Genomic DNA, 63685 nt, shown 5'->3' with positions numbered 1-63685 from the left:
TCCTCCCTTCATGTGCCCCCAAGAGCCTTGCCTGTAGCGGGGGCTGCAAAATCTAGTTGGCAACTTCGTCTTGCGAGGTGATATCTCCACAACACTTTGGGAAGGGCCCCCAGATTCCAGGTATTTCACTGAGCCCAAACTAACCAAACACTGAAGAATGGAACTTTTAAGACAGGGGGAAAAATTAATAAATGAATGAAAAATCTGCCCTCTAAAACCTTTTGCTTTCCATTGACCAGATGTTTGCTTAGAAAATCCAGATGTACGTTTTCTCAGTACCTTTTGTGCAAAGATGTATGGTTTTGCTCAACAAAGCTCGAGAGGGAGTAGGAGCAAATATTTTACATAGTCTGGAGAGGTGGGGTGAAGGACAATTTTGGATATCTACATATATGATTTTTTTTTTTTTTTAAGTAAGCTCTAGGCCCAACATGGGGCTTGAACTCACGACCCTGAGATCAAGAGTCGTATACTCTACTGGCTGAGCCAGCCAGGCAGCCCAGGGGGACACTTTTGAATATTAGATTTCAGCCACTCCGGAATCTTACTTTAGTGCATTTTAAAGAGTGGAATACCTAGGGGTGCCTGGGTGGCACAGTCAAGCTTCCCATTCTTGATCTCTGCTCAGGTCATGATCTTGCAGTTCATGAGTTCGAGCCCTATACTGGGCTGTGTGCTGATGATGCAGGGCCTGCTTGCAACTCTCTCTCCTCCCCTGCTTGTTTTCGCTCGCTCGCTTTCCAAGTAAGTAAATGCACTTAAAAAAATTAGGAGTGGAATACCTGAATAAAATTTTTATTAAAGGCTATCTTCCTCCTTTATATTGCCTTTACGGTATACAAATTTTGTCTGACAATATAGACGACTCCTTATCATCCGGGATGAAGAGGGAGTGAGACGCTCTGGATAAATAAAGTTCATAATTTATTCTTGCTCTAATAAAGTTAATCCTAAAAAGATTTAGGAGAGCACCTTTTTTTTTTTTTTTTTTTTTTTTCTTAAGCATCTTCTATTTTCAAATGCAACTTTTGAATATGGTGGGTCATCTATGTTTTAAAGAAGATTTTTGGAAAGAACTAGCTAAACTTGGTATCTTAAGACTATGACCCGGATTCTATTCGTTCTGTTCTATTTTTCAGTTAGTAATTAAAAAAGAATCCACACCACCCTCTACCCCCGGCCCCGTGTTTATCTGGTCGGCTGTTATAGACCATTTGCTATCAACTCCAAGTTCTCCATTAGCTCCAGTGTTCTTATAATTACTGGATGTGTTTTCAAACAACTCCCAGCTAATAACCATTGGGGTGAAGAGTCATTTTCTACTATAGATTTCACACTCATGCTCGCTGCGATGTTTCGACAATGATTCATTAACCAATAATAGGGCCCCAACTGGAACCATTAAGCATTGGTGCCTTTGCTAGACTTACCTTTTATTTTGTTCCTCAGTATTGTCTTTTCTGGGGCTGATTTCTGGGTAACCCCTAAGAGACTCCTTAATATACAAAACAGTATCATGAAGACAGCTGTTACTGAATTCACCTACTTGGAGCAAAGCTTCCTCTTAACAGGATGTTCTCGTTGGAAATTGAAGATGGAAAAGTGCCATAAAAAAGGAGTCTATAATGCGAGAATGCATGATTTAAAGGTCCTTTATATCAGTTCATGGAGATTAGGCAGACTAGGCACTGTGTCTTTTCAGGGGCACATCTAACATCCGGGTAAATATAAGCCCTCCATCATTCTATCACTCAAATTTAAAGTTCCTTGCTTCCTAATGGGCAGAGTGTTTTTATTTCTTAAATATCTGAAGCAGAAATGCTGTAAAAATTGATCACTGATCCACTTGGGTCTACGAAGACCAGTGTTGTTGCCATTAGCCTTTATTTTCAAGGCGGGGCAAAGAAGTATTTGTCATTCACTATTTCTGAGAATCGTTACCCTCAGTATCATGGTAGCTAGATCTTACGAGGTGGGTGCCAAAGGCCTCTTATTAGCAACATCGGGGTTGCTTTATATGTAGCTTTCAACTTTAACAGTGAAATCATGAAGTTGCCAGATGATACGCATTACGATGTGATCAAGTAAGTAGTCCTTCCCGTTTCTAAAAATGGGACTTAACGATGGAAGTTCACGTCCAAAACTGAGGTTCATAACACTGACCTCCTCCTTTCCCACACAGTAAACAAAACTACCACTCGCTACAAACAAATAATCAACCAGTGCTGTCCTTGGTGTTGAAAGGTTGAAGTTTCGACCTGGAGGCTTCCTCTCCCGTTACTATCAGTAGGACTGACAGATGTCAGTCATTTATCCTGCCTTGATCTCCATGTCCTTCTCTGAAAAATTGGTAGGTGAACAAAATACACCAATCCCAAGCTCTACATTCTTTTAAGGTACTCTAATAGAAATGGAATATTATTTTAAAAGTTAACCCTGTCCCTTTAAATTTAGAAACGTTGCTCTATGCGTTGCTTAAACTTCCAGACTAAGCTTAAATTTAAGGCCATTTGGGAAAAAAATTCGATTCTTAAGCTTCCAGAAAAGTCTTCATCATGTACCATGAAGGGTCTTCTTTTACAAATACATTTTAGGATCACTTTGGGCTATCAATTTCCCCGAACTAATGCTTCACATAGATTATTTTTAAAATCCCACTGAAACACGATTCATCAGTTTACTTTTTATCCTTAGATATGCATGATCATTCAAGACTTTCAATTCTAACTGCTTCCAGTTTTAAGAGAAAGTTATGTACAAGTAGCTTTTATGCCACATCATGGTACCTGTGAAATGTTTATAACAAAGGAATAAATCTCCAAAGCTAGTTCTTAGGCCACCTGTATAGATCAACAGATTTCCCCCTAAGTCATTGGTAAAACTGCCCGTTTCTGGATATGTCCATCTAAGAATGCAATGCCCACCTAACACAAGAAAAAATTAAATTCTTCGGTGATTATTTTATTTTAAGACCTGGTAATTTTACAATGTTTATTCAGTCTCCTCAGATAAAAAGTAAAAAATATTTATTAATATTGACACTCAGTAGTAAAGTATGGGATGCTTTTTCCTCTTACCTAGTATTTTGTATAGGAGCACAGATGTGGTACTATGTCAAGATGTTTGTGAGGGCAAGACGCCTGGCATATTTACATACATGAGTATGTAGCTTTGAGAGAAAACCGTATTTCTCAGATTTGCCTGAATGGGTGTCTCTGGACTTGGATTTTTTTTTTTTTTTAATGTTTGTATTTATTTTTGAGATAGAGACAGAGCATGAGCAGGGGAGGGGCAGAGAGAGAGGGAGACACAGAATCTGAAGCAGACTCCGTCCAGGCTCCCAGCTGTTGGCACAGAGCCCGACGCAGGGCTTGAGCCCATGAACCGCGAGAGCTGAACTGAGCCGAAGTTGGACGTTTAACCCACTGAGCCACCCAGGCGCCCCGGAAAGACTTCTGATGTACTGGCAGTTAGTCCAGTTTAAGTTCATTTTAGTCGAAACTGAAGCATTCATACCTTCTTCTTTCCTTATCTGGAGGGTAAGAGAGCAGCATAGTAGATACATTTATTACTGGGTAACTTCAAGGTTTTCATTTATGCAAGGATGGGTAGAGATCGTTTAAGAAAGCAAAAAATCCAATCTGCAACTAAAAGCCTTTATTCCCTAGTTCTTATTCAAATGCAATGAGTTCAGAATTCTAACTGATTTGAAAATAAATAATGAAGAAAACCTTCTTTGTAGAACCTAAAATGTGGCCCCGTGATGTAGTACGGCTCCATATTTTAAATTCTGCACAAAGCAAACCTGGACCGCAGCTGGAGGACATTGGGTCCTCCCTCCCCATGCAGGGAGGTGGGTTGGCCCTCTTCCTCCGTGTCCAGTCCCCGGGCATTTTTGGTCTCTGATACATGTGTTGTCTACACAATGTGAAGGGCTTTGAAAGCGGCCACAGCCTGTTTTTCCCTTTCGTGTCTGCTCTGCAGTATTTCCAGCAGGGAGATTTCAGGCAGAGCGTCTTCCTTTCGAGCATAGGTTGGATTTTTCTTCTCCTTCGATGCTTGATCAGTCAGATTGGAAGGTTTGGGTTTGGGGATGGTCTTAGCATATTCCAAAGCCTAAAAGCATAAAGATAAAATGTTATTTGAGATGGGAAGTGAGCCCCGGGTTCCTTTAATGATGTGGAGTCTTAGGAAATGCTTATTAGCCATATGAATGGAGCCTCCGGCCACAATAACCTCCTGAGATGTGGGTGGGAATGGAGAGAGAATGGGGTATGCAAATCATGTGAAACAACAGACAGTGTCCACCAAATAAATTAGCCGCGTAACCGTGTGCTGTGAAAAAGAGCCGAGAGATGACACACAGATTTGTGCCTGTGGGTGTTTTCGTTGTAAAACGGAGTTTTATTCGAGTGTTTGAAAGTAGATTTCTCACATGTGGGCTCTACTTAGCTTCTGGCCGTCTTCTTAAAACCAAACTTGTATTGAGGAGAGACGGACCTTACCGTTCAAAGTGGACTTGTTACAGCTTGAGACCAAAGATCTCACTGTTGTCGATGAGCCTCCATTATGACATCCAACTCTTCCTTATTCCTAGGCTCTTTGAACTCTAGCAACTATTTATCAGAGGTTGGGAATTATTCTGTTCTTTAGCATATTATCTATAGAAACCCGGAGACTGGAAAAAGCAGACTTTTTTTTTTTTTTTTTCCTTCAGTGACGTCCGTTCCGAAAGGCACTACAATAAAAATGAGATCACGAAATAGATTTCTAAACCTGCCTTTATATCAATTTTATATTTTAATGAGCGTTTCTTGATAGCTGAAATGGGAATAGTATATTTAGGTCGTGGTGGGGGGGCGGGGAACCTCCAGACTCCTCCGTGTATGTAGGTGATTTCTGTAGGAATTTCTAATTACAGACTTGTTGCCTTGGCTCTCTTCATGAAAAAATAATGGATTGGAGAGAAAAGAAAAAATGGCACCATGGAAACTCAGTCGAGTGGGCTGAGGTCTTCAAGGTCCGAGGAAGAAAGGCAATAAAGAGAAAATATGATGGTCTGTGAGAGAGAACATGAAGTACAAATTCCTAAAAGCACCAAAGGGTCACTTGTCCCTCATGCAAAGGGTCCCATGTTCTTACTGGGACGGAGACAGAGACTTTGCACTGCAAGGCTCGGTGTTTCCCCGAATGTACTTCATTCACATCCTGACTTCTAGCTGGATGACCTCTGAGACGGAGAACATTCTGTATTTTATGAAATATTTTTTTTGTGGCTAGAGAAACCTATATATTACGGTCCCTTGGGAACAATGTAGGGGAATGAAATTGAAAGAAACCGTGAAGGCCTTTTCTTTGACATACGTACTCCTAAATGACACGATGACTCTAATTTCTTAAAATTTAATGCTAGCGAAGGAAATTGATAGGATTCTATCAGGATTGCTGGTTTCTCCTAAGAAATCACCCTACTATTCAGTGAAAACGGTTTTAAAGTTTTGAGGCGAGTTGACAGAATGTTGCATTCGTTTCTGGCGTGCCGCATAGTGATTTGACGAATCCGTAGGTTAGGCTGTGCTCCCCACAAGTGTAGTTACCATCTGTCACCACGCAGGCCGTGACAGTCTCGTTGACTATAATCCCAGGGCCGTGCCTTTCGTCTCCATGATTTCCTTCCATAACCGGAGGCTTGTACCTGCCATTCCCCTTCACCCATTTTGCCCCTCGCCCTCGCCACCTCCCTTCTGGCGACCATCAATTTGTTCTCTGTATGTATGGGCTGGATTCTGCTTGTTGCTTGTTCATTTGGTTTTTAGGTTCCACATAGGAGTGAAATTGTGTTTCTTTCTCAGTCTGACTTATCTCACTTAGCAGAATACCCTCTAGGCCTATCCACATTGGCATAAGTGGCCCCATTTTATCCTTCTGTAATACGCCCCATCTTCTTTCTCCATTCTTCTATGGAGGGACACTGGGGTTGCTCCCGTATCTCGGCTACGGCAAATATTGCGATAAACATACGTGTGCATGTATCTTTTTGAATCGGTGCTTTTGTTTTCTTTGGGTCAATAACGAGTAGTGGACTATTGGATCATATGGTGTTTCTGTTTCTAGCTTTCTGAGGGGCCTCCATCCTGGTTTCCACAGTGACCGTATGACCTGACATTCCCACCAGCAGTGCATGAGGGTTCCTTTTTCTGCAAAGGCTCACCAACGCTTGTTATTTCTTGTCTGTTTGATTCTAACCATTCTGACAGGTGTAAGGTGATCTCATCGGGGTTTTGATTTGCATTTCCGTGATGAGGAGTGATGTCGAGTATCTCTTCATGTCTGCCGGCCTTCCTATTCAGTTTGTGGGTGGGTGACAAATTTGAAATACTGTACTTGGAAGAAACCATGGAGGGCTAAAGACCATGACGAACTTCAGGCTAATCTTACAGCATCATGTGTGTACGTGTTATTTGTATCCCTGTCTGTATCAATCAATATCAGTATCTGTGAAGGAGGGACAGCTGCAGGGACAGCAGTAGCTAAGACATCCCCTGTGTTCCAAAAAAACCCCCCCAAAAGGTGGGGGAATTTAAGAGGTAACAAAGGTCTCCTTTTCATTCTAATTGCAAAGCTCACGGCCTTGCTGAGAATTTCTTACCTTCTGCCGAGGGATGGCCGATTTACTTTTGGTTTTTGCTGTTTGTGGTTTCGGCAGGAGGGATAGCGTCTTTGCGTTATACTCCTGAACTTGCCTGGCGTATTCCTTTTTTTGGATTAATTTCTGCATCTGTTCGGAGAAACAAAGTTACGACCGTGCACAGGCCCTGCTAGATCTCCCTGTTCTCTCCTTTTAAAAGCAGCACTCGTTTCAGCCGGCTGGGTGTATGGTAGTGTCTCGGAGGCACCGGGGAAACGGGGTTACCATGTGTAAGGCAACGGCGGTGAGATGGTTAAGTTAATGTTTCTCCTAGAAATAGTCTCTCTCGGAGGGTTGGGGGGGGGGACATCACCGCAGTAGTACACCCAGTGTTCCCTTAACAGGGGCTAAATCACATTCAGCTCCTTCTTTGTTGCATTTACCCAATTTATTTTCATTTTGGCTTCCAACTTTGAACTATACTCTCTTTTCATGCCCTGAGTGCAACCGCAGTTAAAACACATTAAATGAAGATCTCCTTTCACTAGAGGAAAGGAACTAAAGTGGATGCACTTTTCATGGGTTGGGGATCTCTTATCCTAAGCGTCTTCTCTGTAGCCACTCTTTGAAATTACCAAGATCACTCCATTGGGAAAGACCAACGACCGTCTAACACACACATCTCTTTTCGTGTGCACGTGGCCCTCTTCTGTGCGGGGCCCTCAAAACTAAAGGGTGGATACATAAGACAGCATTGGCCGGGTAATTTTATTTTATGGTAAAAGGCGTATCTGGGTCTCTATTACCAATGCTATTTCAGAAGAGTCTACTCAGAGGGAGACCTTTGGATGAGGACTTGGTTCCGGGGCACGGGTCTGTGCGGTTCTGCTAAAAGGCAGGTAGGCAAACCCAAGCCTACAGAATGCTGTACGACGTCACACTCACTTTGTCTCTGATGGACTCAAGGTCAGGTCCAAGGCCTCCAAGCTTCACGTCTCTTTTCTGATAACCTTTCAGCTTGGCACTCTACAGATACAAAGAGACAGTTTCTATTAAGGAACTGTGTGTTCCCCCCCCACCCTCGCCCAGCTGTCCTAGCCACACAGGAGAGGGAAGAAGGCCAGTGTGGACAGCTGGGAGAGTGTGGCCGCAGTTCCTGATAGTTCTTCCACGTTAAGGGTAGCTCTTGATACTTTGTAGCTTCTTGGGTGATTTGTAGCTGGTTGGCTCACGGGCTTCTCCGACTTCTGCAACAACAACAAAGCTGGAATTCTGAGAATTACAAATAAACATTTTCGAGTGAACAAACTGGTGTTTTGTTATTAACCTTTTGAACAACATCTGCTATTACTGTTATGTCTGGTCTCCTACAATGACCAAACCAAATGATTTCCTGGGAAGAGGCCATCTAAATCAGGTAAGCATTGCTTCAAAAAGAGGAGTGCCCTGATGATGTCATAACATTCAAAAGACAGTACATTTTTTATCTTTTAATGTTTATTTATATTTGAGCGAGCGAGACAGAGAAAATGAACCAGTGGGGGAGGGGCAGAGAGAGATGGAGACGGAATCTGAAGCAGGCTCCCGCTGGCAGCACGGAATCCAATGCGGGGCTCGAACTCACAAGCCGGGAGATCATGACGTGAGCTGAAGTCGGATGCTTAACCAACTGAGCCATCCAGACGTCCCAAGATAGTAAATTTCTAAGGGTTAGAGTCTAGGCAAGATCTACTGAGAAACTCCTTTCATTCAGTGTGATTTTTGGATATTTTGAAGGGTGTAATTTTATTTTATTTTTATTATTATTTTTTAATGTTTTATTTTTTTTTTTAATTTTTTTTAAATTTATTTTTGGGACAGAGAGAGACAGAGCATGAACGGGGGAGGGGCAGAGAGAGAGGGAGACACAGAATCAGAAACAGGCTCCAGGCTCCGAGCTGTCAGCACAGAGCCCGACGCGGGGCTCGAACTCACAGACCGCGAGATCGTGACCTGGCTGAAGTCGGCCGCTTAACCGACTGCGCCACCCAGGCGCCCCAATGTTTTATTTATCTTTGACCAAGAGAGAGAGAGAGACAGACAGACAGACAGACAGCATGAGCAGGGGAGGGTCAGAGAGAGAGGGAGACACAGAATCCAAAGCAGGCTCCAGGCTCTGAGCCATCAGCACAGAGCCCGATGCGGAGCTTGAACTCACAGACCGCGAGATCATGACCTGAGCCGAAGTCAGACATTCAACCGACTAAGCCACCAGGTGCCCCTGAAGGGTGTAATTTTATATGACCTTCATAGTGGTATTGCATATTTAAAGGGACAGTAACATGATGTGGCGATTTAATTTTAAATTATGACATTTGAGCAAAATAACAGGGCGGAAAAACACTAATGCTCTCCAGACTGTAGACTAGATGATGATATTCCCCTGACTGCTGCTTTCAGTGTTAAAACTGACTTGCTGCTTGGGGCAGATGCCCTTGTGGAGATACCAAGTCCTCCCCCGCCCCCCCGCCCCCGCTGCACCCCTCCCTCTTTTTTTTTTTTTTTTTTTTTGAGTTTGTGAGTTCATTTGGTTTCCTTCCTTGAGCAGGGTAGGAAAGGACCATCCCAAAGAGCTAGTTTGGACGACAGTAGTTCCGTTCAGACAGATCTACGTCAACGCTTCAGCTGGAGAAAGAATAGCCATCCTCAAGAGGCAACAGCACTGCCCTGTTTCACCTGCACGTGGGACAAAGCTCCGTGTTTCTCTAAATCTCGAAAGCTCTCGTAAATTACGATAAGGCCTAAGATAAGCAGTACATCTAGTAAGTTCTTCAGACAGAATTTGGCAGAGAGCGTCCAGAGACTTAAAAAAAAAAAAAAAAAATTACGTTGGATAGTTACTGCGTATCATTCCTTGATGGGAACTTCGGTATCCTTTGTATCAACTGTTACAAGAATGTGTTCTCCTCCCACTGGGCTAGTGCCCGACTACCCACAGCTGGCCCCAGTTAGTTTCTCCATTGACTTTCCCCACTATAGAATCTTCAAGCTAGGTACTCTGTTCTGCAGATCCGAAGCACTGAGCTCTGGCCCGCGCGGTATAAATGAAAGTTGGCTGGGGGAAAGCTTGTATCTTAGAAAGCTTTTATCCGGGCTGGCTTGGCCCCTCTCTTTTTCTGTTTTCCCGCCTTGAATGCGGATATGGTTCTTGGATCTGGAACAGCAATCTTGGGAAGGGAACAAGAGAACCATACAAATAACTGGTTCTGGTGTTGTGAGCTGTGTGGCTCTCTACCTGTGGGTTAATCGTACGTGAGAAGGAGCCCATCTTTTTGAAGGTACGGTAAATCGTAATTCTGTGACTTGGAGGTGAAAGCAGTATTTCTAACGTCTTGGTGCTTCAGAGAGCCAGAATCTTGTGACTCGTAGGCAGCGTTTCTACACTTCAAGGATCGAGTTCTGCAAACTGAATTTCCCTGATTAGAATGTTCAAAACTTACAGTCGAAACTCTTTGGGCATATCTAACTCTAAAAGGAGAGAGAAGGTTCCTTTTTTCGGAAGAAGTTGTTGGGCTAAAAATCGTTTAAAAATATTAAAGTATCGGGGCGCCTGGGTGGCGCAGTCGGTTAAGCGTCTGACTTCAGCCGGGTCACGATCTCGCGGTCCGTGAGTTCGAGCCCCGCGTCAGGCTCTGGGCTGATGGCTCGGAGCCTGGAGCCTGTTTCCGATTCTGTGTCTCCCTCTCTCTCTGCCCCTCCCCCGTTCATGCTCTGTCTCTCTCTGTCCCAAAAATAAATAAAAAATGTTAAAAAAAAAAAATTTAAAAAAATATTAAAGTATGGAGAGAAAATGGTGTTAAAGGCTCGTCAAAATCCGAAATCCCCTTTAAGAAAAACGATCACCTGGCAAAACCATTCTAGTTGCTTCTTGCCCTTGGTATTTATCTGTTCATGCTTGCATAAAATTGTCAAGTGCTACAAATTAGATATTTTCACTAAGCATTTTTTTTTTTTTTTTTTTTTTTTTTTTTGAGAGTGAAAGAGAGAGCACACACATGCGTGAGTTGGAGAGAGGGGCAGAGGGAGAGCGCAAGAATCCTAAGCCGGCTCCTCGATCAGCACAGAGCCCCAAGTGGGGCTCAAACTCAAAACCACGAGATCATGACCTGAGCGGAAATCAAGAGCTGGATGCTTAACTGACTGAGCCACCCAGGGGCCCCTTCACTAAGCGTTGTAGCATTATACTGTGTTTCCCCGTCATTGGTTTTCAAAAATGACTTCCATACAGAACATTCTGTCTTCTGGTTATAGTTGCATTATTTAGCTATTCCTCTAAATGTCAAACATTTAAGATGTCCTGGCAGTGAACGTTGTTTGTGGGCTACTGTGAGAATTGCTTTGAGATCAGTTAACAGAAGTGGAATTATTGAGGCAAAATCATGAACACCTTTAAGGTCCTTCATGAACCCTTCCATTAGCAATGTGTAAGAATGGCCTTTTTGTGCAAGCCTTGATTGCACTGTGTGTGATCACATTTAAAAATCTCTGCTAATTACTAGGTGAATGAACCCTCATATCTTCTACGTGGCAATCGCAAACTTGTTCTTTATCATCTGACCTGTTTTGCAATCGCTGAAATTACTATTTGCTAGAGTAAACCAGAAATGAAAACGGAGAGAACCTCGCTCATATCCAAGTCCTAGATCCAATTTGTCCAAAACGGATGAGAAATGATCAGTGTGTCCAGAAATCACAATGTGAAGCAGCTTAACTGTAATCATTGCACGGACTCCCTAAAAGATACATTGTGAAGCGTGAATAATAGCTCCCTGCTCCCGGGTTCCCCCAGTTTTTACTATCCCGTCGAATAACCAGAATCTACATTTTGGCTGTCCTTGAAAAACAGAACACGGAGGGGACTAGCATTACCTATTTACAGAGTAAAGAGTGTGGCCCGGAGGGGAGGGGGAATCCAAATGCTCCAAACTCCTTTTCCGGGATCCGGCTGCTTCTAGCCAGAGACCCTTCTCAAGGGAGAGGGAGCATGCTTCATAAAGAAGTTTGCTCTGGGTGACTGGCGATGAAAAATCCTAGATTTGCTTAAGTTTGCCTCAAGTAATCTTGATTGCCGCTCAGTGCTGTAATTCCATTTGATCTCTTTCCATCAGAAATCTTCCTAACAGCTTTACTGAAATTGACTTTGCATACCACAGAACTTCCCCATTTGAAGTTGTACCCATTAGCAGCCGCTCCTCCCCCGCCCCCCACCCCGGCCCCCCACCTCCAGCACTAGGCAACGACTAATCTGCTTTCTGTCTCTTCAAAAGGCTTTTATAGTAAAATAATCCTCAGAATTTACTTTGATTTAGTTCTCCTTGGCTGTCACAAGACTAAAAGGTCACAATAGCATCCCCCCCCCCCCCGACACACCCTGAAAATTAAATCAACAATGATAGCCCTGTTAGGTCTCCAAACACGGGGTGGGGTGGGGGGGAATACAGTCCTGTTCTCAATACGCCCCTGATGGGGTTCGCTGCTAGTCTTTGCCTAAGATGTGCCCAAGCTGACCTCAGCCATCCCTGGCCCCGCCTGATGATGGCAAAGACCAGACCCGGCCATCTGAACTGTTCACTGTTGATGGCCCCTTTAGCAGAAGATGGCACAGGACTGTCCTGATGGCATATTTCTGCCGGTAATTAATCACCCTTCACAAGCTAGAAGAGTGATGTTTTCTTGTAAACTTGGGGCGAAGTGTGCGTGAGTTGAAAATGACCTTGACTGTCTGGCGAGGACCTGTTTCAACTCTGAAACGCTGTACCCTGCTGTGGGGGACACGGCAGGGCTTTTCTCCAGAACATTCCTCAGACGTATAAGCAGGGGAAGGCTACTCAAAAGCGGGACAATGGAAAACAATGCCTCAGATACTGGAGAGAACAGCAAGCGAAGGGAATTTGCTCTGTGGTTGCGAAATTTAATCCAAATAAACCTCTCCTTAGAAGCAGTCAAGCAGCAATACCCAGATTGTGACAACAAACACACGAGTTAATTACTGCAGCTCGGCTGTGGGAGAACCCTGTAAGCAGTGATTTTTGTGGCGGGTCGCGATAGATACTTTTATGCTGTTTGTCGTCCCGGGCGCTGCGTCAGTCTCTTGCTGCCTGACGTCTGGCTTTAACAGCACGGACGATGCTTCGTGTTCATCAGTCAGTCCCCTCAGAACTGCCAGGGGAAGGGGAACGGTGCGTGGGCCCGTTGGCTTTACAAATCCTCACATTTTTAATGTGCTTCGAGTCGATTCCCTTGGAAACCACAAGATTTGCTGTGACTAGCAAATGGGCATGACCCGGATAATGATTTCCCCCGTCTGGTGCCCCGGCTACCTGCTGTCCTATACAAATAGCTCTGTTCAAAATCATTTGAGCTTCTGGAGTAGCTTAAAGGACAAAGGGCGCTTCTGTGCATTTGTCAGATGTAGGTTGAAGGTGTTGGAGCGAGAAAATGGATACGGGTGGATGGTAACATTCCTGAAAGAAAGCAGGAAGGGAAGGGCTTCTCTGACTTGGAAAGAGGGTTTGGGCGGCAGTAACTGAAAGTTCTTTTTCCTTCCTCTTCCCTACCCTCCCATACTCTCAGACTTCTGGGGACACACACTGTCACAGAGGTACTCTCCTCCCCCTCTCCTCTGTAAGACCTGAATTTAGGTTACTGAGGGAAGGAAGAAGGAAAAGGCAACTAATTGATTTGATGGTCTACTCCTCACTAGGGACGGAGATAAGGTGGGTTTTTTTTTTTTTTCCAGATTTTAAAGTTTATTTTTGAGAGAGCATGCGTGAACAGGGGAGGGGCAGGGAGAGAATCCCAAGCAGGCTTCTGTCTGTCGGTGCAGAGCCTGATGCGGGGCTTGAACTCACAAATCGTGAGATCATGACCTGGGCCAAAACCGAGAGTCTGACACTCAACCGACTGAGCCACCTGGATGCCCCTAAGCTAAGGTTTAATACATCATTTCATGTAATTATCACACCAAATCTGCAAAAAGAAGGAATGATTTCTGATTGTGCATGTGAGGAAACGGGCTCAGGTGAGTTACTGACTTGCCCAAGGGACACCAGTATTAAGAGAGCTGAGAAATTGGGAATGGCTGAGTCTGACTTCCACTTAACCCTGCTCACTAAGAACGGAGTCCAGGGGCGCCTGGGTGGCTCAGTCAGTTGAGCATCTGAATCTTGATTTCAGCTCAGGTCAGGGTTCCAGGATCATGGGATTGAGCCCTGCATTGGGCTCTGTGGAGCGTGTAGACCCTGGTTGAAAATCTCTCTTTCTCCCTCCTCCTCGGCCCCCTCCCTCCTCCTCGGCCCCCTCCCTCCTCCTCGGCCCCCTCCCTCCTCCTCGGCCCCCTCCCTCCTCCTCGGCCCCCTCCCTCCTCCTCCGCCCCCTCCCTCCTCCTCCGCCCCCTCCCTCCTCCTCCGCCCCCTCCCTCCTCCTCCGCCCCCTCCCCCCACCTCCGCCCCCTCCCCCCCACCTCCGCCCCCTCCCCACCTCATGCTCTTTCTCTCTCTAAATAATAAGAAGAACTGTGTTTAAAGCTTGCATTTAAAAACAAATTATTTTGAGAGTGCATGCATGCAAATGGGAGAGGGGCAGAGAGAGAGAGAGAGAGAGAGAGAGAGAGTCTCAAGCAGGGTCCACACACACCACAGAGCCCAACATGGCACTTGAACCCAGGAACTGTGAGCTTGACCTGAGCTGAAACCAAGAGCCAGATGCTTAACCAACAGAGCCACGCGGGTGTCCCTAAAACCTTCCATTTTTAACAACAACCCCTAGTTGGCAAGAAACCTAACGCAGAAGATCCTGTTCTGAGGAGTGTGTTGGAGCTATGGCTTAGGCCGTTGGTAACCTGTCAACCCTCGAGTCAACAGGCCCTCCTCACTCTGAGAATGTGCTGGTTCCAAAGCTCTGAATGGATTTCTGTTTAGACATAATAGCCTGCGTGGTGTCTGCCTTCCTAGTCTAGCCTGCAAGACCCCTTCTATTTATGAAGGACTTGAGAACAGCGCTAATCCTACCGCAGAACCTAACTACCACGTAATGATGTTTCTGTAGAAAAAGAAGGAACTTGGGATCCCAGAAACACGCTGCTCCTTAATTTACAGGGGGACTGGGGCTTTTCCCAGCTCCAAGCCACTGATTGTGGTTCCCATGGCCTGGGCAGGGATTAGGGACCCCCTGCAGAACGGAGGCTAAGAGGGAGTAGGGTCAGAACAAGGAGTCCAAGGAGCCGCGGGGTGGGGGTGCATGAGGGAGCTGAGGCAGGGACGCCAGGGTTATGAGGGGGGGCTAGAGTCCTGAGGTAGACAGGCCTCCAAGGTGGCAGCTGTAAGGAGCTGGCTGGGCTGTTTCCTACCCGTCAACCGCTGACGTCTTTGCCCCAAGCAGATCTTTCTTTTCTTCTCTTAAATGTGCATAAAGTCCTTCTCCATATGATAAGCAGGCTCCTGTGAGACCTGGCCCCTACCCACTGCTCCACCTGCATCCGTCCACACCCCATGCTCCCTGTTTCAGGGACGTCAACACTGACGTGCTGGCAGTTCCCAGCATGCATCGCGGTGTCTCCAGCTTCATAACAGCTGCTCAGGCCGGTCTCTTTGCCTGAAATGCTCTCTGTCTTTTCTTGTTCACTGTTGATCATCTAAAACTCGGCTCAGGGGGGCGCTTGGGTGGCACTTAACCAGTCGGTGAAGCATCCAACTCTTGGTTTCGGCTCAGGGTTACGATCTCCCCGTTTGTGAGTTCGAGCCTCAAGTCGGGCTCTGTGCTTGCAGTGTGGAACCTGCTTGGGATTCTCTCTCCCTCTGCCCCTCTCTCCCTCTCAAAATAAATGAACTTGAAAAGGAAATAAAACTTGGCTCAGAATTATCCTCTGAAGCTCTGCTTAACCCCGCCACCCTCCCCCCAAACTCCTTAGTGCTCCTCAGTGCAGCCCACACATACCTCTTTTTTCTTTTCTTTTCTTTCTTTTTTTTGTGCAACATTATACTGAAGCCATTTTCATGTGTGTCTACACAAGGAGGGGCCGTGGCTCATTTTCTTTACACCCTGGCACCTACCACTGTTCCTAATAGGAATTCGACACCTATGTGGAACTGAGCTAAGATTTGATGCCCTAAACTGCCTTCTAGGGAGGGTCCCTCTAGACCGAGGCACTCATTCCCCAACTTGCTGGGAGTGCTGTCTCCTGTGGCTCACAGTTGGGTCCCTCCCTAAAAACCGCCCTCAGCCAGATGGCACTGTGGTACCCAAAGTTACAGCCCTTCCCCAGGGACAGTCAGTAGCCAATGGCTGGTCCATGTGGGTCCTGTACCTTTAAAGGGCCATCCCAACTTCAGAGTCCCTGTGGGCCTCTCAGAGGCTTCTTGCTGCCCCTGTATCACGGGCACACACTCTCCCTCAGCCAGCCCTGCCCCCCTCCCCCCTTATGGGGGTGGTTCTAGAAGCACTTGTCGGTAAACCTCTTGCAAGGAATCTCCACTCCAGAGTCTATTCCTGGGGAACCCAGTCACCACATTCCCATATTGCTTCCCACTGGGTCTTGCCCTGTTGCCCCGTAAACCGGAATGCACTTTCCAGTTGTTTCCTGACCACTTGACATTCGAAGCCAGTGACTTTCCTGAGGGGTTTTTATTACTTGCAACAGTGGAGAAATGCACAGGACATAAAAAGACTCCTTCAACGTTCCTTCAGGTCCTCCTGGGAAGACTCCACTCGGAATCCCCCTCTGCCCCTTTTCCGCTTATTTATCTCTACAGACTGGATGCGAAAGATTTAAATGGAGCAAAGGTGCTCATAATGGTGACTCTTACAAAGAACTCAGAAGAGATGAGCCAGTGTTTCTGAGGGAAGCCCAGTCACTGGTTGTTCCTGGGTCTTGGGGTGCAGGAGATGGGGGGGTGGATTAGGACAAGAATTGTTCCCCGAGGTGGGGGGACAGCGGGATGGAGGGGGTAGAATGCAGTGACAGACTCCCTTAGCCCTACTTTGTCTCTTCAAATACGAGCATGTGCGGAGAGACTCAGCCTAGGCTAGGGGTTGAAATGGGGTGTGTGGAACCCAAGCGTGTGACATCTAACCTGGGGCTAGAAGGAGGACTCTCGCTTGTCCGCGAAGGTGCACCCTTCCCAGAGATGAAGCACAAAGTAGGGACATCTGAGGCGGCAGCCAGGGACAGATGAGATCAGGAAGCGCCTCAGGACTTGGGCCCACCCGGAAGGACCTGTTTCAGGGCTGGGAGTAAGGGAATGGCCATGCCCGTCTGCATTACCAGAATTGAAAGGTTATTTGGTAAAAATGCTGTTATTACCTTGGTGCTGCTGCTTTTCCTATGCTTTTTTCCTTTTTCCAGCTGAAACAGATGGCCTTCGGAATTGCTCTGGCTCACTTTCATTTGGTTTCTGTGGCTTGTCTCCGCGCTGAGTTGGGATTCGCTTTCTACCCTGGACAATATAGGTGGAAATGTGACGCTGGGCGAGGCCCCTTCGTTAGGCTGCACCTCCGTCAGCTGCTTTAAGGCCTGCTGATGTTGCTCCATGATCTGAGCGAGCTGTGAGTCCGGAGAAGTTCTCACAGGCTGGCTGTCAGAGGGAGAATGGAATTTCCTGAATGGGGGGGGGGGGGGAAACCACACCACAACCCACAAATCTGTTAATAACACCTGGGTATATAGGACGTTTAGCAGAAAAGTCTTTTTGAACTTGAGGTATTCATCGCTCTCCAAATCAAACTCATGACCTTCAGCTGAATCTTTGCATAAATACACTAACCTCTTAAAATCCTCCTAGTTTTTCTTTAGGGTAGTTTAGCTCTTGTTTGAGGACTTCCATTTAGTGCATTCGAAATCGAAAAACAAAAACAACAAACGCCCCTTGGAAACGTCAAAGACCTTCCCACTGTAAAATGCCTGGAAATGTTGGGTTAAATTGGAACAAATATCTTTTTAGTAAAGACATAGTTGAATTTCTAAGAGAGACAGGGAAACTTCAAGACCACACACAAAAAAGGAACTAAAAGTAAAGCAGATTTCCGATAAGCTAAAGCTATGGCTTTCTTGGTGGGAGTTTTGCACCTATGGGCTTGAGTTTTGTTTTTTTGTTTTTTTGTTTTAATATTTGAGAGAGACAGAGACAGAATGAGAGTGGGTTGGGGCAGAGAGAGGGAGGCACAAAATCGGAAGCAGGCTCCAGGCTCCGAGCTGTCAGCACAGAGCCTGACGCGGGGCTCCAAGTCACGAGCTGTGAGATCATGACCTGAGCGGAAGTTGGACGCTCAACCGACTGAGCCACCCAGGCGCCCCTGGGCTTGAGTTTTAACACTTAACGCTGGTGTAGGATATGTGAAATCTTGGCCCTGTGTGGCATGGGGAATCCAGGGAGAGGCCTGCATACAGGCCTTGGAGAGCTACGTCTTCAAGAAACAGTTGGGTTAGTGAAAGTCACCAGCCTTGAGAATCTGCAAAGCAAGGCTGTTTGTCTTCGTCTAGGCTCTCAAGTGGAGAAAAAATTCCTTGTGAATTTCCACGGGACGGCGTTTGGGGTTCAAATTTACCTTCTCCAAACAAACGTGGATTCCAGCACCAAAAAAATTAACATAAAAATGATCCTAGAAGAGGGCTCTCCCTGTTGTATCTGGCAGAACCAAATATAAAAGTTCTCTGGGGCGCCTGGGTGGCTCAGTTGGTGAGTGTCCGACTTCACCTCCGGTTATGATCTCACGGATCATGAGTTCGAGCCCCACGTCGGGCTCTGTGCTGGCAGCTCGGAGCCTGGAGCCTGCTTCGGATTCTGTGTCTCCCTCTCTTTTGCTTTGTCCCTTCCCCACTCTTATTCTCTCTCTCTCAAAAATAAACATTTGAAAAAAAATTCTCTGGAGGGATAACCTCCTTCTCTAGCCTGCCTACATGTCTTTAGACAAGATAGCCAAGCATACATTCACAATCCCAAATCCTAGAATATATGAGGAAATAATCCACTAAGTAGAAGAGTCCACAGGCGCACACGCACAAGAAACAGTGATGGATTTCTATGAACTTCTGATAATAGAATTTTAACATTTAAAAAAAATTTTATTATGTTTTAGAGAATGTGAGCTGGGAAGGGGGCAGAGGGGGAGAGAATCTTTTTTTTAAATTTAATTTCTTAATTATCTTTTTAAATATTGTCAAATTGGTTTCTGTACAACACCCAGTGCTGATCCCAACAGAGAATCTTTTTTTAAATATTAATCTTTATCTCTGAAAGAAAGAACATGTATGAGTGGGGGAGAGACAGAGAGGGGGACATAGGATCCAAAGCAGGCTCTGTGCACTGACAGCAGAGAGCCCGAAGTGGGGCTCAAACTCACAAAAGGTGAGATCATGACCTGAACCCTGAACTCCTCTCACCCTGGAGAGAGAGAATCTTAAGCAGGCTTCATGAGCCTGACACAGGGCTGGATCCCATGACCCCAGGATCTTTATTCTCAACTCACTGAGCCACCCAGGAGCCCCTAGGTAGCATTCTGAAGCATGTTCAAAGATTTTATTTAAAAAAGAATTTTTTTTAACGTTTATTTATTTTTTGAGACCGAGAGAGACAGAGCATGAATGGGGGAGGGTCAGAGAGAGAGGGAGACACAGAATCCGAAACAGGCCCCAGGCTCTGAGCTGTCAGCACAGAGCCCGACGCGGGGCTCAAACTCACGGAGACCGTGAGATCATGACCTGAGCCAAGGTCGGACGCTTAACCGACCAAGCAACCCAGGCGCCCCAAGATTTTAAAGACCTGAGAGAAGAAATCAAAACCCTGAGAAACCAATTTTGGGGAAAAAAAAAAAAAAGGTTTTAATCAGAACCGAATAAACATTCTAGACATGAAACATATACCACTATTGAAATTTACTAAATTTTGATTAAAGTGCATACTAGACTCAGCTGAAGAAAGTTAGTGCATTTGGAAACTGGTGGGAGGAAATTTCTCAAGCACAGATAGATAAAAGATGAAATAAGAAACCGTTAAAGAGACCCAGAGTCTGGAATAACAGAATCTGGTATGCATGTATTTGGTGTTCCCGGAGGGAAAACAGTAACTATTTCCTGAGACAGGAAATATCCATAGGAAATAGTACGTAATAATCAAAGGGAAAATGGATGGTAGTTTTTATGGAATTTATGAAAGCGATGAATCCTCAGCTTTAGGAATCACAAGCAGGATTAAAAACTTCATATCGAGACCTAACACAGGGAAACCTCAGAATACCAAAAACAAAGAGGGAAGCCTTAAAAGAGAAAAACAAAAGGAATGATAATTATATTGACAAAAACTTTTCAAAGAAACAGAAGCCAGGAGATAGGAAAATGTTTTCTAACTCTTTACCAGGTTAAACTCTAATTCAAGATAGAGAGTAAAGGTCCTTCAGGTAGATTTAGCAGTGACCTACCCTTGCTGAAAACCTTTCCAAAAGATCTACTTCAGGAAGAAAGAGTCAAATGGAAGAAAAATGGTGAGGCAGAGACATTAATAAACAGTTAAATTTAAAACACTCTCTATAAGAAGCCTTAACTTTTGGAGACATAGGAACTACAAAAGATGCTGGAGGAAAAATGCGTGACTCAAAGGGCGATTGGATTAAAACAATCCAGCGATTCTGAATATGCTCTGGAAGAGAACAGAAATATTTTGCCTGGCTAAGTAAGTTTTTCAAAAACCTTGGGTTTTCAAAAACCTTGAGAAGTTGGGTGAATCTAGAGGGTATTATGCTCAGTGAATGAAGTCTGAGTCAAATACCATAGGATTCCACTCATAAACGAAATCTATAAACTATAAAAAGAATCAGTCCTGTAAATACGGAGAACAAACTGACAGTTGCCGGAGGGGAGGAGGTAAGGCGTTGGGCAAAGTGGGTGATGGAGAGAGGGAGATACAAGGCTTCCAGTTATGGAATGCATAAGTCACGGGAATAAAAGTCATTGCATAAGGAATACAGTCAATGATACTGTAATAGCAATGTGACGGGACAGAGGGTAGTTACACTTGTGAACGTAGCATAATGTATAAACTTGTCAGATCACTAGTTGTGCAGCCGAAACTGACATTGTGCGTCAACTATACTCAAAATAGAGAAAGCGTATTTCCAAATCGGGAAAAAGTAACAAAATTCTATTCAATAAAAGACACACACACACACACACACACACACACACACACACACACAAAGGATAGCGACAGGGTGATGGAAAGGACAAATTACGAAGGTAGAAATAAATCCAAATATTATTACAGTAAACATAAGTAGATTAAAGCTGAAAATCTGCCCGCAAACAAAAAAAGCCAAACAAAAAATACATGTGATCTAAATGGTTTTATAGGAAAACTCTATGAAACTTCAAGTAATAGATAATTCCAATTGTATATCAAGTGTCCTAGAGGATGGAGAAAGAGGGAATACTCTGCAATTCGTTTTATAAGGTTGGTATAGTCTTGATAATCCATTCAGATAAGGCTAGTGGCAGATAGGAAAATTTTAAGCCAACCTCACTTCACGCATGTGAATGTTAAATCCTAAATAGTGTTAAAAAAATCAAATTAAGCAACATATTAAAAATACAATGTGACAAGTTAGGTTAATCCTAGGAATAAAAGGATGATGTCACATTGGGAAATCTATTAATAGGGGCATCTTCGGTGGCTCAGTCAGTTGAGCGACCGACTCCTGATTTTGGCTCAGGTCATGATCTTGTGGTTTTGTGGGTTCAAGCCCCATGCTGACCATACACAGAGTCTCTCTTTGTCTCTGCCCCTCCCCTGCTCATGCTCTCTTGGTCTCTCTCCAATAAAAATAAAAACTTAAAGGAAATCTGTTAATATATTTAACTACCTTAAAGGGTTTATTTTATTTATTTATTTTTTCAACGTTTTTAATTTATTTTTGGGACAGAGAGAGACAGAGCATGAACGGGGGAGGGGCAGAGACAGAGGGAGACACAGAAGCGGAAACAGGCTCCAGGCTCCGAGCCGTCAGCCCAGAGCCTGACGCGGGGCTCGAACTCACGGACTGCGAGATCGTGACCTGGCTGAAGTCGGACGCTTAACCGACTGCGCCACCCAGGCGCCCCTACCTTAAAGGATTTAAAGAGAAAATTTTTCAATTGATGCAGGACAAGTCTTTGATAAAATTAAGTATCCATTTGTGATAAAAGCTCTCGGCAACAGGAATAGGAGACATTTCCTGTCTCCCCTCCCTACCTAGCAAAAGTTAAGTATTTTTAATGGTGTGAATGTTAGAAGCGCTCCCTCTAAAGTCAGGAAACAAGACAGGGATGCCTGCTATCTATCACGATCTCTTCTAGGAAGCCAGTTCTGAATTCTATTGACTGTTCCATACTTCCAGGTGAAGCACTGAGATGTGTTCTTCTCACTTCAGACATGCAAAATTGTCTACCTACCTTGAAAGTAAGCTCCTTGAAGGCACCCGGGCATCACATTACTTTTGTACCTTCTATACAGCATTTTAGCACTGGATTTAGTGCATATCTGGTGTGTAATATACACATTTGATTGAATGACATCGGGACACGTCCCCTGATGTGAGTTTAAAAATAACTTTTTTTTTTTTTTTTTTTTTGGTCTGATGATGGAAGCAATACATCTACACTGCAGGGAACTTGAACAATTCAGATTCAGAAAGTATGCAGAGGGCATTAAAAATAAGTCCAATTTCTCTTGCCAGAAATAACTGCTATGGACATTTTGATGCATTTTTCCTCGTTTGTGCCTATTTCTGCATAGTAGAGCTCCTACTCCTTAGGTGTAAATTTGCACCTTACTGTTTGCTTTTTTATAGAAGTATTTCTTTAAAATAGTTTTTTTTCATGTTTATTTTTGAGAAAGAGCACGAGCGGGGGGAGGGGCAGACAGGGAGACACAGAATCCGAAGCAGGCTCCAGGCTTTGACCTGTCAGCACAGAGCCCGAGGTGGGGCTCGAACCCATAAATTGCAAGATCATGACCTGAGCCAAAGTTGGACCCTTAACCTTCTGAGCCACCCAGGCGCCCCTATAGAAGTGTTTCTTTATAACCAAAGCTTTTTAATGGTTGCGTGACATTAAATACCATCATTTACCTTAACGTTTCCTTATTGTTGGATTATTGTTGTCATTTTGGTAAATGATGGTATTTGGGGGCATACCTATATTCCCTTAGGATAACCACGTTGGAGACCGTTTCCTCCAAACATTACTTGTAACCCTCAAAATATACTGATTTTTTTTTTTTTTTTTTTTTTTTTTTTAAATTGGGTCCTTCTCTCTCCTCCCATCCCTCCAACCTCTGGCTTAACTACAGTGGGAAAAGTAGAGGAGTCTGGGAGGAAGAAAAGAAATACCTCGCAAGTGGGCTATGTGAGGCAGAAATCAGAGCCAAGGACATTGCTAGGCGATGTTTTCCTCTCCCTTGACCGTCCCCATGACCCACGCCTTCTCCTGTCTCCAGTGGTCTCTCATAGCTCCTCTAGGAAAAAGTTGGGAAAAGGGAATTCTTACCATAATATTTCTAAGTTCTTATATTTCGTCTCTGTGTAAATCTGCTTGGGTTGCTTCCTATTTGTGGTTGATCCATTAACATTTACTGTAGGAACAGACTGTGAGCCTTTCTGGCTCAGGGGCACTTGTCTCTTACTAAGCTCGTTTAGGTGGTTCAAGCCCACATTGGAAAGAGTGTGGATGTGTGGCTGCTGATGTGACGGTCTTTTCTCTTCTTGGCCTTCGTGTCCTCTTTGTTTGTGAACATCCGTCACTGACTGATATCCAGTAGAGTTGTTATACGATGCCTTATCAGAAGCCTGCTGTGCTGGGCCAAGTTTGTTGGAGGTTACTTTGGGATCCCGGCTCCTAAGTGCACTTAAGTCTTGTAAATCATCATTCGGGGCATTCATAATTACAATTGTTTCGTGCTTTATTGAAGGATCAGTGGGCTTATTCTGGTTCGGTTGCTGTCTGGGAGTGCTATTCTGGTTTCCCTGACAGTCAGCCAGCTCGTCAGTCACCAAAGACTTCAGGCCACGCTGGCGTCGGTGCTGTTTCCGGATCTTGTGCTTGGCTGGTTTTCTGGAAGGCTGCTGACCGTTGGTGGTTTCAGAAGATTGACGTCTCAGTAGGTTGTTTGATTTTGCACTTTCACAGTGAGACCAGTGTTCTTGGTGATTCTAAAAAGAGACCTTTGGTTAACGTAAAGCTAAATGATCAGCATGCTTCACAATTTATATTAGTATTTTCCAAATTGCCAGTTAAAACTTCTGGGAAGTGACCACAGAATCGAAAGGAGATTATGAATGGGGGGAGAGGGGGGACCTTTCCTAATTTCAGGATATGAGAGTGATTGAGTAATTCCTCTTGGCAGTTTCAGATTATGAATTTTCTAGAAAGAAGAAGAGAGCTTAGAATGGGCTTTATATTCAGGACTAGTCTTTGACTTCAAATGTAAAATGATGTATCACCACAGGGTGGGGAGGGGAAGGGGCTTTACCTCTACAGGGCTGCATTACAAAGAAGGTGCAAATCTATACCAAAATATGCAAGTTTATTCTAAGACGAATATTTTTAAACATCCTAACCAGAAGGGACATCAGTGATCTGCTTACCAACCGGGTACAAATCTAATAGGAGATACAATTTAGATGATCAGATCTTCTTACTCATATGGGTCAGAAGCTAGAAATGACCTCTTCACCAGATGAAACAAATTAGATTTTATTCAGAGGATTATAAAGGAGGCCGCACTGTGATAGGACATCTGTGAAACCACAAGGGTTGTTTTGCTTCAGTTCCTTAATATAGCCTGTACTTAGGCAATCAAACATCTGGGGGAAATATTTCAATTTCAGAAAGGTCTTTATGCTTTTCAAAGTCTTGTAACAACAAAATGTACTCCTGGTATAATAGATACGCTATGTAACTATATTGTGCTAAGCCATTTAGAAATATTTTCCAAGGAATAAAGCACTCATTACTTTGTGAAAAACTAGCAGAGTTAAGAGGCCTTTGGAAAAGAATGATTAAATGCTTAGTAAAAATAGTGAAGACCATATGCATCAGTGTGGAATATACCTGTGCCATATTTTTTCCTTTCTGAACACCTACTAAAAAATCTCTATGGCCTGTATCTATGCAATGTTAATTGAAAAATCCAAGTTACCTGGATCACTCGGGGGGGAAACACCCTTTTTTTTTTTTTTTTGCTCAAATTGTTTAAGCTTGCTATGAACAATGATCAAATTATTGCAGTGAATTCAACTTTTTTTTCACTTTTCTGATAGAATTACTAGGACATCCTGTTCTCTGTAATAATAAATGGCATTCTATTTCTAATGAAGTCTCCTTATAATGATTAGGTCGAGACTGTTAAATTTAACACAGTAATATACAATATTACTTTGCATGTCAGATTTTTAAGTCAGAATGGCTTATCTGAAATTTAGACTATGTTCTCCTCAGAATTTGAGCTTTCTGGAGGATTGGCCAGGCTCTGATTAGCTCGTCTAAACTTTACATTTTTACCTTTGGTACTCGAAAAAAGAAAAACTTCCTTTTTTTGTATTTCAGTTAAGAAAGGGGCACCTGGGTGGCTCAGTTGGTTAAGCATCTGACTTCGGCTCAGGTTATGATCTCGTGGTTCATGAGTTTGAGCCCTGCATCGGGCTCGGTGCTGACCGCTCAGAGCCTGGAGCCTGCTTTGGATTCTGTGTCCACCCCCCCACCCCCACCCCCGCCCCGCCTATCCCCTCTCAAAAATAAACATTAAAGAAAAACCGTTTTCCTTCCATGTGGTATATGGAGCTGCACGGGAGAAATGTGGGCACAGAGGCTCTGCAAATAGATAATCCAAGAGCATCGTTCCTTAAAGTGGACCCAGAAGAAAACGGCTATTTTACAGTCGTGTCAGTGTGTTAATGAAACACGGTGGCTCTTTTCATGGCTGTCATCCCTGTTTATGAAGGCAAAAAAGAAAAGTCACCTTTGCTATGATCTCTAAATATTTATTGATGCTGATGGTGTCACATAGAAGAGTATCTGTTCTGGGCGCCTGGGTGGCTCGGTCGGTTAAGCGTCTGACTCTCGATTTCCGGTTAAGCGTCTGACTCTTGATTTCAGCTCAGGTCATGATCTCCCAGTCGCGAGTGAGATCGAGCCCTGCGTTGGGCTCTGTGCTGACAGTGAGGAGCCTGCTTGGGATCATCCCTCTCTCTCTGCCCCTCCCTGGCTCACACTCTATCTCCGGCTCTCTTCTTCTCTCATAATAAACAAACAATTACAAAGACACTTGTCCAGCCTTTTCATTGCTAGAAAAATAAGCGAACAGGAATTCTTTCTGCTGCCATCCTAGTCCTCCCTCCTCATTCCCACCGACAAAGAGGGGGAAAAAAAAAAGCTACCAAGAATTCTTTCTCTGGGGTCCCAGACCCCAAATCTTGGGTTACCACTTGGTTTTAATCATGTCCCACCTTTGCTGCTGACGATTCAGATTACAGTAGTACTCTTCATAGGGGGCTTTGTCAACAAGGCGGAGGACTCCTCATTTGAGGAAACTTCAATTGTCTCGAGTGTTAAATCCGCTATTATTCATGTGAGCGTAAGTGCCCAGAGATGGCATTTCAGTCCCCAGAAGGGAAGACATTTACGGGCTTGCTGTGATTTCTCTCACCTTGTGAGCAGGCTACTTGAGCTGTGTGGTTTCCTGAAGATTTATTTCCCTACAATTGAGGTGCCAGGTGTCACTTTTTAGGTCACAAGACCTGAGTTCCCTCAAGGTAATATACAAAGCCATTCTCAGGCTATTTAATCTCCATCAGCGCTGAAATCCTCTATTTTATCCTGCTCTCAACGGCGTTCTTTTGTTATCAACACTCACAACCGGTCTATGCCACATGCACTCAGAATAACGGCTTAATGGCACTGGGGTTCCCTGGCCCACACACACCCACGTCCATTGGAACAGCGTTTGCGTCCGGGAATCCTGGTGCCTCACGCTGGGAGGATGATTTCTTAGTAAGATCCGCACTTCATTATTAACGTTTGTTCATACCATGCCATCCAAGGGTAGTTTGTCCCCAACCCCGCAAAAGGCAGCGTCTGGCTGTTTCTCTTTGGCGGCTTTCCTGTTGCTATGCCATGAGCAGAGAGGAGGATGCATGGTCGTCTTAACCAAAGGTTCATCTGCTTTAAAACAAAAGCTGTTCTTGTCCTTAGTGACCCCGATCGACCCTGGCGTCCTGAGGGTTGTGCCTGGGCTCCAGGGTCAGCTCTGACGTTGAGAAGTGTCTGTTGTGTTTATTAACAATGAAACGCAAATACTTTGAACTTGGGTTAGAAATTCCATCGGATAATAGTAAGAAAACTTAGAGCACACGTATTAACTGGCTCTAATTTATAGCATCAGGAAGGGAGGGTTCTGTGTTCAGATGAACAAAAGACGTCAAGAAGTCTTGACAGTATTGGAGCCAAAAGCAAAATAATAGGTCTTTGGGAAGGTGGGAAGTTACTTAGGATGTGATTACAAGGAACTTGACATTAACTAGTCAAAGATCCTACATACCCTGTCCTTCCTTTGCCTAGAAAGTCAACAGTTATTTCATTATTTTTTAAATGTTTATTTTTGAGAGAGAGCTCTCCTGAACCATGAGATCATGAGCCAAAATCAAGAGCTAGATGCTTAACCAACTGAGCCACCCAGGCGTCCCAGTAGTTATTTTTTTTTAAGTTTGTTTTTTATTTTTTATTGTTTTCAACGTTTTTTATTTATTTTTGGGACAGAGAGAGACAGAGCATGAACGGGGGAGGGGCAGAGAGAGAGGGAGACACAGAATCGGAAACAGGCTCCAGGCTCCGAGCCATCAGCCCAGAGCCTGACGCGGGGCTCGAACTCACGGACCGCGAGATCGTGACCTGGCTGAAGTCGGACGCTTAACCGACTGCGCCACCCAGGCGCCCCTTAAGTTTGTTTATTTTTGAGAGGGTGAGAGCTCTCATGCACATGAGTGGGGTAGGGGTGGGGGACAGAGAGAGAATCCCAAGCAGTCTGAATGGACGTCTTGTCGGTTACACTGATGGAGTAGGAGATCTAAGAGGGTAAAACAGAGAGAGCATGTTAACAAGTTTCTTCTTAGTCTTAGAGCCACGAGGCCCATCTGTGTAACCTAGAAAGAGACCCTGAAGGGCTGTGTTTTCTTTTCGGTTCAAGGATCTATCTCAGTCTTCAGGGACCTGGATTGTTCCTAAGGAAAATGGGAATAAATAACGTTTCCTCCTGTAGGCACGATGTGAGAATTGGTGCTTTGAGGTCAAACTACTATTTTTTTTATTAAAAAACTTTTAAAAGTTATTTATTGAGAGAGAGAGCAAGAGTGGGGTAGGGGCAGAGAGAGAAGGGAGAGAGAATCGCAAGCAGGCTCTGCACTGTCAGCACAGACCTGATGTGGGGCTCGAACTCCTGAACCGTGAGATCATGGCCCGAGCTGAGATCAAGAGTTGGACGCTTAACCGACTGAGCCACCCAGACGCCCTGTACTTTAAATGTTTGATATATACTCAGGGGACCCAGTTTTCGAACAGTTACCTGAACTGAATGTAGCAACAAATGTCGAGTATATCAAATGAGATACTAACGTAGTGAAATAACGCTGTACTTGAAGATAGCGACAACAACAACAGAAATAATAATATTCATTGGATGTGCATGGTGTGCTAGTAGCTGTCCTAAGCACTCAGCATATATTCTATCAGTTATATTAAAGCTGATCAGGTATGTAACTGTTAACAGATGATCTGATTATCATCTCTCAGAGAGGTTAAGTAACTTGCCCAGAATCAACAGCTAGTAAGTAGAGGCACCAAACAGTCTAATTCCAGAGCCTCATATTTCGCAATTTTGCTCAAGTAACTCACTTATTACAGATATCATCTTTGGGGCGCCTGGGTGGCTCAGTCGGTTGAGCGTCCAGCTTCAGCTCGGGTCACGGTTGGTGGGTTTGAGCCCCGTGTCGGGCTCTGTGCTGACAGCTCACAGCCCGGAGCCTGCTTCAGATTCTGTATCTCCCTGTCTCTCTGCCCCTCCCCTGCCCATGTTCTGTCTCTCTCTCAAAAATGAATAAACGTTAAAAAAATTAAAAACGTAAAAACATAAAGAGCAATATCATCTTTGACTTGCAGAATTTGTAATGTTGGCACTTAGTGAATTTGAATGATGGAGAGTGAGCTTCTCGACTTTAGTCAGATGTTGGAATGACAAGATATCAGGCGCCCCTGAAGTGATACAGTCTTAATGTTGGTAAAAGATTCTAGAGGTAATCCAGTATAACCATCGTACTTCTATACCATCCATTTGCTATTTAGACACATGACCCAGGGGGCGCCTGCGCAGCTCAGAGGGTTGAGCATCCAACTCTTTTTTTTTTTTTTTAATGTTTATTTATTTTTGAGACAGAGACAGAGCATGGATGGGGGAGGGGCAGAGAGAGAGGGAGACACAGAATCCGAAGCGGGCTCTGGGCTCTGAGCTGTCAGCACAGAGCCCGACGCGGGGCTCGAACTCATGGACCGCAAGATCATGACCCGAGCTGAAGTCGTCGGACGCTTAACCGACGGAGCCACCCAGGTGCCCTGAGCATCCAACTCTTGATTTCAGCTCAGGTCATGATCCCAGGGTCCTGGAATCGATCCATGGGTTGGGCTCGCTCCTGAGTGTGCAGCCTGCTTGGGATTCTCTCCCCTCTCCTCCCCCCTCTGCTCTTCTCTCCTGCTCATGTGTGTGCACATGTGCACGCACGCCCTCCCTCCCTCTCTCTCAAAATAAACACACGCCCATCTGTGTCACTGTAGATTTAAAGATCTTCTGTGGACTAAGGAGGGGAGAAGGCATAAGGTGGCTTGAGAATATTCCTTTTTTTCTGTAGGAGACCTGGTCCTCTTGACCATCCCATGGAGTAAAACACTAGCTCTCTTAATCCCTGTTTCATGGATGGTGAACATACTGTCGCATCACTGAGCCACCCAGTTGCTATAAAATCTGTTCCTATGAGAGCAGAAATACATCTTCCTGTAATTTCTAGCCTGCTTCCTTCTGAAATAATGGAGTAAGTCAAACAAAATGAGACTGTTTGGCTCGTTCAGACGATGGCCCTAAATAATAGAAGCCGACTGTGATGCCTTTGCTATAAACCTCCTCTTATTCACGGGCGCGGTGGTGAGATTTCTTTGCCATTCGTCCTGGGACAGGTTACCCAGTTTGGGTTCCTTTGGCCACTGTGCCTGATGGCTCGTCAATGTCGAGCTTGCCGTTTCGAAACTGCTATGACTTTTAAATTTCGGTTTTGGATCTTATACTTGTTTTATTAAATTGTCCCCGGTGGGCTGCGTAGCGTGACGAGGAGCGAGCCGTGTAATCCTGGAAGAAGCATGGGGTTTAGGGTCCGTTGTGTGCGTTCACGTGTTCCCATTCTCCTGCTGCTCTGTACTCCGCATACATACAGAGTCAATACAGGGAAGAGCGGGAAATATTTGTTACATATTAATAAGTCAGCGACTGACAGTAAAGATAACCTCATTCCTCAGGGCGCCTGTACTTAGAGGTTGATCTGAAAATGGGGAAAAATGAAAACAAAACTTGTTGATGCTCGAACCATCCTGGTAAATACACGGAGCGACTTGTGCCGTTGGATCATGGAGATTTTTCTGATTACAAATGGGACTGATCAGATTTTGAAGGATTACCTACTCCGCGAAAGGAAAGCTTCCCAACACCGTGAAACAGTGTAACAGCTTTTGCTCCTCTTAACGTAAAGGTTTCCATCCCTTGTTGCCGTGATGTTAAAAGGAAACACCACTCATTTAAAAGTAAAATCATCTCTTTCCTGGAGGAGAAATGAAGGCCAACAGAGTTAAAAAAAAAAAAAAAAAAAGTTGGGGGGGTGTTGGCGCCTGGGTGGCTCAGTCGGTTAAGCGTCCGACTTCGGCTCAGGTCATGATCTCACAGTTCTTGAGTTCTAGCCCCTCGTGGGGCTCTGTGCTGACAGCTCAGAGCCCGGAACCTGCTTCCGATTCCGTGTCTCCCTCTCTCTCTCTGTCCCTCCCCAACTCATGTTCTGTCTCTCCTTCAAAAACAAAGAAACATGAAAAAATTGAAAAGAGTCTAAATAGGCTGCCTAAGCAGTCAAGGAAATAATCCTTTTTCCAACCTCAAACGAGCGACGTCTTGGGCAAAAACGTTATCTGGAGCCTGGGAGAAAAAGTTGGGTTGATCTCCTAGAGCCTCCACTAGGATGTTTGATTCCCTGGACTTCTGGGAAGGGGACTTGGTTTCGTTAACTCAGTTTTTCACTGGTGATATCGATGGTTTGATGACCAGTAATGGGATCCCCTACACAGCCTCTGGTAAAGCATTTACAAATTAAAAACGCATTGCCCTACGCTGCCTTCCCCAGAGAATGTGGGCTGCGTGATATTTCCATCCACACGCTGTTTCGGTGGACTCCGTGTCTGAATCACCCCAGCAAGAGACTCTGAGCACGTAAAGCATGCTTCTTTCTACGTTATCTCTTTGAAAGTGGAGTGGGACACAACCTCTGCCAGCTATTTTTTTTTTTTTTTTTGTGAACCATTCTATTAATACCAATCAAATCGAGAAAATGATCAAATGAAATTGCATTTTGAGCATCATAAGCTGCGTAATGTCTATTCTGTTAAATTGGGGCCTATAATTGCTTCTCTACTGAAAAGATACAACAAAGACAGCAATCATGGCATGTCATTATCCCAGACTAGAAAACCGGCCTTTGCTGGGAGGACTTCAAAGGCTTGTGGTTCTCGAATTGCATTTGGCTGCTATTGATGAAGCGCAGGCAATCCTGATTAGGTGTTTACACTGAGGTAAGGCGCAGAGCAGAGAGCCTGAGTGCCTGGGTCTAGAGCCATTAAAAAATTGTACATTATGTTCCTTGCTTTGAAGTGAGGGTTTGTAGGAAGGAAAGCAACTCAGATTGAGTACAGCTGAGCTAGACTGGGCTGCGGCTTCTCTCTCAAAGAAACTGGGCAGGTTCTCAGAATCGGCACCGCACAAAAAAGTTGAGGCTTTAACCAAGAGCGATATGTGAATTAGCGTATCTGCACGACACATGCTGAATTGTGTTTGCAAAGCGTATTATTAGCCTTAAATCCTGCAATCGCTGGATGTTTGGCTCCTTTAATCCTTGATGTTGTGTTTTGTTTTTTTAACTTTATGGGGAGCCCCACTATTAATTTGTTTCCTTGTTATTCCTTGAGGGTATTAACTAGCACGTGCCCAAATTAAAGCAGGTCAAGGAGTCTGATTTCTGAAATGTAGCGTTCGCCCGCCCTCACCCCAGCACGTCTGCTATTGAAACCCTCCCTTCGGTGCATGATCGCCAGATTCAATGAGCGTTTGTTAACTTGGCTGACGAGCGATCTGCTGTATTAATTCTGTCCTATTTCTCATACATTGTGCTCCGTGTCAGTCCCCACCCACTCACATGGGTGCTGCCACCTCTGTTCATACGTGGCCAGCAAAACAGGTGGAGGTGTGGCAGTCCAGAGAGCCTGCCGTGGTGGGGCTCCACCTCCGATACGTCGCACAGCTACTTGGATTGTCTGGGGACCTGTAGTAATTATTCAGCTGTTTAGAGACAATACACGTGAGATACTTTGGCTCCCGTGGGCCACTTTCTCTGTGCCTGCCGATCACTTCCTAATGTATTTCACAAGTATGTGTTCAATAAGAATTTGAGGGCCTCGAGACCTCTGGATCTATTATTTTTTACATTCATTCTCCCTATAAGATACCGCAGCTTAAAAAACCCCTGAACTAATTATGCTAAGCCACCACTTTAAAAAACCCTTCAGTGGGGTGCCTGGGTGGCTCAGTGGGTTAAGCTACGACCTCAGCTCAGGTCATAATCTCATGGGTTATGAGTTTGAGCCCCATGTCAGGCTCTGCTCTGACAGTGTGGAGCCTGCTTGAGATTCTCTCTCTCTCTCTCTCTCTCTCTCTCTCAAAAAATAAACAAACTTAAAAAAACCTTCAGGGGCGCCTGGGTGGCTCAGTCGGTTAAATGTCCGACTTCGGCTCAGGTCATGATCTCACAGTTCACGGGTTCCGGTCCCGCTGGCTCGGTGCCGACAGCTCAGAGCCTGGAGCCTGCTTTGGATTCTGTCTCCTTCTCTCTCTGCCCCTCCCCACTTGTGCTCTCTCCCTCAAAAATAAAGAAATGAAAAACAAAAAACAAAAAACAAAAACAAACAGACCTTCAGCACTTTTCCGTTGTCCTTAATCTTTAAAGGTTTGTAAGGCCCTGCATCCTGTACTTCTTGGTCTTTTCACACCGTATTTTCTCAGTTCTGTGGTTGGGCCACATGTACCATTATGTGTAGGTCCGCACATAGGCCATCCTTTGCTGAGAAACCCCTCTTCACCTGATTTATTCTGACCAATCCCATTCACTGTTCCTGTTCCAGCCTTGGCTGAAATATAACTTCCTCCAGGAAGCCCTCCTTGACTCCTCAGAGGTTACTTAACAATAGATGCACCTGAGCTTATGGCCTTGGCACTTTGTACTTTCCCTTTTGTAACAAGTCTTACCTTGGTCTTTAGGTTCGTTTCTCTCACCTCCTTCATGACTTCTTCAAAACCATAATTTCCCCCCAGCCCCAAATTCACCGTTTCTCTGCTCTAGTTCTCTCCCTTGCACTGATTTATCTATTCTGTCTATTGTCCGTCTCCTCCTACTAGAAAGTTAGCCCCACGGTGGTTGGAAGTTTTTGGAATTTTGTTCAGTGATGTATTCTAAGTACCTAAGACAATGCCTGACCCACCATAAGCTGGTAATAAATATAGGCAAATGAATGATGCAATTAACTGTTTTCAAGAGTACGAAAGAGATTTTGTGTTCGATTAACCAGCAGCCTGAGTTCTATATAACACAACTAAGAATATGGACGTGGGACCCCCGGATGACCACATCATTCAAATTGTTCCCTTACTAAAATCCTTCAATGATTCTACGTCGTGTAGAGGAAAAGATACTTCCTTAGCGCAGCATTCTAAATCTTGAGCATGTATTGGAATCACTTGGAGCGTTTATTAAAACATTGCTGGGGGCGAGGGAGGCGCCTGGGTGGGTCAGTGGGTTGAGTGTCTAATTCTTGGTTTCAGCTCAGGTCCTGATCTCAGGGTTGTGGGATGGAGCCCCGTGTCAGACTGTGCACTGAGCACAGAGCCTGCTTAAGATTCTCTCTCTCTCCCTCTCCCCCTCTTCCCCGCTTGTGTGTGCACTCTCTCCAAAATTAAAAAATAAAATAGATTCCTGGGCCTCGCCCCAGAGTTTCTGATTCAAGAAGTATAGGATGGGGCCCAAGAATTTGCACGTCTAATAAGTTCCCAGGCAATGCTGACGCTGATCTAGGGACCACATTCTGAGAGCCCCTGCATTACAGTGACCTACAAGGGCCTGCATGAAAGGCACCAGCCAGTTTCTCTGCCTAAATACCTACACTCCCATCCACACAATCTAGTCCCATGCAACACGGAAGTATTCGTCGTCTCAATTTACTGGATTAAGTAATACCTTAGTCCTTCTTTAAGATATCCTGGGGCGCCTGGGTGGCTCAGTCAGTTGAGCGTCCGACTTCAGCTCAGGTCATGATCTCATGGTCCGTGAGTTCGAGCCCCGCGTCGGGCTCTGTGCTGACAGCTCAGAGCCTGGAGCCTGCTTCCGATTCTGTCTCTCCCTCTCTCTCTGCCCCTCCCTTGCTCACTCTCTCTTTCTCAAAAATAAACATTAGAAAAAACCAAAAAAGATATCCCAACTAACGCCCACAGCTAGATGCCGTGACTGGCCAGCTGCTCTCTAGGATGCCTTGGTATTTCTGTCTCTGGTAGCTGAACTGTATGTTTACCAGCAGTTCTTTTTCCATTTGTTTGCAAACCTGTTGATTTCTATTACACGTGTTATTAAAATTATAAAATTCATTGGAAGGTCAGATTATTTGGAGAAATCTGTGTGTGAACGGAGAGTCGTTATTTTCATGAAAACTAAGCAAAATAATTTAGAATGACCCAGTAAAGCAAAAGGCAAAATAACAAGTAGGGCAGGGGGAAAGCTATAAAAGATTATGGAAATGGTTATTAGCAAAATCAAAGATTATGTTCTTAGATCCTAGGCTTTTTTTTTTTTTTTAAATGTTTATTTATTTTGAGAGAGACAGAGAGCAAGCTGGGTGTGGGGCAGAGAGAGAGGGAGAGAGAGAGAATCCCAAGCAGAGAATCCTTGCTGTCACCATACAGCCCGATATGGGGCCCGATCCCATAAACCACAAGATCATGACCTGAGCTGAAATCAAGAGTCGGACGCTAAACCGACTGAGCCACCCAGGCGCCCCTGATCCTAGGCTTTTTAAGTTTTCCCTGTGCTTGTAAGAAATCCAAAGTATAAATCTTAGCTCTCAGACTGATTCAGGAAAGATGATGCAATACCCTGGCAGCATATGCACGGACAGAAGAGGCCTTGGCCCCTCTGTTAAAGGTTGGTGAATTAATGTATGTTTATATACTTTACATGAAAATCAACTATCTCAGATTATCATTTTTCATATCTGCTTTGACTGCTTTTTTCTTGGGTTTATTTATTTATTTTGAGAGAGGCAGAGCAGGAGTGGGGAGGCGGAGGGGCAGAGAGAGAGAGAGAGAGAGAGAGGGAGAGAGAGAATATTCCAACCAGGCTCTGCTAGGCCAGCCCAGAGCCCGACATGGGGCTTGAACTCACGAAACTGAGATCGTGAGCTGAGCCGAAATCCAGAGTAAGATGCTTGGGGCGCCTGGGTGGCTCCGTCGGTTAAGCATCCTACTTCAGCTCAGGTCATGATCTCCCGGCTCGTGAGTTCGAGCCTCGTGTCAGGGTCTGTGCTGACGGCTCGGAGCCTGGAGCCTGCTTCGGATTCTGTGTGTCTCTCTCTGCCCCTCCCCTGCTCACACTCTCTCTCCCTCTCAAAAATAAACATTAAAAAAAAAAAAAAAAAAAAGAGTGAGATGCTTAACCAACTGAACCACCCAGGCACCCAAGCCACTTTGATTGATTGACCAAATACCATTCCTGACCTGTATCCTAGAGGTTCCCACTGTACTAGGGGGCTTCTACGTAAACAGCATCCTCTCAATGCTTTTCTAAAAAATTTATTTTTAACATTTATTTATTTTTGAGAGACAGAGACAGAGAGCACGAGTGGGGGTGGGGCAGAGAGAGAGGGAGACACAGAATCCTAAGCAGGCTCCGGGCCGTTAGCACAGAGCCCGACGCGGGGCTCGAACTCACGAACCGGGAGATCATGACCTGAGCCGAAGTCGGCCGCTCAACCGACGGAGCCACCCAGGCGCCCCAGCATCCTCTCATTGCTTTTACACCATTGCACTTCACTCCCTAGGCCTCAATGCTTTTTCCGCCCACCGCCACCTGCTACGTTCTGCTGCTTTGTAAAGAATCTGTTTAACGACTGCCTCTTCTGTGAAGCCCTCTCTGACTTCCCCTGCCAGACTTGCGCACTTTTTCTTCTGTGTTCCTTCGGGGCCGTACGTGTCTCTACTACAGCAGCTGCTCCTTGGTACCCACTCTACTCTGTGGGCTTGCCACGGGGCCAGGAGGTCCTGAAGAGCAGATATACTGACAGGCGCAAAAGAACGGCTTCTTCCCGTTGCCACAGCTCCCGACCTTACCACAGAGCCACGCCGTATGGCCTGGGCAAGACGGCCCGGAAGGGTTGGGCACACCGGGCGCCTCTGTGCAAGCTGTCCTGAGACACGATTACTCGTGTTACGATCACTTCTGGCTTTCGAAAGGGCATGCTTTCGTTACGTGGAAAGGTTCTCTTTTCGTGGATCCCTCCTCAGTCACATGGAGTTAATGGAGTGCCCCTCCATGGATCATACAACTGGTAGCCCAAGCCAGTGCTAAACAGCACGCGCGGAAAGATGCCTTAAGCAACACACTGGACAAAACCGTAAAGTTCAATTTAAATTATGCTGTCGTCAGTAAGTGCTCTTGTTGCGGTCGCACGGGGCAGAAGAAAAAAAAAAAAGGCCAATCAATGAACGCACAGAGTACTTACGCCGTAGAAGAAACGTTTTTACCAGCATAAAGAGGTGAGACTCGAACATGCCATCAGACTGGAAGAATTCTCTAGAACGGGATTCTACGTTTCTAGCCAGATGTGTTTAGAAAAAGATGATCATCATTTAAAGGTAAAGCCTGATTTTCTAGACAGCCAAACGTCTTGCTAAGGCTGAAACTATGGAAAAGGCAAGCAATGTATCACTTAACTCTTAATCTTCTCTAGTGGGAGACTAAGTTCAAATTAAATGTCAATAATAATAGACATGTAGGGCGACATGCCCGTCCAAGGCTTTCACACATAGTATCTCATTCGGTCATCCCAATAACCCTGAACCTGTGGTACCAGGCCGAGGCCTTTGAGCTGCATCGCAAGAGGGGGGTACAGTTTTCCTAAGCAAACAAGATAGGGAAGGGTCGTCCATCAGTGTGGCCAGAAACACGGGAGATGCTGGGTTCGGGGAGCTGCGAGCTCCCAGAAGATGCAAGGGGGAGGATGACAAAAAATAAAAAGACTGAAGCAGCAGGAAAGGGCTGGGTCTCGGAGAGGGTGTGTGAGTCTGAGAGTCTGAGTCTGACCTACAGCATGGCAAGTGTGAAGTGTCCCTCCGCCTGCCCGCTTCGCGGACGGTCTTCTGGGGGTCCTGCCGTTGACCGGGCTGGCAGGGCATTTACATGCTATCCTTTTAGCTACACTTTCTTATCCCCCCTGAAGCCCCATCCCTTTCCTTTTGCGTCACTGTAACCTGAAAAAAGAAAACAATCTGTTTAGAAGCCGTGGCTTCGGAATGCCCAGTGTTGGTAACAGCTTCCCTCTGCTGAGTGTCTGCAGTGCGTCGGGGGCTTTGTATAACTTTTTTTCCAATAAGCCTCCAAGGCAAACGTTGACCCCACGTAACGGATGAAGAAGGTAAGGTTTAAAGAATCCCTTGCTCAGATGTCTAGGAAGTGCCACCACCTAGGACGTCGGGGGAGCCAGGGTGTATAATCCATGATGGTCTGACTCCCAAACTAGCGCTTTGTGTTGGTTTTGTTTTTTTCCTCCCGTGACATCGTGTTGCCCCTACGGGAGAACGCTGCTCCCAAGGCGGGCACAGACCGAACGAAGCTGGTCCCCCAGAGCTCCCGACGTTTTCCCTTTCCCGTCCGTCCGCGCCTCAACTTGGACGACGTCTCCGAGCCCTTCCCAAGAACCCAACCATCCCAGTTAGGCTCCCCCTCGTCATTTTATTAAGTAGCTATTCAGCATCCTCTGAGGCTTTTATTGGCGTTTGAAATTATTTTGTTACACGTTTCTTGCCTCTGTCACGTGACTGGAAGGTAAGCTCCTTGAAGACTAGGCTCTGTGTGTCTTGTTTTCTGTTACATGCCGAGCACAGCACCGAGCACATCGTTGGTGCTCATTAAAGGCGTGTGGGCTGACTGACCTGCTGTCGCAGCAAGAGCCACAAATGTATGTTGACCTTCAAAATGGGTAGTGGATACTTACAGGGCTTTATGTTGGCTTCAAGGCTATAGGGCGACTGAATAACGTTTCTGTATTTGCACTTGAAAAGCATCTGTACTTTCTAAGGAAGGCCAGGAGACGAATAGCGTGTCTAAAGCTGTTCCTGCTGTTTTCCAGGCATGCTAGATTTCACCTTTATCAGTCTTCAGAGTCATTCTGGAATCAAGACACAAAGGTAGCTCCTTTTTCAAGACCCGACTTTCTTTTCATGATAGATCATACATGGGCTCAAATCCTGGTGCATTTCCGGCAAGCGCTGAACAAACCATCAATAAAAAAGTTGAGCCTTGAACACTCCCCAGCAAAGCTCCTGGCTGACTGTGATCCTTAGGTGCCCTCTAGTGTGTGTGCGTTTTTATGTCAGTTCCTTGCTTTCCACGGCATGTGATAAAGATCTTCTCGTGCATTTCAAGGTGATTTCCAGTGCATTTAAAAAAATTTTTTTTTTCAACGTTTTTTATTTATTTTTGGGACAGAGAGAGACAGAGCATGAACAGGGGAGGGGCAGAGAGAGAGGGAGACACAGAATCGGAAGCAGGCTCCAGGCTCTGAGCCATCAGCCCAGAGCCCGACGCGGGGCTCGAACTCACGGACCGCGAGATCGTGACCTGGCTGAAGTCGGACGCTTAACCGACTGCGCCACCCAGGCGCCCCTCCAGTGCATTTTAATGTACGATCAGCAGATGTGTGAAAAATGGCACACACAAAAAATTGCGGAGCAATCGAATTGAAAAGTCGGTGGTTCTGAGTCATTATTTAAAAGCAGAGAATGCATTTTAGGTCACCCCCAAGCACTCGGGGGTGTATAGTTACAAGGGTTATTACAAGATGTTGTGTATTGTGGATCCATAGGCATGGTTCAAAAGAGAGTAGCTATCAAAGGATATAAAGGGAAAAGCTGTGCTCTCACTCTGTCCCCCGTCCACCCTCTGCAATTAACGCCCACCAGTCCTATCAGGGTTTTTTATGCGTTCCGAACAAAACGTGTATCTTTATTCTTCCTCACTTTTTTTACACTGTATGTGCCATTCTTCTACACCTTTACTTTCTCTGTTAATAAGCCCTGATAAGTTATCCATAAGAGGTCATGGAGAACATCCCCGTTCTTTTTTTTTTTTTTTTTTTTTTTTTTTAACAGCTACAATGTCCTCTACTTTATGGATGTACTATAATTTCAGTATGCCCCAAATAGTAGACATTTGGGTAGTTTCCAGTCTTTTGCTATTAAAAATAAGGCTGAAATGAATAATCCTATACACGATTTATTTAAAACCTGCACATACCTAACTAGGAAAAATGCCTAGGAATGGAATGTGTTGGGTCAACTAAAAATAATTGTGGGGTGCCTGGGGAGCTCAGTCGGGTAAGTGTCCAACTCTCTCTCTCTCTCTCTTTTTTAATGTTTGTTTATTTTTGACAGAAAGAGAGAGACAGAGCATGAGCGGGGGTGGGGCAGAGAGAGAGGGAGACACAGAATCCGAAGCAGGCTCCAGGTCCTGAGCTGTCAGCAGCGCAGAGCCCGACGCGGGGCTCGAACTCACAGACCGCGAGGTCATGACCTGAGTCGAAGTCAGAAGCTCAACCGACTGAGCCACCCAGGCGCCTCTCTCTCTCTTTCTTTTAATGTTTATTTATTTGTTTTGAGAGAGTGTGCAAAAGGGGGAGGGGCAGAGAGAGGAGAGAGAGAATCCCAAGCAGGCCCTGTGCTGTCCTCACAGAGCCCAGTGCAGGGCTTGATCCCGCGAACCATAAGACCATGACCTGAGCCAGAATGAAGAGTCAGACACTTAACAGACTGAGCCACCCAGGTGCCCCAAGTGTCTTGATCTCAGCTCACATCTTGTTCTCAGGGTCGTGAGTCCAAGCCCCGCATTGGGCTCCATGCCAGGCACAGAGCCTACTTAAAAAAAAAAATCATAATCATTGCTAACACTTGTGTAGTGTTTGCTATAAGCCAGGCATTGATCTAAGCACACTCCCTGTATTAACCCATTGATTTAATCTTCTTAATAATTCTGGGAGGAAAGGACTATTATTTATTTTTTTAAGGATGAGGAAACTGAGGCACATAGAGGTTAAGCCACCTGCCCACGGTCAGACAGCTAGCAGGTGTCAGTGCCAGCCGCCGTGGCTCAAAAGTCTATTCTCTTAGCCATTATGCTTTACTTTTTCAAGGAGTAAATGTATTTGTATTTTAAATAGATATTAACAAAATGTCTTCTGTATCAGTTATACTAAATTATTCTCTCACCAACTATTCTGTACTGTTTTGGCCTAAAGGTTGAGGCCTAGTGACTGAGGTTGGGTATCTTTTCGTGTTTCATAGCTACAGGTATTAATTTGCCTATGAATTATCTATTCCCCGCCTTTGTGTATTTTTATATTGGGATTTTTTGGTCTTGATTTCTAGGAGCTCTTTATATATTGGAGATCTTAGTGTTCCATCTATGATATGAATTAGAAGTATTTTTCTACTTTGTTCTTTATATTTTGACTTAGGCTTTTTCTCTGCGGAAGTTTTTGATACGTAGTCAAATTTCTCAGTCTTTTATAGATTTTGGACTGTGAACCGTTTTGAGGTTATAGGAGAGTTTTCTTGTTTTGGTTTTTTTCCCACCTAGTATTTTTACGGTTTAATTTTTTCAATTAAATATTAGACCCATTTGGAATTTAGCTTGTTGTATGGTATGAGGTATGGATGTGACTTCATTTTTGCCCAGATGGCTACCCATTTGTCTTATCGAACAAGCCATCATTTCCTCACTGACTTGAGACCCTGCTTCGTCGAGTCGTAGTACCATATCCTATACTCCCGTATGCAATTTGGCTCTGTTTCTAGACCTTCTACCACTTTTTAATGTCCGTATATGCACTAAATGTTACCCTAGTATTTAATTATCGAGACTTCATAATACATTATGTGGTAGTAGCAGATTCTCTCAGGATTCTTTTTTTTTTTAATTTTTTAAAAATTTAGTGTTTATTCATTTTGAGAGCGGGAGGGGCAGAGAGAGAGGGAGACGCAGGATCGGAAGCGGGCTCCAGGCCCCGAGCGGTCGGCCCAGGGCCCGACGCGGGGCTCGAACCCACGAAGTGTGAGACCGTGACCTGGGCGGAAGTCGGACGCTCAGCCGACGGAGCCGGCCAGGCGCCCCTCTCGCATGATTCTTAATTTCCAGAGCTTTCTTTGTTATTCCTGGTTTTAGATTTCGTCTGAACTTAATCAGCTTTTTTTTTGAGTTTTGTTTTTTAAATTTTTTTTTTTTTTTTTCAACGTTTTTTATTTATTTTTGGGACAGAGAGAGACAGAGCATGAACAGGGGAGGGGCAGAGAGAGAGAGGGAGACACAGAATCGGAAACAGGCTCCAGGCTCCGAGCCATCAGCCCAGAGCCTGACGCGGGGCTCGAACTCACGGACCGCGAGATCGTGACCTGGCTGAAGTCGGACGCTTAACCGACTGCGCCACCCAGGCGCCCCGAGTTTTGTTTTTTAAAAACACTGTTGACTTTTTTTAAATGTAAATTTCTTAGGTTTACTTTTTTAAAAAAATTTTTTAACGTTTATTTATTTATTTACTTGAGAGAGACAGAGACAGAGTGTAAGCAGGGGAGGGGCAGAAAGAGAGGGAGACACAGAATGTGAAGCAGGCTCCAGGCTCTGAGCTGTCGGCACAGAGCCCGAAGCGGGGCTTGAACTCAAAAACTATGAGATCCCGAGCTGAGCTGAAGTTGGATGCTTACCCAACTGAGCCACCCAGGTGCCCCTTAGATTTACTATCAAATCTTCCCAAATACAATACACTACTTAAGACCCTGTATTACTCAACTGGGCAGGGACGCTTGCGACAATAAAATGTATTAAGAAGCTGGTTTCCTTGGCTGTGTAATGGCAATTGACATTAAGTCATTCATTTGGCAACAGGTGTCATTTGTCCTTTCAGTATTTCTAGTTGTAAGACACTTGTCATCTTGTTCAAAGAAATTAGGAGGAGACAATAGATTTTCAAATATGAAAACCTTCCAGATAGATGCTGCTTAATCCAAAACAGTGACTTCCGCACCTGCCACCCCCAATACTTAACCTCCTGCTCCCAAATCCACAGAACAATCCTATCGGCCATTGAAAACATCAATGCTCTGTGGGTACTCACGTACCCAACTTTGACTTTGGGTCTCTGGAAACCCCGTATGTGCTTTATGTGTGGTCCAGCAGCCTTGACATCACCTGGGAATTTGTTCGAAATGAACACTCTTAATTAAGTCTCGCCTCGGACCTACTCAATCGAAATCTGCATTTTAACAAGATCCTGAGGTGGCTCATTAGTGCCTTCGAAAAGTTTGAGGGGAAAAAAAGATCCATGGTTCTCAGTGGGCCTGATAGCAGAAATGGCATCACTGAGAACCATGTAGAAAATTCAAATTCTTGGGTCCCACCCTATGCCTACTACATCAGAAACCCTAGGTTAGGTCCAGCTGTCTGTCTTAATAAACCCTCCCGTTGGCTCTGATGCACATTAACGTTTGGGAACCACTGTTGTTGTTGTTTTGAATGTTTGTTTATTTATTTTGCGAGAGAGGCGGGGAGAGAGAATCCCAAGCAGGCTCTGCCCTGTCAGCACAGAGCCTGATGTGGGGCTCGATCTCACGAACCGGGAGATCATGACCTGAGCCAAAATCAAGAGTCAGATGCTTAACTAACTGAGCCACCCAGGTGCCCCTGAACCACTCCGTTAGATCAAGGATTCTCTCAATCTTGGCTAAATATTAGAATCACTTGGGGAGCTTTGAAAGAAAAATACCGGCTCTCAGGATCTTACCCCGAGATGTCAGTTGGTCTGGGTGAAGCCGAGAATCATTTTACAATTCGTTTCTCAGGTGAATCTAATATCCAGTGAGGCTTTCTAACCACTGCTCTGGAGATACTATTTCCCCCTCAAGTAAACTTTATACTGAAGAGAATAAGTTTGGAGGTGATGGAAGAGATTCAGTTTTCATTTCCCATATATTTACTGACACCTTGTAGTATGTTAGGCTCATTACCACGAAGATTAAAAATAACTACAAAGTGGGGCGCCTGGGTGGCTCAGTCGATTAAGCATCCAACTTCAGCTCAGGTCATGATCTCACGGTTCCTGGGTTCGAGCCCCACATCGGGCTCTGCACTGACAGTATGGAGCCTGCTTGAGATTCTCTCTCTGTCTCCCTCTCTCTCCCCCTGCTCCACCCCTGCTCACGCTCTCTCGCTCTCGCTCTCTCTCAAAATAAATAAATAAGCTAAAAAAAAGATAAGTCCAAAGCATAGTTCTTGCCCATAAGGGAACTTTTAATCTCTACTGGCAGAAAGACCTGCACATATTTCATATATAAATAATGAAAGGAACACGTCATTCTATGCTATTGACTATAATTCAGTAAAACAAGTTACAGGTATCATATCACTGTTAGGTCAAACTGATTTTTAGCCTGTTTATTTTTAAATTGCTACCTTTTTTTTTTTTTTAAATGGAGTAAGATGAAGGAAATATATGTTGGGAAATGATGAAGAAACACTTTCGATTATAATTATAAATAAGCCCTTCAAGATTTAAACCTGGACCGAGTGGCAGACAAGGTCAATGGCCACTTCAAAGACTAATTCATGAGCTTAAAGATTGAGCGGGCCAAAAATGCTTTGAAGCTTCCTCACTGGCATAACACAGAATTATGCTGTGGAATCACTGACAGTCAATTCACCCCAATGTTGTCTGTAAATTAAGTTACAACTACTAAGAAAAATTAGCAATTAAGAAATCAGCAGTTAGGGGCGCCTGGGTGGCTCAGTCGGTTGAGCGTCCGACTTCGGCTCAGGTCATGATCTCGCTGCTTGCGGGTTCGAGCCCCGCGTCGGACTCTGTGCCGACAGCTCAGAGCCTGGAGCCTGCTTCGGATTCTGCGTCTCCCTCTCTCTCTGACCCTCCCCTGTTCATGCTCTCTCTCTCTCTCTCTGTCCCAAAAATAAATGTTAAGAAAAAAAAAATCAGCAATTAAAGAGTTTATAATAAAGCTATTTTCACTTTTATTAGTAGACATACAACTCTTTCCTTTGGCTTCATTATTTGCCTCTCCTAGATTGGCTTCTTTGGAGAACACATTTAAAAATAAATGAAAAATATTGTTCTTGTCTGGGGGAAACTACTGGCTAAGCATTTTTCACAGATACTGGACTGTTGAATTTATATTAAAAAATTAAAAAAAATTTTTTTTTTAATGTTTATTTATCTTTGAGAGAGAGAGAGAGAGTGCAAGTGGCAGAGAGGCAGAGAGAGAGGGAGACACAGAATCCGAAGCCGGCTCCAGGCTCCGAGCCGTCAGCACAGAGCCCGACGTGGGGCTTGAACTCATGACCTGAGCCAAAGTCAGACGGTTAACCAACTGAGCCACCCAGGCAACCCCTATTTATATTTTTAAATGGGCAACGAAGCAAAATTCACAATTCCACCTAAGTTTCATGAAAATTGTGTTAACATCTAAAATTGGGTCAAAATTGAATTCCGCTAAGTGTTTTGATAATTCAGCTGAATAGAGTACATCCATTCCTTTGCTTTATTATTAGTTACCAAGGCAAGGATGTGACCCTAATCCTTTAAGACTATAAAAGGATTTTCCGAATTAAGGGAAAGTCTCAAATGTTCATCTACCTCATCTCTCGTTCTATCAAAAAAAAAAAAAAAAAAGGAAAAGATAAGCTACAGGTTAGAACAGGTTAGAGCACTTTAAATAATACCAGTTTGAATCTGGAATGCGTTTAAGGGCATCCTCATTTAATAACCTTTCCTTCTTATTTGAAAATGATTCCACATTAGTAGGTAATGAATTTCAAGCTATTTCCCCAATAAGGAAGGTAGATATACTGATCCGGCCCTTCTTTTCTTTCTTAACAATTTTAAAAAATTTATTTTTGAGAGAGAGAGGAGGGAGAGGGCCCGCAAGCAGGGTAGGGGCAGAGAGAAGGAGACACAGAATCCGAAGCAGGCTCCAGGCTCTGTGTCAGCACAGAACCTGACGTGGGGCTCAAACCCACAAGCCGTGAGGTCATGACCTGAGCCGAAGACCGGCGCTTAACCGACTGAGCCACCCAGGCGCCCCAGACCTTCTTTTCTTACATCCACAGACACGTCCACCAGGAGGTGGGCTGATAGGATCGTTATGAGTGCCCATGAAATAGATTTTGAATCCATCGTCTGGGATAGAATTTATTCCAGAAATGATCAGATGAGAAAGGGGGGGGGCATTTATTCCACTTTTATAGATAGAGAAACTAAAGTTTAATTATATCATCTGCACAGAATAAAGGAAGGTGTAGTGATTATCAATCATGGTTGGAAAGGTAATAAAATCACCTGGAGGATTAAAAACGATGACCAAACAACCACATGTTGTACCCCGCCCCTCTCCCACTACCACACAATACGTATCTAAAATCTAAGTTGAGAATAACTTGTGTATGTGAGTTGCTGTTCCTGATGTGAGTTTGTCACGTCACCTCCGTTGTATTGGGCATTTAAGAGGGTTGAAAACCAGGCAACCAGCACAGGGAACCATACGTTCAGTCCTCTATTTTATCTAATGGAATAGGCAGTTAAAAAAAAAATCTGCATTTGGGGTGCCTGGATGGCTTAGTCGGTTAAGCGTCCAGCTTCAGCTCAGGTCATGATCTCACAGCTTGTGAGTTCAAGCCCCGTGTCAGGCTCTGTACTGACAGCTCAGAGCCTGGAGCCTGCTTGGGATTCTGTGTTTCTCTTTCTCTCTCTCTCTCTCTCTCTCTCTCTCTCTCTCTCTCTCTCTCTCTCTCTCTCTCTCTCTCTCCCCCTCCCCTGCTCGCACTCTGTCTCTGTATCTCTCTCTCAAAAATAAACATTAAAAAAAATTTCTTTTTAAATTCTGTTTCCTTGAATGGAGATATTTTGGATATAATTGAATTATAGCATTGTAAGCCATTGATGGCTTTGATTTTGCTCTTAAGAATTAGTGGACTAACTCCCCTGATTCCTCAAAGAAGAGCAAGGACATTTGTTTTAGCCATGTGGTTACAATGACATCACCATCTCAAAGGAAGTGGTCTCCAGCCATTTCAAACAAGGGCAAATCCCAGTCTAGGGCTGGGAGAAAGGAGCACTTACATACCTGTTCTGAGAGAATGTCCCCCCTTTTTTTATTGTGAAGCTGAAGATACGAGTCCGTTTTAGGAGTAGGTAATCCCAGAGTCAGCTTGTTTTTTTCCACAAAATATTGTTTGGACTTCCTTCGCCGCCGGCCACGTGATCCTGGCAGAAAAACCTCATTATGTGAACTTGAACTCTTCAAGCACTGAGAGAGCTTGCTGGACTTCTCCAGATCACGGTCGCTCAGCTCCGAAGATGGCTGGCTGTGATGGGTGCCGCACTCATAGTTCGGGCTTAAAAATTCACTGCCAAGGAAGGAGGCAACGCTCTGTGGGCTCCTCTTCTGTTCCGCCTTTCCCCCAGGGAGTTCCATGGACGTCTCCTTGGAAGGGTACAGTGGATCTGAAGTCAGATTTTCAGTCGAGCTGTCTACAGACTCTGGCAGTGCTTCCACAGTCAAGAACTTCCTCTCCTCTTTCTTACTCTTCCAGTTTGGGTCGTATCGCAGGTCTGAATATTTATCCTCTACCGGCTGTTGGCTGCCCAAAGCAGAAGGAAAATGTCAAGTCTTTCATCAAAATGAACTTACTCATTATATTTAGTTGATTATCCTACTTAAATCTTTCTCCTATAATTTTCCTCTTTACTATCTTTTTTGTTTTTAATGTTTATTTATTTACTTTGAGAGAGGCGGGGAGAGGGTGTGCACATGTGGGAGGGATAGGGAGAGGGAGGGAGAGAGAGAATCCCAAGCTGGTTCTGCACTGTCTGTGCAGAGCCCAGCGTAGGGCTCGTTCTCACAAACCATGAGATCTTGACCTGAGCTGTAATCAAGAGTCAGATGCTTAACCTACTGAGCCATTCTTTTGCTATCTATACGTTCAAGACCTATCTGAGGCTCAGATTAGGTTTACACGCTGTACCTAAGGACGAAAAGGTCTTAATTACCCCAGTTCATTAAATTACAGAATAAAAGTGGGGGATAGTTAATTTATAAATGCCAGAAAAACAGCTGAAAAATAAATGTCAGTGACTCACTGGTTTAAGGGAGGCTATTATGCACACCTTAAGTACTTCGGCTAATGAAGATAAAATTGATTTCACGTTTTGGCTGGTGACATACACATTTGACTGCTTATCTAGGAAGAAAATGTTGTAGCTGCCTGGATGCTATTTTCCTCGGTCTGCGCCTTTTGTGAGGGAAAGCAAGATTCGTCTCAACTGAATACCCGCATAGGTTCATCCTCCTGTAAAGCGATTTTACTTTTCACTTTGTCTTGGTAGGTTTTATCAGATGCGCTACAGAAAGATCCCCAAATGTTGAGAATCCGAACTCATCCTCAGTTCATATTCTTTTCGTTGGTCGGATCGATGCACACAGAACAGCAGACAGGTCAGCATGTGCTTTAAGCTGTAGGACAGCCCTGTTTCAGCCAAAGGTTAAACGTAGGGTCCTGCCTTAGGGACACGGGCCAGTCCATAATCCGTGCATATGACCCCAAATAAAGTCTTCCCTTTTCCTCCTGACAGTCTCAATTTGTAAAGCACCTCCCGGTCTTAACCAAAAAAGAAAAAAAAAATGCTGGTAATATGGCATATTTAATGGCCCCTTTGATCTTCAAAAGCTAAATGGGGGAGATTTTCCTTCCTTGAGTACGGTACTCCAATCCTCTAATCAAAAAGAAAATGTAAATCACCTAGGCTTTTTATGCTACTTGATATTCCCGTTTACAGAGGACGTAATTCTATGCTGGGTAAACAGACTAATGGTGCCCCTACGGCTAATTTACTTCTCTTAACGTGGACCTGGATTTCTTTTGCTTCGATGTAAGGCAAAAATTAGGGCAACACCACAAAACTCCCATGTGTTGCTAAACCGTCGTTTTGAATTTGGGGTTCACGTATTAAGACGGAGAACTTTTTTGGAGTTGGTTGCTTTTCTTTCTCCACCCAGGGAAGCGAAATGATACGCTCTTCCAGCAAAATGCCTGAAGGGAGATTGCGCCCACGTGTTGGGAAGCCGGACACCGGGTTGTGCAGCTTAGTCCACCCCCTAGGCAGCACAGGGTTACGTGCCTCTGGGGCTTTGAGGGGGACCTTTCTCCTGGGTGATGTCTTGTCACGTTGAACGCACTGTGTTTTGGCCTTGCCTTTTTTTTTGTTTTGTTTTGTTTATTTATTTTTGGGACAGAGAGAGACAGAGCATGAACGGGGGAGGAGCAGAGAGAGAGGGAGACACAATCTGAAACAGGCTCCAGGCTCTGAGCTGCCAGCACAGAGCCCGACGCGGGGCTCGAACTCACGGACCGTGAGATCATGACCTGAGCCGAAGTCGGACGCTTAACCGACCGAGCCACCCAGGCACCCCTTGGCCTTGCCTTTTGCCTGGTTCCGTGGGTCTCTTTGGGCAGGTAGCGGGGACACGGAGTGGTGCAGCAGGGCACAGTCTGGACTTGGGACTGGATAGTTCTGGGTCTGTCATTACCTATCTGTGCATCGAATGCTGTCATCTCTGAGCCAGTCTCTCTGGTCTGTAAGTAGGGAAAAATTATATTTTGTTTACTTGTTGGGCTTGCATAAGCATCAAAATGAGGCAGTTATGTCATAATTAAGGGTTTGTATTTGCTTATTTTCACTGTGGTAACTTTGCCTCTTGACCTAGTTAAGGTTCTGGGCAACAGGGACTTAAGTGTCACCCTTCCTTCCCTAACCTCTGCCCTTAGTACTCCACCCTGAGCTATGGACAGAGGAGTTAACGGGTGTTTCTTAAATAACTGGGCCTCAAAAATACTCGAGTCAACACAAATGTGGCATCGGATGTTAATTTTTAAAAACCCAACAGTGTAGGAAATTAGACTCGAAACATGCAGAAAAGCTTCTTGCCTGGAACCAAATTAGTGAAAGCTTTCAAGGCTTGGTTTGTAATGAGTTAAACATAGGGTTCATCGGCGGTGGTTTAGGGAAGAAGAGAGGAAGGGGTACCTTGATTCTATCTTCAATATAATCATATAATCTTCAGTAAAGCCATGAATTTTTTTTTTTTTTTACATGAAGAAGAGTGCCTTTTCCCCGTATCCAGTACATATTGAAAGGAAAACATAACGTTTAACTCTCCTTGTTCATTCATTTGCTCTGTTTCACAGAATTTAACTTCCCTCACTCGTTTGCTCACTCAGTGACTCTACAGGTATTTACTGAGCACTTACTGAGCTCGGGGATACAGCGATGGGCTCCCTGCCTTGTGGGGAATACAGACCAGGAAACAGGCAGTTTACAGTGGCAGTGATGAGGGTCCTGATGACGACAGATTCTGTATGGATGCGGCGGAGGGCGGGAGTAGGGCAGGTTGAGGAGAGCTCAGGGCGAGGCAGAGGGGAGGTCTTTGAAAGGCTTTGTGAACCCTGCGAAGGAACCTGGCCTGTATGTACCTCAGTGAACTCGAGAGTCTGGCTTTCATTGAGCAAAAATAACTCAATTAGAGAACAGAGGTGTTAGACACGAATACTTTTGAACAGTCCAGGCGATGAGTTTTGGGAAGGGATTGTCTCTAGAGGTGTGCGTATGTATTTGGTGTTTCGAACAGATAGAGTCCCCTTCTTTGCACTCCGTTAAGAGTGACACATCACTTCGGGGATCTGCTCGGCTGCTCGGTCGGGGTGGGATGTGACGGGCTGACCTTGGGAAGGCAGCATACGTATCGCGTGCCAGGGAGGGGGAGCGCTCACGGCGAATCTCCGGTTTCTTCCTTAGAACAACCCTGTGAGGGCAGTACTCTCATGCTCCCCATTGAATAGATGAAGAAGCTGAAGCCCAGAGAGCTTGTGTAACTTTGCCAAGGTCACAGAGCGAACACGTGGTGGAGCCGGGGCAGAGACTGCGGCAGCCTGCCCTGGCTCCTGTCCGCGGGGCCGGTGGCCTGTGTTGTGCAGCTGTCCCCGCGGGCGGTCACGGAGCGAGGCCTGCCGCATGCGAGTTAGCGAGCGAGTCCCATACGCGCCGAGCGGCTCCCCGGGTGCGTAGGCACTGGAGCGTGGTGAGCAAACAGAAGCAGGCCGGTGGATCTTACCTGCTGGAAAGGAAACAGGCTTTCTGCGCCAGCTCTCACAATCGGGGCAGAAGTTAGATGTGTACAGAAGCATGCAGCATATTATGGGTATTTAAAATAGGGGGCTGCACAACCTTGCTTATCACTGAAAACGTGGTAACCTCTTCTTTCCAGAGTCAGTTGCTAGACGATCACCTCAAAGTCCGTTTCAGTTCTATCCTTCTATGACCCTGTGATAAACTCGCAGAAGAAGCGATACGCTGAGGGGTGCTTATTATTATCAAAAAAAAAAAAAAATAGGTAGTCTTCGAGGATTGAAGGATATGGTTTCCCTGGTTTTATCTCTGCAGGAAGACTAGCGCTCAGAGCGGTCATCGTATTTAACCAGCATCCGCCGGGGAATGGCATTATGCCCGCAGTCGCGACCGTAGACCTCCCTCAGTCATACATCATCTCCGTGGTGCTTTTGCTGCCTGGATAATGACAGGGAGTACTTTGGTTCTGAGAAATGGTGTAGCAGAGCGTCTAAGGACAGGCAGCCCAAATCAGACTGCCCATATTCACAATTCCTGATGCCGCCAGTAACCGTGTGGGCGTGGGCCAATTATTTACCTTCTCTGCGCTTCCTCGTCGGTAACGTGCGGATAAGAACAGTACCCATCTCACAGCGCCGTTGAGGGGATTAAGTGAATTAATACGTACGAATGCTTGCCCATAGGCTATGTCAGTGAGCTCTGTCACCGTTCTTTGCTTGCTGAGTGTCACAGTCACCGTGACATAACAGTGTTGTGTATCGTGCTTCCTGCTGATAGATCTCAAGGGATTCTTCTCTCCCTGGGGCTGATGTTATTTCCAGAACATAAGGCTGTCTTGTGATGCACTAAGTGGCACCTGAGTGGCCTTGAAGGATTAACACTTATCTTTAAAAATCCAATTTTTTTTTTTTTTTTTAACCACGATGTAGGCACCGTGGACAATCTTTTTGAGCTATAGTTTAGGAGATGGGATTAAGAAATTTCAGCCACGTGGTGAAGTATTTTAAGAACCTGCTGAAAGATGAGGGGAAAGATAAAACGGGGAGAATTAAATTACTTTAGATCTACAGAAATAACTGTACTTTCGGGCCTCAACAAACTAGATCACACGCCGCAGAGAGACTGGTGTTTATAAGTGGAACCTAGAAAACACAACGGGCTGGGAAACAAATCAGAAAGAATTAATGGCTTTGGCTCAGAACACTGGTTTGGAGCCAATCGTGTGGAGAGAAAACTCTAATGATGTTTGCATGGCAGATTTAAATCTGAAACCGTGGCTCTTCTAAGAGCTTTAATTACGCTGTGCCACTTACGCCGGCCACGACTGTCTCAAAGTCTCCCCTCGGTCCCCCGTCTAGATGGGAACTCTACGTTGAAACAAATGAAAGGTTACGTTTCGCAAAATCGCGGGCATGGGAAGCTGTACTGTTTCACAGAAACAAATCTAATGGCCGAAACAGAACATGATACTGAAGGATCCCCATTGTACCGGGCTTGTGTGCAAAGACGCTCAATTATGTTTCGTGGTCCAGGTCAACACGCGGGAACAAAATGAGCGTGAAGTGCTCCTTCATCGGTAATCATCTGCACACAAAACATGCACTTCTTTTCCTCCGCGTTCGCTAGAAAGGTTACACAGACAATGCGGACACAACTCTTTTGTTACTGTTCAGACAACAGATGCAAGGTCTCCTCTTCAGATGCCTAGGTAAGACACGGACGCAGAGAGGCAGGGGAGAGTGGTCTCCTATGCATGCACCATGGTATTTGCTGGCTTTCATGGACCGTATTCGAGGACTTACTGTACTCCAAACAAAATAAAATCAAATCTCCATTTAATGAAGAGCCTCACATGTAGCATAGCACTCGATCAAAAAAAAACCTACTAAAATTAGAGCATGTTTCTAGCACAATTAACATCCTTGGCACTCATAATAAAATATTCAATAACTGGCCATTTTGCCTGTTGAGGAGGTGAATGAAAGCACTGCTATTAATCATTTAGCAGTTATTTATTTGCCACTTTATTTTAAGTAGGCAGTTAAATTGAAACTGCACATGTTATTATTGATTTAGGTTTAATTTAATCCTTTCAAACAGACCAATTATTCCCAATTTATATGCCATTAAATCTTTTATGCATATGAACAGCAAATTCAATTTTTGTTTAAGTGTAAAGTTTTTAATGCTTCTTTAAGGAACTAGAAAACTGGCAATCACTGCCAAGGATTTCTGAATTCTAGGCTCATGTTAATCTTTTAATCAATGGCTTTTAAGTAAATCAAATGAAATAAATCCAAAGGATTAAAAAATCACTTCTGCAAGTATGAAATAAAATGGTGCCACAAACAATACGGATGTACTTCGAGTAGGTTGTTTACAGTTCGGGGAATTTCATATAATGTAGGCATTCTGCTAAAAAAAAAAAAAAAAAAAACGTTTTAATGGAAGAATGTTGTTTTAATGAACTGAAGGCCAAACACTATCTACGGAAACACACCGAAGAGAAGGGATTGGATGGTACTGAATGGATTTTATTTACAGCAATTCTATAATTTGGGTAATTCCGACTAAAGTCCCTTCTTTGTCGACCACAGATTTATGGCGGCAAAATAACCAGATATTTGCCCCACGTTCAGCCTTGATTCAAGGGCAATCTGTGACTTAAAGGAAAATAAATGCTGTAAAGAGTGTGTGTTTGTAATCGCAGTGTAAAATCCTAGTACCTCACTTCTATCACTTACGTGAAACAAAGCCTACCTACAGCTTCACAAGGAAAATGTTGCATGTCCAGTATTTAGAAACATAATTCCTCGCAGTCATTGAGGGTTACAGCGCTCACTAGGAATTTTCCGTACAGGCCTTGGATGTTCTTTTTGATCTGCAGAAACGCTGAAGCAGAGCCTTGGATTTATAAAATGTCTAGGTGCTTACACTTTCTTTAGATAGAATTTCCTGTCTTTGAGATGCCAGATATTGACAGCATTGTACCTGCAAGGTAGCCGTGATGTCATGAGAAAAAGCAGTGGAAGGGACAGGTCTTGAAACATGGGTCCCAAGTCCAGATTTTGCCACTGACTGGCTGGGTGCACTTGGGTGAATCTCTTCACCGCCCTCGGCCCTCGGTTCCTCCTTTGGACAATAAGGAAAATAGGCTGGGCTTTAAGAGCCCTGCAGCTCTAAGAATCCAGTTTTATTCATTGGATTGCACCCATTGTGCTAAACTCACCAATGTACATAAGAGTTGGAGGGGTGGCTGGGTGGCTTAGTTGAGTAAGCGTCCAACTTTGGCTCAGGTCATGATCTCACGGTTTGCATGACCTCATGGTTCATGAGTTCGAGCCCCGCATTGGGCTTTCTGCTGTCAGCGAGGAACCCTCTCTCTGCCCCTTCCTCCCTCCCTCCCTCTCTCTCAAAAATAAACATTAAAAAAAAAACGAATTGGAAAAAGCATTCATTTTAAATTCAATATATTCAAAATGTATAGTAATGAAAGCTTTCTATATTTTCACACTTGCCAGGGAGTAGAAATAAAATGAATACAATAAAGGCCATGGATTAAGCCATTCCTTTAGTAACTTGGTTATAATCCGCTTAATCATCTTGATAAACTCACAGGCTTGTAGGTGATGTGAATTTAAATTCTGCTTTGTGAGGTTCGGAACTCGCTATTTACTAATTTAACGCAGTAAGCATCCCAATTTTGAAATAAGCCAGAAAGGAACTGGTGGTGGTCTCCGAGGGCATTAAACCCCAGGGCACTGCGGTGTTAGCATTTCTGGCGGGGACTCTGCCTTTAATGGACACAATCTATGCCCACGCACATACTTTACTTTTGTCTCTGACGGCTCATCCGTCGTGATGGCACCCTGCCTTCCCGGAGGAGGGCACCGAGGTTTAACTACAGCAGAGTTTCTGAACAAACGGATGAAAAGAAAACAAATGACTAATACCTATGGCTAAAAGTCACTTCTCTGATACAGCCACTCCTACGTGATCGGAAACAAACAACAAAAATGCTGGTAGCTGTTCCCCCAAATACTGTGTGGAGTAAGGAAGGCAGCGTAATATATTTCAAGTGGTTGGCCAACCGATGTCCTTAAATTGAAAATCTATCCAATAAAGTCAATAAAAATGAACGCGGGTGAATGTCTCTAGAGACCAACAGGGATGAGTGTGGGCTCCTGGAATCTCTCACAATGTTCTTAGTAATACTAGCATGTTAAACGTGCCCTCGGGTGTCATCCTTACTCTACTAATGGGGGGGGGCGGAATCTGTCCACCACCTGTGAAAGAAAGTCTGCCCTCAGCTTAATATTTCCAGTGTGTTCTCCAAAACAGCCTGGGAAATTTGAGGGGAAATGAAATGCTGAGTTTTGCTCCTTTTTTTTTTTTTTTTTTTTTTTTAACATTTATTTTTTGAGAGACAGAGCATGAGCAGGGGAGGGGCAGAGAGAGAGGGAGACACAGAATGCAAAGCAGGCTCCAGGCTCTGAGCTGTCGGCACAGAGCCCGATGTGGGGCTCGAGCCCACAAGCCGTGAGATCATGACCCGAGCCCAAGTCGGATGCTTAACTGACTGAGCCACCCAGGCGCCCCGCTGAGTTTTGCTTTTTACCAAGTCTCTTTTGGTTCTTCAGTACTGCTCTAAGCCCTCCACCTGATTCTTGTATTAGCAATCAGAAATACCTATGAAAGCATTTGAGGGGAAGATCCTATACCACCACGGCACGATAAAAATGCAGATTATTACTGAATCCATTTCTTACTTTTAGACAGTTTTGAGTACTACTGGGTAAGAATTCCTCATTGTGGGGGGGCACCTGGGTGGCTCAGTTGGTTAAGCGTGTGACTCCGGCTCAGGTCATGATCTCCTGGCACGTGAGTTCGAGCCCCACCTCGGGCTCTGTGCTGACAGCTCGGAGCCTGGAACCTGCTTCGGACTTTGTGTCTCTCTCTCTGCCACTTCCCTACCTGCACTCTGTCTCCCTGTCTCTCTATCTCATAAATAAGCATTAAAATAAATTAAAAAAAAAAAAAAGAATTCCTCATTGTGCCTGTCTCCTGTCCGGTGATTTCTGGTATGAGGTGGTTTATTAGAATATGGGATCTTTGGTGAAGGCTTTCATTCCCAGGTGATGCAGAAGACACCTACAGGCCTTGATGAATGAAAACGTTTCTGTTTCCCGGGACAGATGCTGCGGGATATAGGCTCCAATGACCCTGCCGCCCAGAGCAAAGTGCGATCAATGTTTGTGCATTGCAAAGGCACAGTATCCTTGAAAACAATGTGCGTTACTTTCCTAAAATTTATAACCTTACATACATATTTACTCTGGCCTCCATTTAGTCCATATCGAGATGGTTATAGCTTTAATTTTTGCTATCAGCCCTGATCACCTATCTAGATAACTGATAATTAGAAGATCAGGCTTTGGTTAGGAGAGCTTTCATTCAGTTCAATTTCTGGCTCTGCCACTTAGAAACGACATACACCTACACGACTCTCAAAGCCTTGGTTCCTTATCTGCAAAATGGGGATAATAGTGCCTAAGAGGCTCTCGTAAGGATAAATGAGATAGTATATATAAAGCAAATAGTTCTACAAATGGTAGCTAATTACATTTAAGTATTCTTATTAAACACATATACTGGGTATGGTACCACTGCCCCCTGACTTTTTTTTTTTTTTTTTTTCAACATATAAGGTTTCAGAGGCCCCAGGACTGAAGAGGCTATTTCTAATGCTCTAGGAATTACATTGATCTCTTTCTTTGCCATTGCCGAGTTTCCTATGGCTAGTTGTGGAGTGGGGTTTAAGGATTATCACGTGGAGATCCTCTCTCCACTCTCGATTCATTCACTGTAGTCAATGCCGCTCCAATTTCCATTAAGTAAAAGGTTTTCTCTAATCCATATACATTGAACTATGGCTTGACTTTGGTGAGGTACAGGAGAAGTAATTGCTTTGAGGAGGTTCTGGGAACATCAAAACAGAAGAGTGGGGCTCAAGCGATTTGTCAGGCAGCTTTTAAAATTGTTGCCTGTAACAGCAAGAGGAAAGAGATTTTTCATGGTTTTAAGGCAAGGCTTTGACTAATTGTTTTTGAACTACAATTCCCAGAATACCATCTACCTCGCAAAAATGAAAGCCTGCTTGAATTTCATAGGAGAGCCTGGGATCGATTTGTCTGTTTCATGGCTAGCAAACTACCTAGGGCCAAGCAACAACTGCACATAGGAAAGGTTTCTAGGACTAAAGTGAAAAAGGCCAGTAACTAACCTGAATAATATTTTTGAGGCATTATTTGGCTAAATGCTTCAGTTCTGTTTTCCTTTGTAGTGGAGAACTGGTCCTCCTAATGTTCAGTGCACGAAGCACTACACCGCCAAACAATTACTAGGGCTAAAAGCCATTCTAACCCCGGGGATGACAGTCTGTCATTAAAGATTTCGAAATAAAATCAGTCTACAAAAAACAGCAATCTTTATGGATCTCTGAATCAGAAGACGAGGGCCCTGACCATAATTTTGATTTCTATAAGTAGTAGTCTTTATTTTGAAATATATTGAGTGGCATTTACACTGGCCTGGGGTAAAGAGCAAGGGAGAAAAGTCTGCTTCCTGAGCACTGGACTCAAAAGAAGAAAAACTCAACATTGGGGAAATGAGGTCACTTAATAGATCCTTGCTTTGGTTTCTCCGCTGTAAAAGTACAGACAAGAATGCCTATCTACTGCAAAGATCTGTCCTTTCCAATGCCCTCGTTTCTGGAGGAAAAAAACCCCAAAAGAACTACCATTTATTACCTAGGAGACTCTGACTCCCTTACATCAGAGCTATGATAAAAACACGGCTTAAGGCACAGAGACTGTGTGAGTTTTCCACTCTACCACTCAGCCGATGTAATAAATGTATATAATAACAATCCCTTTAAGCGTCGTGGGCAGCCTTTAAAATGGGGATCATTGTACCATCTCCTAACAGGGCTGCATACAGATTAAATGAGACAATATGCATAAAGTGTTTAGTGCAGTGATGGGCTCATGATAAACATCCTATAAATGCTGGCTATTGTTACAAGAACCTTAATAGTGACCTTTGGCTTCTCTTCTTCCTTCAGTCACCGTATCTAATGTGTCAACAGGCCCTGTCAACTCATGTTCTCATTCTCTCTCTTTCTAGATTACCTATGCAGTAAATGAATAAAAGATTGCTAAGAAGTCTACACATCCACGGAAGGGTACATACTGGTTCTCTCTGAGGAGGCATGTGGGGGAATGGGTTTGAGAAGGGGAATAAGGAAACTTTATCTGTAACATTTTAGGTCTTTCAAAAAATATACGACACACATATGGAAAGAAGGGTTAATCTGTAGATTAGGATTTTTGTCATATTTTTTAAAATCTTTATTTTGAGAGAGAGGGAGAGAGAGAGGAAGAGAGAATCCCAAGCAGGCTTCACAACGTGGGCCTTGATCTCAGGCATCATGAGATCATGACCTGAGCTGAAATTCAGAGTCGGATGCTTAACTGACTGAGCCGCCCAAGCCCCCCAGAATTTTGTCGAAATTTAAATCAACATCAAGAACAAAACCACAAGTATCCTCCCACAGCACTATGATGTTCAACAAGTTACTTGATCTCTGTTCACCTCATTTTCCTTATCCATAAAATGGGAATAGCAGCATTTTCTTGCAGGATGGCAATGCAGAATTAAAAGAAATGACAGATGGGCCTTTAAAAAGAGATACTGTTGTCATGGCTATAAATTGTTACTATTTGGTAGTCTCTTTGTCCATCATGAGTTTACCCTCTAATTCACGATGCACCTGCTTACAGGATAATCTTCCTTACACATGGCTTCGTCTCCCAGGTGTCCCCAAGAGCCTGTATTCTCTCCCCGTGGTGTACCCAACCCAGGCCACGCAGGGGTGGCTGTCTGGCTGATGCCTCCCTGAGCCCCTCTCTCTCCCCCAGCGCCGTGGCTGCACTTTGGTCACAGCACTTACTGCTCAGAAGCAAATATACTTGATTCTGCAGGATGTCCGTAGTGAAAGAAATAAGGAAGGAAAGCAGAAAGGAAGAAAAAGACTCAGGACTGGGCCCTCACTGTGGCTCCCGCAGGTGCCCTTGTTAGAACGGTGTTGCTGGGGCTGGTTGTTGGGTTCCATGTTCAATGCCCTGTCTGGGGGGTGGGCTGGTTACAGTCACTGTGGTCCCTATAATCAGGGCCCTGTGCCGTCCTCTTTCTCTATGCTCCTCTGGCACCAAGTGGGGCTTTAACGTGTCACGCGTTCGTTCTAATTCTGTTGTCAAATTTTACCTTCTTTCCAAAATCCTGCCTGCCCAAGTTCTAGGCCTTCTATAAACTTTGTTCAATATATTTTACCCATTTAGGGGCGCCTGGGTGGCTCAGTCAGTTGAGCGTCCGACTTCGGCTCAGGTCATGATCTCACAGCTCGTGAGTTGGAGCCCCGCGTCAGGCTCTGCGTTGACAGCTCAGAGCCTGGAGCCTGTTTTGGATTCTGTGTCCTCCTCTCTCTCTGCCCCTAACCCACTCACATTCTGTCTCTGTCTCTCTCAAAAATAAATAAACACTAAAAAAATTTTTTTAATATATTTTATCCATTTAGAAAAAACCCCCTGATACCTATATAACTTATAAAGCACTTCATTCTACACACTCTGTGTATATTGATTGACTTTCACCTCAAAACTCAGTGAAGGAACTATTATTGTCCCATTTCAGTGATGACGGAACTGAGGCACAGAGAGATTAAGTGAACTTGGCCAAGTCACACAGCTAGTAAGCGGCAGAATCTGAATCCAGACTGTCTGTTTTGGACTGTATACTTCATCACCCTGTGAAAACCTCTTTTCTAATCAGTAGCTTTTAACTTCTTCCATACTGTGTCAAAATTAGTATTTTCGTTAAAACTGAGTACTGTACTCATTTATATTCTCTTAAATTATTTGGTAGCTCCCACATAGCATTATGTTAATACCCCATAAATACAGTTTACTAGAAATTAAATCCTTATATGATCATATAAGCCCCGGGAGGTAGCTAGGATTCTACTCCCAGAATGTATTTACTGACCTCGATAGCCGTCCTGGGAGATAGGCAGGCCAGATCAGTTTGACCGGTGAGAAAAATGAGTCGCAAAAGAGTTAAATGATTTATTTCAAATCATAGGCTAGATAGCAGTGTGTGGACTAAATCAAGACCACCTGGTTCCACGTCCTGGTGCTTCCCTATATAACAGGCTTCCTGGAATTTCTCCAAGGTCAGGCCATAGCAGTGGAGGCACTTGGAACATGGACAGGAAATGAGGAGTGCATATGCCCTTATTAATACCCGTTCTTGTCTTTTGCATATTTTTTAGTTAAAAAAACAACCGACCAACCAAACATGGCAAAACCTGGCTTCGAGCTGTCCTTAGTTGCTTGGGACCGGTGCCAGACACATCACAAGGTGTTCATGACTATAGCCTGTCCTTACTGTTGCTTGTAATTATTTAACAATACATTTCAGAACCCACTGGTATCTTACACAAGCCAGTTCCTTACCTGGAATATATGCCATCGTTCTGGGTACGGAGGTTTTCCTTGCCGTCCTTCTGGGCTGCGTTTCTGCTTGCTTCCTCTTCTGTCTCACTCAGGCTTTCCAGTTGAGGGCTTTCCTCCTCCAGGCTGTCAGGCTCCATATTGTCCTGGATTGGATTTCCAAGTTCAGACTGGGACTTGCTCTCTTGAGTGAAGCTTTCTGAATCGGATTCCAAGGAGTCTTTTGAAATCAGGTGTAAGTCTTTCTTAAAAGGTGGCTCTGTGGACTGGACTTTTAAGCTGGTGTGGTGGACAGGAGACCGAATTGAGAGCTTGGGAATTAATTTACTATGACTCATCTTGAAAAAATACACTTATGAATATGAATACAAATATTCTCGATAGGAGCAGTTGGCTTGAACATTTAAAGCTGCGGTTCACAAAAGCATCACCTAAAAAACAATGAAGTTTATGTCACTTGGCGACTCCTGAAAGCTCTTTAATTCCAGGGTTACTCAAACATTTAAATGAGTAGAACTCCGTTATATTAATCTGCAGCCTTTTTGTGCCCTTTTGTGGGAGGAAGGTCTATTAGAAAAACTATTGTGTTTTTCTCTCTACGGAAACACATCTGATGTGGAGCTCATAGATAGCCTGAGTAATCAAATGCAGCTTTATTGAGGAAATCCAGTGGCTAGATTCCTTCCTCTGCCTTCCAAGGGCCTGTGACAGACACGCCTGGACAAGAGCTAAATGATTAATTATTTCAAACACCCAGGGCACCAATGTAAATATGCCAGGTTCAGGAGTATTCGTGAATAGAATAAAACAGGTTCAGGGTCTACCTTTTGAAAAGTAGAGGAGAAAAAAGGGAAGAATGTGTTTTGGAACGGTAAAGAGGGAAGGCTTTTGTGCGTAGACCTATATTGGCCGGTCTTGTCATTTAGGAGACATGTTGGTACCCAGCTTGCTACTGGGTAGGAACGTGTAACTTAGGTGGCCATCACATGGAGGTCAACCTGCGGTCGGTATATATATTTAAAAAAGCAATGATTAGAACTGTTTAACAAAATGTTTGGAGGCTTTGTGCATTCGGCCACTCAGTGGCTCGTAGCAGAGGCTGGACCTCTACCTACCTGAGAGGGATGTTGTCCTGGAGAATGTTGGGTGGGTGGGAGATTGGCCTGAGTAACAGCGAGGGTCCCTTCTAACTCTCTTAAGTGTGTGGTTCCAGGCGAGCCTTCCCTGTCTCAAAGGGCTGTCATAAAGACCCACGAGACGGTTTATGGAAAGGGGTGCTCTGAGTTCATATCAGATTGAAAGGAGATGATGATTTTGGATTGTGCTCCCTTTCATCTCTACCTAGCATTCCTATTTTGCTCTGTCTTCTTTCTCCCCGCCTTTGTGCCATTTTTCCCCCCTGTAGGTCAGGTAACAGAAACTTTACCATCAGAGATTCCTGTAACATTTTTAAGGGCTTGCTCTTGTTGTTTTGGCCGACCGCTAGCTTTAAATAAATGAACTTATTCGGATTCCTTGCACTGTAATAACGTGGAATCTGGTTGCTAACGTTATCAGCTCCTTGGGGGAAAATACCTTAACAAACAAAACAGACAAAAGGCAGCTTTCAGATTTAAATACATTATGAAGTGGTTTTCTTTTTAATTCAAAATCCCCTAAGGGGGTAGACTAATATATTATCGGTTAACTGTACAGACTAGTTTGCTGTATCGGCTCATTTTAAAAATACATAGTGTGCCTTACCTTGTTAGCTCAATATTGATAAGCAGATTAACTGTTGCTCTTTAGGGTGTTTTTATTTTTATTTTTTTTAAGTTTTTTTTTTTTTTAAGGTTTATTTTTGAGAGAGACACAGAGTGCTAGCAGGGAGGAGCGGAGAGAGAGAAAGAGACAGATTCAGAATCTGAAACCGGCTCCAGGCTCTGAGCTGTCAGCACAGAGCCGGAGGCAGGGCTTGAACTCATGAACCTGAGCTGAAGTCGGAGGCTTACCTGACAGAGCTACCCAGGTGCCCCTCGGGTTTTTTTAGAAAGCAGCAAATCCACCAAGTACTAACATTTTAATGGAAAATTTGTATAAACATCCGTTAAGAGTTTTACTGAATGAGTTTAAGTCTCTGTACTTGGGATCTTATAGACAAAGCTTAAAATAATCATTCTGTTTCAATTTGGAATTGCTCATGAAATCCTTCCGTCCCCTCAGTAGTTCTTAAATAGGCTAAGGTTTCTGAGATTTAACGAATAAAAAAATAATGTCCGTGGAAGAAGATAATTTTGTTGTTAATGAAATCTGGGATAGTGGGGAGAGAGCAAAGCCAAACATCACCAGGCTTTGGTGGAGGCCTGATCTCATAAAGGCGTGAGATTAAAGAGGGGAAACTGGTATCTTGAATAAATGAGCACACGGGCATTTTAAATGTAATGAAAGTGGCTCCCTAGTGGTACGATTGTTTTTCACTGAATTTCTGACCTAGAGAGGCTGACAAATCTCGTTACAAAGTAAACAAGACAGGCTGGGATGTCGCCATTGGTATCCAGGCGCTGAGACTCGGCCAGTTCCCTAGGGTTCTCTTCAAGACCTTGAGTCTCGTCCTCTCCTACAGGGAGGAACAAATTTCCTTCCGTAGGTGAAAGGGAACTCTACGTGTTCTGGCTAAGAGGAAAAGTAGAAAGTTGTCCTGTTGTGGAACAGCCTGGAAACTGCCCGTACGGGGCGGCCGGTTTGTTTTCTGTATTTGCCTTTTTTCCCCCCCACTGATGGACAAGACTGGGCAGCAAAGGCGTTTTAAGATCAGGGAAGTGACGGGTCCGTGCCCTGCACGGGTCTTAGTCAACAGAGGACAGGGCTGCTCTGGGAGTCTGGGCACCAAAGCCTTTCCAGGGGCCCTTTTCCCTGCCTCGCCACGGTCCCCCTTCCCGCCTGGACCCCAAATGCTGTCTAGCACGGGCTCCTTGGGTGTCTCCTGGTCCTGATCCAGTTTCCTCTGGAGGTTTCCTGCTGTCCCCATCCCCACCGCCCCCCCCCCCCCCCCCAAGTCTCAGCTCTTCCCATTTCCCTCCCGGGCACGCGCACCCCCCCTCCCCTTCAGGAGGCAACCGCCTGTCACCTGCCCAGCGCTCCTCGGAGACCGTGACCCCCGCAGCCCGCATTCTCCAGTGCCGCCACCAGCCGGCCTCCCTCCCGCCGCCCGGCCCCGCCCCGCCCCGCCCCGTCCCGCCCGCGTCGCAGGTGCTGCCCTGGAGACCAACAAGCCAACAAGACCCAAGCCCCGAGCTCAGCTAGCGAGGTGCCGGGGGGCGGGGCCCGCGCCGGTGGGCGTGGGGGCGGGGCACGCGTGATGGAGCCCCGTGCTCTTGCAGAGAAGGTGGGACCAGTTGTGATGACTGCGTTCAAATGCGATAGAGCAATGCAGAGAGGGATCTTAAAAATGTTGAGGAAGAAAACCCCTCAAAATACGTACTGTGTTATCTTGTATATAAAGTTACAAAGAGGAAAAATTAAACTGTGCTATATTTATGGATGCACAGTTTGTGTCGAAAACTAAAAAAAAAAAAAGAAAAAAAAGCAAAGTAGTGATTCTCATAAAGT

The 63685-nt window shown here is 44.7% G+C and overlaps 1 protein-coding gene across 3 annotated transcripts; it reads right to left on the bottom strand.

Annotated features, from left to right (window-relative positions):
* Nucleotides 1-3644: 3644 nt before the first annotated feature.
* Nucleotides 3645-63281, bottom strand: JHY (junctional cadherin complex regulator). Of its 3 annotated transcripts, XM_058687094.1 has the most exons (9): nucleotides 63204-63269; nucleotides 62567-62749; nucleotides 60101-60528; nucleotides 46471-46987; nucleotides 23178-23839; nucleotides 16968-17262; nucleotides 7574-7654; nucleotides 6650-6778; nucleotides 3645-4116 (listed from the first exon to the last, which is right to left on the bottom strand). In XM_058687094.1, exons 3-9 carry the CDS (start codon nucleotides 60433-60435, stop codon nucleotides 3919-3921), a joined length of 2217 nt encoding a protein of 738 aa, XP_058543077.1. In that variant the 5' UTR covers nucleotides 60436-60528; nucleotides 62567-62749; nucleotides 63204-63269; the 3' UTR covers nucleotides 3645-3918. The 3 variants fall into 3 exon arrangements, with proteins under 3 accessions (XP_058543077.1, XP_058543076.1, XP_058543075.1); XM_058687093.1 differs by lacking the exon at nucleotides 62567-62749 and having other exon boundaries at nucleotides 63204-63281; XM_058687092.1 differs by lacking the exon at nucleotides 63204-63269 and having other exon boundaries at nucleotides 62567-63066.
* Nucleotides 63282-63685: the final 404 nt, after the last annotated feature.

The sequence above is a fragment of the Neofelis nebulosa genome, chromosome 10 (genome assembly GCF_028018385.1).
Source record: "Neofelis nebulosa isolate mNeoNeb1 chromosome 10, mNeoNeb1.pri, whole genome shotgun sequence".
NCBI lineage: Eukaryota > Metazoa > Chordata > Mammalia > Carnivora > Felidae > Neofelis > Neofelis nebulosa.
Note: the sequence above shows the minus strand (reverse complement) of the source record. Positions and strands in the feature narration are given on the sequence as shown.

What these genes read in the sequence shown, in the direction of transcription:
- JHY (XM_058687093.1), bottom strand. Translation starts at nt 60,435, where the DNA reads ATGAGTCATAGTAAATTAATTCCCAAGCTCTCAATTCGGTCTCCTGTC. An exon ending in GGGACATTCTCTCAGAACAG is followed by an intron (nt 23,840 to 46,470) that starts GTATGTAAGTGC and finishes GTCTCTTTTTAG; the next exon opens with AATCACCAAGAACACTGGTC. An exon ending in TTGAGTCCATCAGAGACAAA is followed by an intron (nt 6,779 to 7,573) that starts GTGAGTGTGACG and finishes TTCTCCGAACAG; the next exon opens with ATGCAGAAATTAATCCAAAA.